The following is a 72,089-nucleotide window of genomic DNA, read 5'->3' as shown; positions in this document are numbered from 1 at the left end:
CAAGACGGGAGACAGGCAATGTTATAGTAACACTAGTGCACCATGTACTTGCCAAAATAGGAAGCAGAGCTGTGGCAGTTTTGCAAGAGTCAGGATGCAGCATGTAGGCTCTTCTCAGTTGTGTTTTTGAGAAAGTAGAATATTATTGAGGTTGCCATTATTCATGAGATTTGGAGAATTGTGACGTAAATGTTTGAGGTGCTGGATATCTCATTTGCCATGATTTGATCATTACACACTGAATGTATGTATCACATGTACCCTCCCAAATATTTACAGCCACGATTTATTAGTTTAAAAAAGAGAAATCTGGAGAATTGTGAATCTGCTTGCAACGTTTTCATTCAGACTTTCAATTCCAACTGTTATGCGAAGGAAGTAGTGAGTCATAGGAGGGGGGTAACATGGCTTGTTCCATGCTACGATTGCTGTGGCTGCTGTGTAGACAGCAGGAAAGGAAATAAAGGGTGAATTGAGATGAGCCAGTGAGGACACAGTGAGTAGAAGAGGTGAGTCAATATATTGACTTGGCCACAATGGGATATGAGATTAAGAGAAGTTGAGATTAGAGAAATAGTTTGCTGTAGATGTGGGGTTGAGGGAGAAAGATAAATGAAAGACTTCCTGGTCACGAGAATAGCTTTTTGCTGCTTTGGTTGACTTAAGTTTCATTTGTTAGTTTGCATTAAACTTTGCTGCGAATGACAGAGAATCCCAAACACTGGAGGTGTAAACAAGATAGTGTTATATTTCTGTGCCTTTTAGAAAGAGTCTGTAGATAGCCCAAGGCTGGCAGGGTACTCCATGGCAGTGGTCCCCTACATTTTTTGTACCAGGAGCTGATTTTGTGGAAGATAATTTTTCCATGGACCAGGTGGGGGGATGGTTTTGGGATGATTCAAGTGTATTATTTCTATTATTATTACATTATAATCAATAATGAAATAATTATACAACTCACCATAATGTAGAATTGGCGGGAGCCCTGAGCTTGTTTTCCTGCAACTAGACAGTCCCATCTGGGGGTGATGGGAGACAGTGACAGATCATCAGGTATTAGATTCTCATTAGCAACATGCAACCTAGATATTTCGCGTGCACATTTCACAATAAGGTTTGCGCTCCTGTGAGAATCGAATGCTGCCTCTGATCTGACAGGAGGCAGAGCTCAGACCATAGTGTAAGCAATGGGGGAGTGGCTGTAAATACAGAGGAAGCTTTGCTCTCTCGCTGCCAACTCACCTTCTGGTGTGCAGCCTGGTTCCTAACAGGCCACAGACAGGTATCCTACTCTATGAGATAGCCTCAATATCACGGTCTATGGTAGTATAAAAATATGGTCTGTGGTTTCCTCCAAAAAAAATGGAGCCTAATTATCCTCTCCTTGAATGTGAGCTGAACTTAGCAACTTGTTTCTAAAGAATAGAATGTGGTGGAAAGTGATGATGTATAACCAAGTTCTAAACAGACAAGGTGATTTCTTCCTTTGATCACGAACTCTGGGAAAAGCCAGTTGCCATATTGTGAGGGTGCTCAAGCAGCCCTATGAGGAGGCCCATGTGGCAGGGAACTAAAAAGTCTCTGCCAAAGCCAGGAGGAAACAGATCTCGTGTGTGAGTGAGCCATTGTGGAAGCAGATCCTCCAGCCTCAGGCAACCCTGAGGTTACTGCAGCCAGGGCTGATGTCTTCATGCACCGTGTGAGAGTTCCTGAGTCAGAACCATCCAGCTTAGCTTCTTCTGAATTCCTGACTCATGGAAATGGTAAGATGATGACTGTTCTCTCTCTCTCTCTCTTTTTTTTTTTTTTGAGACGGAGTCTCGCTCTGTCGCCCAGGCTGGAGTGCGGTGGCGCGATCTCCTTTCACTGCAAGCTCCGCCTCCCAGGTTCACACCATTCTCCTGCCTCAGCCTCCCGAGTAGCTGGGACTACAGGTGCGCACCACCACCACGTCCGGCTAGTTTTTTGTATTTTTAGTAAAGACAGGGTTTCACGGTGTTAGCCAGGATGGTCTCCATCTCCTGACCTCGTGATCCACCCGTCTCGGCCTCCCAAAGTGCTGGGATTACAGGCGTGAGCCACCGCGCCCGGCCGAATGTTCTTTCTTTTAAGCCATTCAGCTTTGAGGTGACTTGTTACATAGCAACAGATAATATGTGGTCCAAGACATTCCAGGATGCAGGATGGAGGGGGAGGAGGAAGGTGAGTTCCTAGAAGGTGAAACTTAACCCTTTTATTACCTTGCATCAATCAGGACTCAGTCACTTGGCTCTACAGCCAGCTGCTGGAGGCCAGGAATGTAGCCTCCAGTCTTAGCACCTTTGCCACCTTTAAGGTGGAAAGAATGGGAACCAGGGAGCAATGAGCAGGCTCCACCACAAGTTGGGAGGGTTTTTTGTTTTCCCTAACAAAGGGAGCCTTTGTTGATACAAATAAAGCATTTCCCATACCTACTTTATGGAGGCGTTGGTCCATTTTTACCCAGAGATTGAAATGGTCAAATGCAGGGATCTTGCCTTTATTCTAAGAGAAGAAATACCCGTTCCTTCCAGGAGATGGCAGTAGAGTAAGCGTTAAGTCAGCTCCCTGGCCTTGCCTTCGGGTTGCCGAGAATACAGCACTGGATGGGTTTCTATTCTTGCGGTCCCACTTCACACAGACCCAGGTTTGTGACAACTGTGCTTGGCACATCCATGATGGGCTCCACGGAGAGACAGAAGCCATAAGGGGCTTTGCCGTGATGCTAGGGAAAGTAGGGCAAGGAAGGCCCCTGCAGAAATAATGAGAACATTGCAGGTGGAGGAGCGCAGGGGTGGGATGAGCTGAGGAGGAGGAGAAACACCGGGAGGAGGTCGGAGGTGGAGGGATTGTCACAGGGGGGCTGTTCCCTCCTGGCGGGCTCTAAAGCAATCAGATTGATTTGGTCATCCCGGTCTGCACTTTCCACTGGGGTGAGCTTTGGAGAAAGGACTGCACGTGCTGGGAACAGTGCTCCTGTCCCACCCGCTTCAGGTCTGTCAGACCCAGTAGCAGGCCCGTCTTCACTCTTCATGTTTGTCTTCGTTATGGGCTAAGCACCGGGCAGGGCACTCTCTGGCAGTGGAGCTTTGCCGTAGCAGGGAGTAAGTTCAAGTCAGGGGGACCTCCCGGGACGCCTTTTGGCTGATGAACCAAACCATGCTTTCCAGCTTTCCTCTGTGAGGAAGCTAAAATCCTACTCTCTATCTGTCCCCTGTGTCTTTCTTCTCAATTAGTTTCTAACACATCGGGGAAAGATGGGATGAGGGTGGTGGTGATTTTAGGTCCCCAGCAACTTCTAACACCATCCCCAATTTTGTTTAGGGAAAAAGTCTTCTACTGGATAATACTGGGTAGAGAAAAGAGAGTCTTTATGGGAATATCACCTGCTTTAGGGATTTGGGACAGAGAAGTTATTTTGTGCCAGGTGCTGGTTAAACACCATATCTATGTCTATATCTCTGTCTCTATCTCTCTGAATAAGTATCTATCTATCTATCCATCTGTCTGTCTATCTATCTATCTATCTATGCATCTATCTATCTATGTATCTATTCTTATTTAATTGTCACAACTCTATGAAGCAGATACTACCATTATCCCATTATTCATAGAGATGAAGAAATAGATACAAAGAAAGGTTAGATAAATGGCACAAGGTTACAAAACTAGTAATCAGATTCTAGTCCAGAGTCCAGTTCACTTGACTCCAAAACCCACACACTAGATGACATGATCTTGTTGGATTCCAGGCAGGTAGGTTTAAAGTCAAATAGGTATTATGGGAAGGTAAACCAGCATGTTCAGTGCAGGATCTTAATGAGGAATAATTCTCTCTCTCTCTCTCTGTGTGTGTGTGTGTGTGTGTGTGTGTGTGTGTGTAATTGTGGTGTTAAGGGGTCAGGAGAGCAGGGAAAAGGAAAAGAAGAAAAAGCAGTTGGAGAACCAGCAAGATGTGCTGCAGCTGAGCTAGGATTTAAAGAGTTGTACTCAGCCTGGCTGGGGCAATATTTAATAGTATGCTAAGGAAGAGAGGATGAGCTTCTCTCCAGAGGGTTGGACTTGAGTGCTCATGGGACATCTATGGGAGTTGCACTGGAATCAGTTAGACACTTGATCTCCTAGTCCAGGTAAGAAGTCCTCACTTAACACTTAGGTTTGAGAATCATTTGCAGAGGTGGTGGCTGACATCATGGGAAAAAGTATGATTGAGCATGGAGCATGTGGAGGGATGAAGCAGGTGAGGATGCAGGAGGAGTCAGGGAACCACAATGAGATGTCTGACTAAGCCAAAGAGGTGTAATCGACACCAGCAGGGTGTGATGAACCTTACATGGAGGAGGGAGGGGCTGGTTGGCTCAGACACTCCAGAAAGGTCCAGTGTGTGACTGCATGTATCTCCAGCTTAGATCTTCCCTGGACTCTAGACTCACACATCCGGATGTACATTAGGCCTCTCAAACTTACTTGTCCAAAAGCAAACTGATCATCTTCTCCCAAGCCTGCTCCTCCTGTTGCCTTCAGCATCTCAGTAAATCCCTCCTCTCCCCGGCTTCTTCTTTTCCATATCTTGCATTCAGTCTATCTTCAAATATTGTGAACTCAGTGTTTATATATCCAGGTATACCCTGAGTCTGATCACTTTTTGCAACCCCCATGTCAACCAGACTGGCCCAAGCACATTTTCCAGGTTATTGCACCAACCTCTCAATTCATCTCCTGCTTCCATTCTTGCCATATTGCTGTACCACAACATGGCAGGCAGTTGGTGTATTAGTCCATTTTCATACTGCTCTGAAGAGATACCTGAGACTGGATAATTTATAAAGAAAAAGAGGTTTAATGGACTCAAAGTTCCACGTGGCTGGGGGAGGTCTCACAATCGTGGTGGAAGGCAAAGGAGGAGCAAAGACACATCTTGCATGGTGGCAGGGAAGATAGTGTGTGCAGGGGTAATGCCCTTTATCAGACCATGAGATCTCATGAGACTTATTCACTATCATGAGAACAGCATGGGGGAAACTGCTCTCATTATTCAGTTACCTCCCACCGGGATTATGGGAGCTACAATTCAAGATGAGATTTGGGTGGGGACCCAGCCAAACCATATCAAGTGGTTGCTGCAAAAATATAAGTCCAGACATGTGGTTCCTTTACCCAAAACCCTTGAGTGGTTGCCCATCTCATTCAGAGGAAACCCCTTAATAACAGAACTGTAAGGCAAGAGCCAGTGTCCCCAGTGTCACCCAACCACTGGGGACAGCCAAGGGTTAGAAGGTACTGTCTCTTTTAAGTAGAGACAGTCTGTTTACAGCCTGGCTGCTGAGGGATTTGTTTCAAATCCCAGTATTTGCTAGTCTCCTAACCTCTCATGTCTTTGCTAAAACCAATTTAACAATCCCAAGTACAGCTTACCCAAATAAAAGGAGATTCGTTACTTTCAAACAAGAAGATGCTTGTTTCAGCGGAAACTTGGTAGTATCAGGGGATGCCAGTTGCAGCTTGTGAGATCGTCTGAAAATAGTCAGGGTCTTCCTTGACATGTTGGCACACTCACTGGAGGCTGCCTGTCCTTCAGCCTCTGAGTGCTACCAGTAGTGCGCACTTCCTCAGAGGCTGGTGACCAAGGGAAGGCAACCCAAAGATCCGTAAGTTGGGCTACTTCAATAGCTTTTTTTTGTTTGGTCACTTTTGCAGAAGAGTAAGCTGTCACTCAAAAGGACAGTTGGTCAGTTATTCACTGGTGACTCTCTGTCTCTCTCTCTCCTTGACTGAGTCTCGTTCTGTTGCCCAGGCTGGAGTGCAGTGGCATGATTTCCACTCATTGCAAGCTCCACCTTCCGGGTTCACGCCATTCTCCTGCCTCAGCCTCCCGAGTAGCTGGGACTACAGGCGCCTGCCACTACGCCTGGCTACTTTTTTTGTATTTTTAAAGTAGAGACGGGATTTCACCATGTTAGCCAGGATGGTCTGGATCTCCTGACCTCGTGATCCGCCCGCCTTGGCCTCCCAAAGTGCTGGGATTACAGGTGTAAGCCATCGCACCTGGCTGTCATCTAGGGCACTTCTAACCAGACTTACAAAAATAACACAGCCCTAGTATGCAGAAAGTATCTGTGGAGTAGACTAATGCCCAGTAATTGTTTGTTGAATGGAGGCAGGGAAGTTTAAGCTGCTGCATGAGAAAATGAGAGGAATTAGATTTTGCTGTTGAAAAGCAGGAGTAGGGGAGAAGGGTGAGAGGGAGCAGAGAAGGGAGGAGGTGAAGACTAAGATACTGAAGGTGGGCTGGGGACCCTGAAGATATGGAAGTGTTGTTGGGTGACACTTTATGAAGGGAGGGCCCTAACATTGAACTTGAAGGTATTTTGTTACGTTGACATTAACCACTCTTCTGTCTCCTCTCTTGAAATATAGGGGAAAGCCTACTGTATGCATGAACACTTTGTGCTTTGTGCATGTGTGAGGTGTGTGTGTAAGCTGTGTGTATGAGGGAGTGTGAATGTAAGAGAATGTGTGTGTGTGAGAGAGTGTACATAAAGGTTGGGCGTGTGAGAGAGTATGAGTGTAGTATGTGTGTGTATTTGTGTATGAGTGTGTGAGTACATGTGTGTAGAGTGTGAGTGTGCATGAGCATGTGAGAGTGTACGAGTATGTGAGTGTGTGTATATATGAGTGTGCATGTATTTACGTGTGAGAACGTAAGTGTAAGTGCGAATGTGTAAGTGTGAGTGTATGTGTATACAAGTGTGTATGCAAATTAAGAAAGGGCTGAGCTTTGTGTTGGGTTTTAGCAGTGTGGAACAGTGATGGGAAACAGAAGTGTGAGGGGTTAGCCTCAGGGGTCTGGGGGTTGGTTTCCGCTGGGATTTGAATCGATCTCATTCAAGTCCATGGGTTAAGGAAGACTTAAGTAAGCTCCCAGTCACAGGGCTGACTTACTTACAGTAAGCCAACAAAAAGAGGTCAGGGCACCCATGGAGGAGTCAAAAGAGGACAAGGAATCAGTTTCTCTGCATCCCAGCCCTAATTCTATATGTGTCTGTTGAATCTTGGCCAAATATTTCTCCCTCTTTGGGCCTTAGTTCCTTCCTATGTAAAATCAAGACTTTGGACCATGTATGATCTTTAAGCCCTTTCAGCTTTAACACTCCTTTGGATAGAGTTTTAGAATTTATTTTTATCAATTTTTATGAGCCCTAGTTTCCTGGCAAATTGGGATAATAATCTGCCTAAGAGCTGTTATGAAGATCAATTGAAATCATATTTGGAAATGGACTTTGCAAACTGCAATGCATTCTAAAAATATTAGTTCTCATTATTGCTATGATAATGTCATGATCGGGTCAATGTATTATGAAAAAACTATGTTTGAAATCATTATGTGCAAATGGAAACGAATTGTGTTTGAGTCACACTGTCTGTTTTATAAAAGGTAAAGACAGGTGCACGGAGTATACTTGCAATGCTTTGGATGCTCACCCAATGAACGGAGATGTTATTTTTCTGGGGAGGGCGGAGGCAGGAGAGAGACTGGAAGTGTGTGGCTGACAGGCAATTAATAATTCCAATAGGCGCATGGTGTTATTCTGCAGGGCACCCTGCCTCTGGTAACCCATCAATAAAATATTGGGTTCAGTTGTTTGGAGCCCATAGCTAATCTGAGAGCAACATTCTCATTTGGAAATGCTGGTTGTCACAGGCACCAGAGTGTCAGAAAAGTCTATGGGTCTGGAATAAAAACGTCAGGGAAGGAAATGAATTTAAACACCTCTTCTCTTACTGCATCCAAAAGGGCAGGGTATGGCCTTGAAATCTGGGTCAGCAGTGGTTACTGTGGCCCTGGGAAAATTATCTCTCTACTTAAAGGGGAGCTCCAAACAGGGGTGTCTGTTGTGCAGGGCTCCTCTGAAAGATGTCCACTCCATTCTAGGAGTGGTCCAGACCTCTGACTCATGGTTTAATCAGCAAAGGTCAAGTGAAATCTTTTGCAGTTTTTAAAGTAAACCCATGTTTCACTTTTGCTTAACTGTCACTTTTTTCATTATTAAAATAACACATACTTATTAAAGAATATTTTGCAAATACAGACAAGTAAAAAACACAGAAAATGGCAGATGTTCACTATTTCAATAAAATCACTGTGTGCTTAATAACGGTAACAAGGCTGGGCACAGTGGCTCATACCTATAATCTCAGCACTTTGGGAGGCTGAGGCGGGCAAATTGCTTGAGCCCAGGAGTTTGAGACCAGCCTGAGCAACATGGCAAAACTCTGTCTTTACAAAAATACAAACATTAGCTGGGCATGGTGGCACGGGCCTATAGTCTCAGCTGCTCATGGGGCTGAGATGGGAGAATCACCTGAGCCTGGGAAGGGTGATGTTGCAGTGAGTGGCGATCTTGCTACTGCATTCCAGCCTGGGCCACAGAATGAGACCCTGTCTCAAAAGCAAAACAAAACACAACACCAGCCACAATAAGCAGTATTTGAGTGCAGCAGAAGGCCAAGCTAAAGTGCTTGAAATGTATCACTGTCTGTTATCTTTAGGGCAGCCTAATGAAGTGCTGTGGGCTGTCAATCTTGTATCCACAAGTTCAAAATTCAAAGAGCTCTGAAAGCTAAAGTTTGTTTTGTGACTAATTTGGGAGCAAAAAACAAGTCCTGTTAAGAAACGTCAGTTATGCTACTTGGTGTAAGTAGTTATTTATTTACAACATTATTAACAAGCTTAATTATTGTACACTGCCTCAGGCCCCTGGAGATGTTTCCTAGTACAGGGATATCTTGGAAATAATGTGGATTTGGTTCCAGATCAATATAATAAAGCATATATTACAATAAAGTGAATCATGCACATTTTTTGGTTTCCCAGTGCATGTAAAAGTTATGTTTGTACTAGACCATAGTCTATAAAGTTTGCAATAGCATTTTGTCTAAAAAAAAATGTACCTACCTTAATTAAACATACTTTATTGTGGCTGGGCACAGTAGCTCATGCCTGTAATCCCAGCACTTTGGAAAGTGGAGGCATGTGGATCACCTGAGGTCAGGAGTTTGAGACCAGCCTGGCCAACATGGCAAAACCCCATCTCTACTAAAAATACAGAAAAATTAGCTGGGCATGGTGACGCATGCCTGTAGTCCCAGCTACTCGGGAGGCTGAGGCAGGAGAATCGCTTGAACCTCGGAGGTGGAGGTTACAGTGAGCCAGGATTGTGCCTTTGCACTCCAACCTGGGTGACAGAGTGAGACTCCATCTCAAGGAAAAAATACTCAACTTTATTGCTCAAAAATTGCTAACAGTCACCTGAGCCTTCAGTGAGCCGTAATTGTTCTGCTGGTGGAGGGTCTTGCCTTGATGTTGACGGCTGCTGACTGATCAAGGTCGTGATTGCTGACAGTTGGGGTGGCTATGGCAGTTTCTTATTTATGCTAAACCCTTTGCTGTCATTTCAACAATCTTCACAGCATCTTCACCAGGAATATATTTCATTTCCAGAAACCACTTTCTTTAATCATCCGTAAGAAGCAGCTTCTCCTCTGTTGAAGTTTTATCCTGAGATTGCAGCAATTCAGTCACATCTTCAGGCTCCACTTCTAATTCTAGTTCTCTTGCTATTTTCATCATATCTGAAGTTCTGGCCTCCTCTGAAGTCTTGAATCCCTCAAAATCATCCATGAGATTTGGATTCAGCTTCTCCCAAACTCCTGTTAATATCAATATTTTGACCTTCTTTCATGAATCATGAATGTTCTTAATGGTTTCTAGAAGGGCGAATCATTTCCGGAACATTTTCAAGTTATTTTGCCCAGATTCCTTGGAGGAATCACTATCTATGGTGGCTACAGCCTCATGAAATATATTTATTAAATAATAATACTTGAAAGTGGAAATTACTCCCTGATCCATGAGTTGCAGAATGTATGTTGTGTAAGAAGGCACTAAAACAACATTAATCTCCTTGCACATCTTCTTCAGCATTCTTGGGTGACCAGGTGCCTTGTTCAATGAACAGAAATATTTTGAAAGGAATCTTGTTTTCTGAGCAATAGGTCTCAATAGTGGTCTTAAAATATTCAGTAAGTCATGCTGTAAACAGATGTGCTGTCGTCCAGGCTTTGTTATTCCATTTATAGAAGACAGGCAGAGTGATTTAGCATTAATTCTTAAGGGCCCTAGGATTTTCACAATGGTAAATAAGTACTGGCTTTAAATTCAAGTCACTAGTTGCATTAGTTACTAACAAGAGAATCAGATGGTCCCTTGAAGCTTTAAAGTCAGGCATTGACTTCTCTCTCACTATGAAAGTCCTAGTTGTTATCTACTTCCAAAATAAGGCTGCTTCTTCTACATTGAAAATCTGCTATTTAGTGTAGTCGCCTTCATCAGTGATTTTAGCTAGATTTTCTGGATGACTTGCTGCACTTCTGTATCAGGATTTGCTGCTTCACCTTCCTTTTTTCTGTTATGGAGATGGCTTCTTTCCTTAAACCTCAGGAACCAATTTCTGCTAGCTTCAAACTTTCTTCTGCAGCTTTCTCATCCCTCTCATCCCTCAGAAAATTACAGAGAGTTAGGGTCTTGCTCTGGATTAGGTTTTTGCTTAGAGAAATATTGTAGCTGGTTTGATATTCTATTTAGACCACTAAAGCTTTCTCTATATCAGCAATAGGGCTCTTTCACATATTTATTTTTTATCATTCCTCTGTTCACTGGAGCAGCACTTTTAACTTTCTTCAATAATGTTTTGTTTGCACTCATGACTTGGCTGTTTGGTGCAAGAGGGCTAGATTTCAGCCTGTCTTGGATTTAGATGTGTCATCCTCACTAAGCTTAATTATTTCTAGCTTTTGATTTAAAATGAGAGGTGTGAGGCTCTGTTATGGTTTGACTGTGTTTCCATCCAAATCTCATCTTGAATTGTAACTTCCATAATTCCCACGTGTTGTGGGAGGTGATTGAATCATGGGGGTGGATCTTTCCTGCGCTGTTCTCATGACAGTGAATGAGTCTCATGAGATCTGATGGTTTTAAAAACGGGAGGTTCCCTACACAAGCTCTCCATTGCCTGCCACCATCCATATAAGATATGATTCCATAAAACCTCTTGCTTTTGTAAATTGCCCTGTCTCAGGTATTTCTTTATTAGCAGCATGAAAATGGACTAATGCACTAAATAGTTACCAGTAGAGTGGGGTGCTGCTGAAAAGAGGCCCAAACCATGGAAGTGACTTTGGAACTGGGTAACAGACAGAAGTTGAAACAGTTTAGAGGGCTCAGAAGAAGACAGGAAATTCCTAGACACTTGTTGAAGTTCTAGACACTTGTTGGAGCTTCTTAGACGCTGGTTGAATGGCTTTGATGAAAATGCTGATAATTATATAAACAATAAGGTCCATGCTGAGGTGGTCTTAGATGGAGATGAAGAACTTGTTGGAAACTGGAGCAAAGGTGATTCTTGTTATGTTTTAGCAAAGATACTGGCAGCATTTTGTCCCTGTCCTAGAGATTTGTGGAACTTTGAACTTGAGAGAGCTGATTTAGGGTATTTGGTGGAAGAAATTTCTAAGCAGCAAAGCATTCAAGAGGTGATGTGGGTTCTGTTAAAGGCGTTCAACTTTATAAGGGAAGCAGAGCATACAGGTTCAGAAAATTTGCAGCCTGACATTGTGATAGAAAAAAAAGGCCCATTTTCTGAGGAGAAATTCAAGTCACTTGCAGAAATTTGCATAAGTAATGAGGATCCAAATATTAATCCACAAGACAATGGGGAAAATGTCTTCAGGGCATTGCAGAGGTCTTCACAGCAGCTCCCTCCATCACAGGCCTGGAGGCCTAGGAGGAAAAAATGGTTTTGTGGGCCAGGCTCATGGTTCCCATGCTGTGTACAGTCTAGGGACTTGGTGCCCTGCATCTCAACCACTCCAGCCATGACTAAATGGGGCCAAGATACAGCTCAGGCCATGGCTTCAGATGTGCAAGCCTCAAGCCTTGGTAGCTTCCTTGCGATGTTGAGTCTGTGGGTGAACAGAAGTCAAGAATTGAGGTTTGGGAAACTGCCTAAATTTCAGAGGATGTATGGAAATGCCTGGATGTCCAGGCAGAAATTTGCTGCAGGAGTGGGGCTTTCATGGAGAACCTCTGCTAGGGCAGTGCAGAAGGGAAATGTGGGGTTGGAGCCCCTACACAGAGTCCCTACTGGGGCACCACCTAGTGGAGCTGTGAGAAGAGGACCACCATCTTCCAGACACCAGAATAGTAGATCCACTGACAGTTTGCACTGTGTGCCTGGAAAAGCCACAGACACTCAACACCAGCCTTCTTATAGGAGGAAGGCTGTACCTTGCAGAGCCACAGGGGCAGAGTTGCCCAACACCATGGGAACCCACCTCTTGCATCAATGTGACCTGGACGCAAGACATGGAATCAAAGGAGATCATTTTGAAGCTTTAAAATTTGACTGCCCTGCTGGATTTTGGACTTGCATGGGGCCTGTAGCCTTTTTGTTTTGGCCAATTTCTCTAATTTGGAATGGCTGTATTTACCCAATGCCTATGCCCCTATTGCATCTAAGAACTAACTAACTTGCTTTCAATTTTACAGGCTCATAGGTGGAAGAGACTTGCCTTGTCTCAAATGAAACACTGGATGGTGGACTTTTGAGTAAATGCTGAAATCAGTTAAGACTTTGGGGGACTGTTGGGAAGGCATGATTAGTTTTGAAATGTGAGGACTTGAGATTTGGGAGGGGTTAGATGTGGAATGATATAGTTTGGGTGTGTCCTCACCCAAATATCATCTTGAATTGTAACTCCCACAATTCTCACATCATGGGAGGAACCCAGTGGGAGGTGATTGAATTATGGGAATGGGTCTTTCCTGTGCTGTTCTCCTTCATAGTGAATGAGTCTCATAAGATCTGATGGTTTTAAAAATGGGAGTTTCCCTGAATAAGCTCCCTCTTTGCCTGCTGCCATCCAGGTAAGATGTGACTTGCTCCTCCTTGCCTTCCACCACGATTGTGAGGCCTCCCTAGCCATGCAGAACTCTCAGTCCATGAAACCTCTTTATTTTGCATATTGCCCAGTCTTGGGTATGTCTTTATCAGCAGCATGAAAATGAATTAATACAGGTTCTTGAATTCTTAGAGGCCATTGTAGGGTTATTAATTGGGCTAATTTCAATATTGTTGTGTCTCAGGAAATAAGAAGACCCAAGAAGAGACAGCAAGATTGGGGAATGGCTGGTCAGTGGAGCAGCCAGAGGACACAGGACATTTATCAGTTAAATTTGCCATCTTATATGGGTGCAGTTTGTGGCACCCCAAAAGAATACATAATGACATTAAAGATCACTGGCCACAGATAACCATAACACACATAATAATAGTGAAAAAGTTTGAAATATGGCAAGGATCTCCAAAATGTGACACAGAGACACAAAGGAAGCACATGCATTGGAAAAATGACTGTGACAGACTTGCTTGAGGCAGGGTTGCCACAAATTTTCAATTTGTAAAAAAAAAAAGCAATATCTGTGAAATACATAAAGTGAAGTGAAATAAAATTATATATTCCTGTATATGGTATGTTTCCCATACTTTTCAAGTCTTAAAACTTTGGGATTCTAAATCACAACAGCTTCCTTTCTGATGTGCAGGTGGTAGGAAAAGAGTCTGGGGCACACAGAGGTCCTGCTGCATGCCCAGCATCAAACAGCTGGTAAGTGATAGATATAGGATTCAAACCAAGGCCTGTGCACCTCAAGAAACTGCCTCTGAATGGTTAGCCCAGTACTTCCTGACCTTTTTCATATCACAGGACAGAAAGAAAATAAAAATTGTTGTTTAACACATTGGGGTAAGAGGATGAAGCTGTTTGGGATCAGGACAAGTGGCCCCAGGCTGTCTGAATGGCTGTCATTCCAGAGTTTTGCACAGCTCACCCATTCACACAATCTGTAGCATGCAAGCAGGGAGTCTGCTCAGACAGCCAACTTTCATTTAATGAACATTATTCACCCCCTTAGAAGGTTCAACAGTGGTGTTTAAGGACAAGACTCTTGAGCTAGACCACCTGGTTTTGAATACCTATTTTCCAGTTGTTAGACCTTGGGTGAGTTGCTCAAGCTCTTTGTGCCTCAGTTTCCTCATTTGTAAAATGGAGATGACAACATAGTTGTAACTTCCAGTGGAAAGCAGCTACACTCCCATGGTTCCTAAAGAAGAAAGGAAGTGGTGAAACGTGTGGGGGCATTTCCGAGCTCAAGGTGACCCACATGGCTTTATGTGATGGCAGATTGGGAGGCAGCAGCTCCTCAAACCCAGTCCTTGAATGAAAGCTGCAGATACCCTTGCCCATTCTCTAGGCAAGGCTATGCTTGTCTCATGGGAGACTGCTTTTCCTACACAGACTGATGAATGGTGGAGGACCCACCTGAATCAGCTCCCAGAAGAGTAAGTCAAGAATACAGAGCTGTTGAGAAAGCCTCAACTAAACCTTATTGAATTTCTCCTTGTATTTCAGAATTTTGGGAACCATTCCCTTGGCATGTGTTTATCCTTGACGTTTCTAAAATCAAACCCCACATCTCACAGGCATAGTTCAGAGAAGGAAAAGGTAACATTGATATCCCTGTCTAAAATACTATGCCAGGTTTCCCAGAAATCACTTGACATTTCAGGTTCTTTTACTAAATGAGCTGAATGGACCAAAAAAGTAGGTAAACAGAAACATACCTCTAATTCAGGAAGACCGTGTGTCTTCATGGCCCCCTCTAGACTCATGCAAGGCCCAAGAAGAGGCTTGTTATGGTTCTGTCTCTTGTCCTTTTACCTTAGTATGGAAAGACTACATCTGCTGGTGCCAATGAATGTGGTGATCTAGAGGGAAGGGACTCAATGTTTTAGTGCTGGATGAATTGGAGTAGAGGCCAGATGCCCACTTGATGGGCTCCTTGGCAATCTGATGGGAATTCTCAGCATCATCATGTCCCCTTGCTCCTCTCTTTCCTGGAGTCCTGAATGAAGTCACACCTCCCAGACCCAGGATGGAGTGTCCACCTCCTCCCTATGTTGTATCTTGAGGTTTGACATCATTGAGTCAGGAACAGGTTCTGGGTGAAGCCTTACAGTGGTAACCCCACTGTCACCCCCAAATTGGTGGCATCCACATGCCTGAGGGTTCTTACCTTAGTTTCTGCCTAGTTATCTTGCCGAGGACCAAATTCTTCTAGTCCAGGGACTTTGTCCTGAGTCCTAGCTCAGGGTTTAGAAACGAAGCCTTTCCCTACTAGCCTCTCTTCTTGGGGGTGGATCCAGCTCACCGTGGCTTCTCCGCTTATTGGAGTCTCTGCTGATACTGGCTGTGGCTTTGAGATGGGCCTTATGCTCTAGGGTAGACCAAAGCTTGATGATCCACATCAAGTTTTCTGTTTTTTAGATACTGTGCCTTCACAGCCTAACTACCTTTTGGAGACCAGCCTTTTTGCTAGCTTTGTTTGCCAAGCCTCAACCTACCTGAGCTCAGCTCCCCACCTGCATCTGGTGGTTCCAAGTCTCAGCAGGCATAAAGCTTTACTTTGTTTAAATGTACTCAGTCTGTTGGAATGAACAACCCATGAGGCTTTCCTGACCTGGGATCCTCTGAGTCTATGAAGGTTGTAACAGCCTCTGGCATTGGTAGAGGGCTTTACAGTATGCTGAGGCTTTTTGCAGGTCATCTTCACATTCCATTGGGGCCTTGCATGAATTTGGAGGTGGGATACTTCTTTGATGTGTATATAGTTTCCTAGACCAAACAGCATCCCAAATGTGGTTCAAAGTTCAAGGTTTAGCTGAACCTCAATTCCCTCTCTGCTTTGTGCCTCAAGAGAAGACAGCTTTACTTCTAACATTAGGGTCCCACTTGAGATACCTCAGGTAGGTGTTTTTTTGAGGGTATATCTCCTGTGGATTTGTTACCTGGGGCTAAGTTTCTTTTAAATGGGATGGTGTTCAGAGTCAAGTGTTTAGAGAATGACTGGGATTTTGTAATTTTCATTCAATTACTTAAACCTTGTACCTCAAATATAGTGCTTATCAGAATAGCTTAGTGCTTATAAACATGGACTCTGGGCTCAGAAAGACTCAGGTACCTGTGGCATAGACAATTCCATTTCACTTTTCCTTTTGGTAATGGAACACAGAAATAATCCATTCCCTAACTTCCCCTGCAGTGAAGTGGGACAGAAAGATGATGTATGCCTGGTAGCTAAGACCTTTTAAGTAATTCTCGTTTCTTTCCCTTTTTTCTCCTCTGTTGGCTGGATAGAGAGGACCAAGAAGAGAACTCCAATGCAGAAGGAGGTTAGGCCCCCCAAAAACTGCATGGGAGACCCCTTGACACATATCCAATAGAACATGAGCAAGAAATACATCTTTTATTGTGTTTTAGCCACTAAGATTGGGAGTTATTTGTTATGGCAGTTGGCCTTTATTGAATAATACAGTTATGAGGCTAGTTCTACAACTAACTACATGACCTTGGCCAAATCCTTGAATTTTGCTGGGCCTTCTCATCTGTATGAAATTTTCCTGGCAGTCTTGTGGTCATAAGCACGTAGGTGTCTTCCAGGAAACAGTGTGCTTGCCCACAGTAACTCACTTACCCATTGCCTTTCTCATTGTTCCTCCAATGTGCTGGACTTGATCTGGGCTTTTGTACTTGCTGTTACTTTTTCTTACGAAACTTTTCTCTCAGGTCTTATGGATCACCTCTTTCTCATTATTTAGGGCCAATCTTTGACATCACATCTTCAAAAAAGCCTTCCCTGGTGACTCAGTTAAATCAGCATCCCTGTCCTCCCATTCTTTATCCCAAGTGGCCAACTTAATTTTCTTTGTTGCCTCTACTTCTATCTGAAAGCAGATTATTTATGTATTGGTTAATAAGAATATTATATATTATTCCCCAACCAGAATGTTAGCTCTATAAGGGAAACACTTTTGCTAGGATTTCCCTGGAGCATAGGACAGTCATAGGAACATTGTAGGTGCTCAGCAAATACTGATGAATGTACAGGTCAAATGCTGTTAGGATTACAGGAGGTCATTATGTAAAAAATTTGGCACTTGACCTGGTACATGGCAAGTGCTCAAAAATAGCAGATGGTGGTGAGTATCTGATTGTATGGAATTTCTGTTCACTTCACATGTCCCTATTTTCCACCTAGTTGTAAGTCTCTCAAACTCTCAAAGTCAGAAACTAGATCTCATTTATCTCTGCTTCCCAGTGAACCTTGTACACAAGAGGTGACCAATAAATATTTGTGAAGGGAACATTTGAAGAGAACCTCAAATTGTGTCCTTGATCTGGTACATTCAAAGACCAACGAAACCATCCTTGTTCTAAAAAAAAGTAAACCTTTTTATTAGTATATTTATTTTATATATAAAAGAAATACAAAAAAAAGAAACACAAAGAAAATGCTTTTATGGCAAATCAGGTTTGTCGGTGCCTTCAGCTTGGGCTCCAGGCTCCGTCCCGCTGGGTGACAACAAAGTCCGCCAGTTATAATGACCCTTGATGATTCCCGTGTTGTTGTTCTCATTGAGTAGTTGCTTCTGCCTTTGCCTATTGAGGGACTGGCCAAGTCCCAGGACAATCGCAGCCAGGGAGTACTGCCCAGGCAGTCTTCTCGGGGGCAAGATGAATGGGTTGGGTTGGACTCTTCCCAGGAGAAAGTACGTTTTGATTTTTCCTTCCTGTTCACTGATGCCCTTCACATAGATCTCCCTTCGGTAATCAAAGGCAAAGCCCTGGTCCTTCAGGATGAGATAGGTCTCCTCTGGGACTTGGATCCGGCCACTAACCCCCGTGCTGTCCATTCGGCTTGCCAGGTTCACAGTTTTGCCCCAAATGTCATACTGTGGTTTCTTAGCGCCAATAACGCCAGCTACCACTGAGCCATGGCTGATGCCTAGGGGGTGAACCAAAGGAGCAAGAAGTCAGAGGCAGAAGAGGTACACTGGGGGTGTCAGAGGGAGAAGAGGGACACTGGGGTGTCTGGACCCCTCCCTGGGATAGTGATCACTATGTGGTCTCTGTGGATGAACGGGAGGGTCCAGATCCTGCCCCCAGTCACTTATTAGATTACCTATTTGGACCTCACTTTTCTCATCAATAGACTGGAAATAATTAAAGGAAGATTTAGTGAGATCATATAAATAAAACCACTGTGGCATAGTGCCTGGCAACCAGTGAGTGTTCAATTGAATATAATTATTATTTTCATATGAACACTGACTTGTCTCAGTCCATGGGATGATCAGAGCATGGACCAGAAGTCAGGACCCTGGAATCTCCTGCTTCTACTGACACAGTGCTCTGAGAGCCTGGACAGACCTTTTTCCTCTCTGTTTTAGCTTAGGTCCTCAGTATCATTCCCCTGGTCCATGGCGATGGCTTTCTAACTGTCCTCCCTGTCTCCTCCCTTGTCCCCTTGAGCTCATCCTCCATACTGCTGCAGGAGCGAGAGGGCTCTTTCTGATCAAGTTGCACATCTGATCAAGTTATGACCCACTTAAATATCTTCCAGGGCTCCTTTCACTTACAGGATAAAGCCAATGATCCTTAGAATCACAATCAAGAACCACTCTCATATGGCTTTTGCCTGATTTTCCAGCCTCATTTGTCCCACTCTCTTCCTTGCTGCTGCATTATAGCCACACTGAACTGCTGGAGTTTTCCTAACCTTCCAGCCAGTTACTTACCTTTGTGCCTTTGTCCTGACTTTCTCCCTGCTTGGGCTATTACTTCTCCACACTTCCACAGTTTATCTGGTAAATACTTTTAAAGACAGTTTCAGTGCCTCCTTTGCTAGGAAACACAGAATTCTAGAAATGGTAGCATTTCACCAAACATGTTAGTGGGCATGTGTGTCTCTAATAGACACAATTATTTCATTCTACAAACATTGACTAGGCACTTGCTATGAGCCAGGTACAGTTCTAGGCATTGGGGATATTGGTGGGAAAAGAAAGAAATACAGCCCTGGTCCCCATGGAATTTACCTTCTACTGGGGAGAGATAGAAAATAATTTTACAAATGTAATATAATATTAATGAGTGATTAGGACTACAAAGAAAAATCAATGAGGGTAAAAGAATGGAGAAAGATGGAAGAGAGTATATTTTGGAGTAAGGGGGTTAGCAAAGACCTTGTTGAGCAGAAATTTGAAGAAAGTGGTGGGAATAGCCATGCAGGTATCTGGGTAAGATTATTCCAAGCCAAGGCAAAAGCAAGACACACATACACACTGATATAATTGACTGGAAATTTGAAAATCTCACTCTATAGAGTACATGGGAATCACAATGATAGTTAGCTCTTTAAAATTTGCAGAGAACTTTGACAGGCAATATCCCATTTGATTCTCATATTATTATTGTGAGGTAGGGAGGCAGAGGAGGTAATAATTTAACACCCAGCTTACATAGGAGGAAACAGAGACACAGAAGATTTAAATGATTCACCCAAAGTCATACAGCTGGTTACAGCAGACCCAAAACACAAATTGAGATGCTTAATTCAGTTGGGAAGTTAATTTTCCAACATCTGAGATCAGTGAAACTATACTAGGAGTATAATATGTCATGACAAGGGTTGACCCTGATTTGGCAACATCTTCAGAATTTACTTAGAATATCTCTGCTCATCATTATGGTTCCCTTTTTATTCCTGGTTTAATTGTGTAGTCAACAATTTCAGAAATGACATTGATAAGATTGATGGAAGCTGTGGGAACAAGCCTTGAACATCCCATCCATAGATCAAAAACATAAAATATAAGCCCTTAAATGCAAAGAAAAAGACATATGGCATTCCTTAGATCTGACAAGTCAGGTATTGGTATTTCTTGACCTCTTTTTCTTGAAAGCTGCTAAGGTAGAAGCAGATAAAGTAAAATGGCATATCAGCCAGAAGATGTCTACAATGTGAGGACTGTAGCAAAAGTTATTTTAAACTGCACTCTGGCAGCCAAAATGTCATTGCCTCAGAGTTAGGAAATGCTGGAGCTGCTGCTGGTGTGACTGTTTGGCTGTGTGATCTTAGGCTAGTTACTCCCTTTTTCTACGCCCATGTTTACTCATCTACAAAATGAGAATGTGGACTAGATGGGGGTTTTCAGACTGCATTTTAGGAGATCATTGAGGCTCAGTAGAGATGTGGAAGGAATGGCAAATTATAAAGGATTATTATTAATTGCAGTGATTTTTGTTTTATTGTTGCTTTGCACAATGGTGTCTTTAAGCCCAAAGAAAGGGTGAGCTTTGTAGCTGAGTAAAGCCTGTCCCTGGAAATATATTATCTGCCATCCCCAGGAGTAGAATCGTACTTTTGTCTGAAGGAATTATCCTGAAGACCCTGAGAGCAATACAATGACCACGAGCATTGAGCTACCCGGGAGTCAGAATTAAATGACTGATTAGTCAGCTACATCTCTATGCACGACCTTGCATGGGCGGGCAAGTTGGAAGAGAGTTTCACAATAGTCTAGCATTTGCCAAAGGCTGGCTGCTTTGTATTTCTGCACACAAGCCAGTATCCTACTCTTGTTTCCAGCATCTCGACTGAGAGGAAACTAAGAAAAGATCTGAGCTGACCCTGTCTCTATCCTTGGCAGGGTCATGCTAGGTCTATTGCATTCTGCAGGAAAAAGCTTCCCTGGATTGGTGCCCAAGGCAGGGGAGGGTCTGTCGGAGCAAGGTCAGCTGGCTCTATCAGGCCCCACCTGCAGCTGCTACTCACCAATCCGGAGTTCAAAATTGTTGAATGAATGCTTGTTGATCTCCTGTATGCTTTCTGTCAGGGCGAGTGAGAAGTCAGCCAGAGCACACAAATGTTCCCACTTGTCTTCACATTGCTGAAGCAAACACGAGGAGAAGAATTCATTTAATGTGGAATGTGGGGAACATTAACATTTCTGCAGCAGGGGCTTTACATACCAATCCAACCCTACCTGCACATCCCTTAAAGGAAATAATCATGTGGGTGAGCCCCTCTACCCTCAAGTCACTGGTATCTCAGAACATGGGAAGACATGATATTTGCTTGCAAGAGTGTAGTATATGTGGGTCATTGTGTTCCTTTGTCCACATCTACACCTGTCTGTTCAGGTTGATGTAGCATCAATTCCTGAGTGTATGCTCACTGGCGTGTGTGTGAATGGGTGTGAGTGTATGTGTGTATGTGCGTGTGTGTTGGGGGTGTGTGGGTATGTGTGTGTGTGTGTATATGCTCCCATGTATGTGTAGCTTTTCCAATCTAAGAACTATTTCCTTTGAATTGCTCACAGTGTGTGTTTAAGGGATACATTTGCTTACAAAACTCCTAAGGGAAGTGCTGCATAAGGCTCTGGGCCTCTCTGAACCTCAGTTTCCAAATCTATAAAATGGGGATAAGCATACTTGCCCTTCCTACTTCGTAGGTATTGAATGACATTTTTTATATGAGAGAACTTTGTGCCCCTATAGAACAGAGGTTAGCAAATAGTTTCAATAAAGGCCAGATAGCCAATATTTTAAGCTTTGTGAACCATATGGTCTTTGTTGTGACCCTCAACATTGCCATTTTAGCTTGAAAGGAGCAATAGGCAAAATATAAATGAATGGGCATGACTGTGTTCCAATGAAGTTTTATTTATAAAAACAGAGGGTGGGCCAGATTTGACCTGTGGGCTGTAGTTTTCTGATCCATGCTGCACACATACCAAATAATAACCAGCCTGAGTTTCATCCCAGATAGTCACTCTTGAAGTATTTTATTGTTTTTAGTTGGAAAAAAGCATAGGAAGGATTGGAAGAAATTGATGAGAATTCCATTTCCCCAAGTATCTGGACTCATATTCATTTAACACTAACTGAGGACTTTACTAGATGCAAGGCTTTGCTTGGGGAGCATGACATTATCTGAGATAATTCATACATTAACCCTGGAAGGTAGACAGTGTTGCTATTTAACACCAGTGCTTGGAATACAGTCAACACTCCAAAAAGCAGCAGCTATTATTATTATTATTATGTAAGACTTTTGAAAGACAAAATAAAAATAAGAAAAAAGAGGCAAGTATTAGGGGTTTAGTAAGATCCACAATGAAATCACAATAGGTTATTTCTTGGCTCTTGATTTTGTTTAAAGGAACAATGAGGTTCAGAACAAAGCCTAGAAGTTTCTCAAAAAAGCAGCATGGCTTCATCTGGTAGACTCTACTTACCTTGGGGGCAAATCCACATCACATAACTATTACAATCCAGTCCATTAGATTTTCTCCCTATCTTTCCCCAAGGATCTTGGTGACAGAGGCTTCACCACCATCGGTGACATGACAACAGCAAGACCCCTGCATTGCGTTGTGGCTGAGTCCAAAGAGTCTTTTACCTGTTTTTCAGGTGACAGGCCTGACACGGCCATGTAGGTGCTGCCAATGGTCTTAATCTTTTCAATGTCTTGAAATCGGTCTTCACCAAGCAACTGAAAGAGAGCCAGGCAATGGTGTTAGCCTTGGTGTTTATTCTTCCAGCAGCCTGGGCCTCCTGAAAACAGACCCCTGGCTCACAATGAGCTACCTCTGATGGTTCAGCATCCTCAAGTTATCTGCTTTTCTCTCTGAGAATCATGCTTTCAGCCAGTCACATATATTTGATGAGCACTTGCTAAGGGTCAGGAGTGGAGATGGGTGTAGCCTGGTACTCTTTAAGAGGTAGGTCTGCCCCTTCACATGTAAGTCAGATCCTGTCTCTGCTCTGTGCAAAACCCTGCTATGGCTTCCTGTTTTACTCAAGGTCAAAGCCAGTCTTCACTGTGACTTGCAAGACTTGCCAAGACCTGTCCCCTCGCTTTTTGTCTCCCTCTCTCACTCTGCTCCAGCTGCACTGATCTCCTTCACCCCTTGCCACACTGACCTGAGAAGAAGCCAAGCTTGCTTCAGCCTCAGGACTTCTGCACCTGTTGTTCCCTTGCTGGGCTACTCTTCCCTCTGACAACTGCATGGCCTACTCCCTCACCTCCTACAGGTCTTTCTTCAAATCCCATCTTTGCAGTGCAGTCTTCTTGACCACCATATTTAAAATTGAACACAGCATCCCATCCCCACATACATATTCTTTCTTCCTTCCCCACAGACATATTCTTATCTTCCTTCCCTGTTTTACCTTCTTTCCTTAGCACTTATCCCTGATATGGCTTATTTATTGTCTTCTTCCTCATGGGAATGTAATATTCCTGGAGCACATATTTTCCCCTGTTGTGTTTACTACTCAGCACCTGGTCAGAATGTAGAGATGAATGAATGAGTGAATGATTAAAGGAAAGAGTGGGTACAATCCTGGGACATTTCCTCTAACTTTACCTGTGGTTTGGGTTTCAATACTAAGAGAGGGAAACCTTGGTGTCTTATTAGCAACGGTGGTAGGCAGAATAATGCTTCCTGAACCTAGATCCCAAAGATGCCCATGTCTTAATTCCTGGAACCTGTGCATATGGCACTTTACACGGCAAAAGGGACTTTGCAGGTGTGATAAGGCAAAGGATCTTGAGGTGCGGAGGTTTCCTGGATTATCTGGATGGGCTCGATCTAATCACAAGGTCATTATAAGTGAAAGAGGGAGGCAGGACAATCAGAGAAGGAGTTGTTATGGTGGAAGAAGAAGTCTGAGTGACTTGATTGCTTGCTTTGCAGATGGAGGGAGAAGGCAATGAATCAACGAATGCAGGTAGTCTCTAGAAGCAAGAAAAGGCAAAGAAACAGATTCTCCCCTAGAGCTTCTGGAAGGAGCACAGCCCTGTAAAATTCATTTTGGATTTCTGACCTCCAAACAGTAAGATTATAGATTTCTGTTGTTTCAAGCCACTAAATTTGTAGTCATTTGTTATAGCAGCAGTAGGAAACTAATACAGTAACTGTTCATTGAGTTCTTATATGTTGGATAAACAAGATACATGAGCTCTACCAACCCAAGTAGGGAGGTCAGATGTTAAAAATAAATACACAAAACATGCCCTAGTTCAATTTTAATAGAGTTTATGTTGGAAACATATAGGGTAGATGGATGAGGAGATCAGGCCATTTTGATCTAATCTGGAGGATCTTGGAAGGAATCCCTCAGCAAGTGATTTCCAGCTTCAGTTCTAAAGGGTGAGGAGGGGTTTTTCTAGCAGTGAGTGAATGAATTTGTGTGTGTTGGGGAAGCTGGGGTCATGGGAAGGGGAACATCCAGAAATAGGGGTCAGCATAGATGAGGTCTGGAGGTTGGGAAGAATGCACAGGAGGTCCAAAGAGTGAAGAAGAGGCCAGTTTGGCCATGGTGTGGTAAGCCAGGCTTTAAGTTGAAGGAAAGGAAATTCCTTTGAATTTCCCCAAAGTAATCTCTTGATGATGTAGTTTCCAGATCTATAGTACTCAGTTTACAAGGTCATGCCCTTTCCCAAATTCTTGGGAACGGCACGGGCCAACGACTAGAACACGGTTCTGTGTGGTTCAGCACAGCTGGGTTGGGACTCCTCTGCTTTTACACTACATAGTTTTTGGCTTCAAAGTCAAAACTAAACAGGAATAAATGTTGTTCTCATGAAGCTTATACTCTATTGTGGGTGAAGAACAATCAAAAAGAAATTTCATAGCAGGCTGTATGCCGATGGGAAAGATCTAGCAGAGAAGGTGATGGATGGAGTCAGGGAGAAAGGGAGAATGCCTAGGTGACAAGGGATGGGACCTATGCATGCCTGTGGGGCTCCGCTCTCGCCAGGAGCCCTGACAGTTCCTCCCCATTCCTGGAGAGAAGGCACATGTGTGCACACAGGGGCAGGTGCAGGTAAGAGGAGCGGGCTGGAGAAGTCCCTGGAGAAGACAGGAAAAGTGTGCTGACCTCTGGTTTAGAGATTGCTTTTGACATACTGATTTAAAGGCAGGAACTAGCTCTAGCCTTCCTCTTACATGTTGTCTGCCCAGGGGCTATGGCATAGGTATTTCTCAGTTTCAAGGAGACAGTACCTGAGACTTGGTGATGGAGCTGGCTCACCTCCAAGGCTGCACAGGGCACAGTTTTAACCTCACGTCTGGAGTGAGCCTTTGGCAGGAGATTATAGTGCACACCTGCTTCTCCAGGCACTTCTACAGCTCACTCCACTTACCTGCACCTGTGTGCACACATGTGCCTCTCTCCAGGTGTGAGGAGAAACTCTCAGTGCTCCTGCTGAGGGCCGAGCCCCACAGGTATTCACAGGCTCCATCCCTTGTAGGCATGTGGCTCCAGCATTCTCCTTTGTCCCTGACTCCATCCATCTCACCCTCTCTGCTAGATCTTCCCATCGGCATACAGCCTGCTATGAAATTTCTTATCCTACAGAAGTCTTTCTTGACATCACTTTCCTTTCTACTTATCTCCTGTACAACTTCTGAAAAGAGTTGTCTAGACGGATTGCTTCCAATTTCCTCCTCCTCATTTTTTCCTAAGCCCAGTCCTGTCATGCCACTGAAACTGCTCCTGTCCAGGTCCCGGAGGCCCTCCATGTCCCATGCTGCTTGCTGTCTTCAGCCTCACTTCTCTTGGGCTACCAGCAGCACTGGAGTGCAGTGATGCGATCTTGGCTCACTGCAACCTCCACTTTCTGGGTTCAAGTGGTTCTCCTGCCTCAGCCTCCTGAGTAGCTGGGATCACAGGTGCCCACCACCACACCTGGCTCATTTTTTGTATTTTTAGTAGAGATCGGGTTTCACTATGTTGACTGGGCTGGTCTCGAACTCCTGACCTCGTGATGCGCCCACCTCAGCCTCCCAAAGTGCTGGGATTACAGGTGTGAGCCACAGTGGCCGGCCTCCGTTGTTTTAAGACACCAAATGTGTGGTACTTTGTTACAGCCACACTAGAAAAAATACACATAATAATAAAATGAACATTTAATGATCATAATTATATGCCAAGTGTATTAGTCTGCTCAAGCAGCCATAATCAAAGCAACTTAAACAACAGAAACTCATTTCTCACAGCACATGAATTTTGGGGAGGAGATGCTATTCAGTCCATCGCATCAAATACAGTCGTAAGTGCTTTTTAGTCTTTGCATTTAACTTACAACGACCCTACTGTATCTCATTTTGTAGACGGGAAAACTGAGGTACATAGAGGGATTAAATAACTTGTTTAAGGACACAGATTGAGAAAATGGCTAAATTACATACATTTAAAGCCCTTGCAGGTAACCATTAGATTAAAAATTCCAGGCTAGGGATGGTAGCTCACACCTGGAATCACAGCACTTTGGGAGGCTGAGGCAGGCAGATCACCTGAGGTCAAGAGTTCGAGACCAACCTGGCCTATGTGGTGAAACCCCCATCTGTACTAAAAATAAAAACTCCACAGTAGCTCATATTTTAAAAAATATTCAAAGCATAAATTAAACATTTTAAACAGATTAAAAAGTAGACTGGAAGAGGGGATGTCCACATATGCTATGGCACAGAACTAGGGGCTCTGCCTCCAGTGATGATCTGTTTCTCTGAGTGGCACTTTGAGCTTAATACTCTCAGATTCATTTTGCAGATGAATCAGCAGAGGCTCCATGTGGTAAAATAATGTGGCCCAAGGTCCCAGGGTGAGAGAGGGAAAACAGGACCACACATAATTTTCAGGGCTCAGTGCAAAATGAAAATGTGGAACACCTTTTTCAAACATTAAGATGTCCATGAGAGCAACAGCAGAACATTAAAACAAATGTGGGTCCCTTTTGTGACTGCACAGGCTGCAGGCTTGCGAAGCCGGCCCTGAGTGGGAGAGCTAGGATCAAACTTAAACCTCACTGATTCCCAAGTCTAAACTTTGTCTTCTTATTCCCACTCTTAGAAGACATTTAGATGCAATTTCTGATTCTCTAGCCTTTGCCTCCATTTAAGATTGTAATATCCTCAGGGTCTCATGTCATCCTGGGGTGGACAGACAGGCAGACGGAGCAGAATTCTCTACAGACTCTCTTGTTTCAGGCATCGTCTTAAAATTAATCAGGGGCGCTCACGCCTGTAATCCCAGCACTTTGGGAGGCCGAGGCGGGCAGATCACGAGGTCAGGAGATCGAGACCATCGTGGCTAACACGGTGAAACCCCGTCTCTACTAAAAATGCAAAAAATTAGCCGGGCGTGGTGGCGGGCGCCTGTAGTCCCAGCTACTTGGGAGACTGAGGCAGGAGAATGGCGGGAACCCGGGAGGTGGAGCTTGCAGTAAGCCGAGATCGTGCCACTGCACTCCAGCCTGGGTGACTGAGCAAGACTCTGTCTCAAAAAAAAAAAAAAAAAAAAAAAAAAAAAAAATTAATCAGGGGCTAAGAAACTTGGAAAATTCCTCCTTGAGAGAAACTCTTCTGGGAACATGGAGAACACAGGAAGATGCTTTGCTTTGGGGGGCGGGGGGGTGGGGGTGGGGGGTTGTGTGTAGCCTGATTTACAGCAGGGGCAGCCTTTGTTTATTATTTTTGTTTCTTGAACTAAAGTGAAGACCCTCTTCTGCTCTCACAGAGATTCTGCCAGTTGTGCCCAGGGTATACAGGTCTTCAGCCTTGGATCATGACTGATCTTTGCTTTCAGACACTAACCAAACATATTTGGTGTTTTGGCAGCCCTTCAGCTGCTAATGTTTCAGCTTTAAAATCCTGGAACATCTTCAATTGCTCACCTCCCTCCCTCTGCCTCCCTGTAACTACTTTCCCCCAGCTTTCTGCTGGCAGTGGACTGATCTGACATGGTCCTGTGGAGAGCAGGCACTTTTCCTTCTCTTCAGAACCACTTGGCCAAGAGCTAGCTTCAGGCTCTGGTAAGCCTCCCCCTCAGAAGATAATTTGGAGGCAGAAAGGAACTTCATTATCTCATTTAATATCCACACAACAGATTCATTTACTCTATAGCTAAAAGTGTCTGCAGGCATAGCGTGGTCCCTGATCAGCCCATTTGTTCACTAGAGCAAATGGAGAAGTTAGATGTGAGAGGGCTCTTAAGCCCTTTGTTGAGGTAGGGGCGGTGGGGTGAGGAGCCCTTGAGTTGGGTTATTGCAAACACAGTCTTGGAGAGTGTGATCTGTGAAAAGTTCAGATTTTCTCTGAACCAGGAGAGAATTTTGCATGATCTCAGATTCCTGTGGTAATTACATCAGCGAGAAGAGAAGCATCAGTATTAAAGTGAACAGCAGGCGTCTGGCTGGAACTCAGTCAGGCAGAATCTAGAGGTCCTCTCTTGACATAAAAAAAAAAGGGGGGGGTGCCTGCCTGAGTGACCCAAGCACCCACACAGGCAAAGCTGAGAGTGTTTGGGCTGGCAGTTCAGGCTGCGTTTTTATTTTTCCTGTTGACTATATTCTCCCCTACCTTCCCCCCGCCCTACCCTTTCTCTTCCACCTCCTCCCCTTTCCTCCTCTTTTCATCTTTCTCTTCATCGCTGCCTCTCTTCTCTCTCCTGTCTCCCCTCCTTCCCATCTACTCCTCCTCCTCCTCCTCTTATTCATACTTTTCCTCCTGGTCTAACGCCCATGTTCTAAAGAACCCAGCCTCCTAGACTAATCCCCTTTTCTCCAACTTCCCTCTGCAAACACCAATTTCAACCACTAGGGGCACTGCCCTTCTTCCTCTGCTTTCCAAGTCTAGAGTGTCTACAATTTGGTTCACCGAGATGCAAACGTAATTCAAACGTACTTTATTCGTTACAAGTTTAAAATATGAGAAGGAGCACTTTTGGAAGATGAGTTACTATAAAGCAAGCTTGTCCAACCTGAGGCCCACTGGCCGCCTGTGGCCCAGGGCAGCTTTGAATGTGGCCCAACACAAATTTGTAAACTGTCTTAAAACATTATGAGATTTTTTTGCGGCAAATTTTAAAAAACCCATCAGCTATCCTTAGTGTTAGTGTATTTTATATGTAGCCCAAGACAATTCTTCTTTCAGTGTGGCCCAAGGAAGCCACAACACTGGACACCCCTGCTGTAAAGTTTAAAATACAACAAAGCCTGACGTCTTAACCTTTAGTCAGATATTTTTAATAGGGTAATTTAAAAAAATTGGAAGTATGTTTTGAATTGTGTTAACCTATCTTCACCTTACTATCTGCCAGCTTGTTTCTGTCCTCCCATTAATGAATTAATTCCTTTAGCAAGTACTTAGCAAGTATCTGCCATGTTCATCTCTTATGTGCTAGACACAGAGTTGGGCCCTGGAGACATAACAAGATACAAGAATATGGTTTCTATCTTAGTGAGCCTATGGCCTAGCATAGAGGATAGGAGGCAAAGGTGCTACTGTCACAAAATTGCTTTCCCCTCCTCACCTTGCAAGGCCCTCTGTACTAGTACACTTACCAGTGACTTCTTTTTTTTTTTTTTTTTTTTTTTGAGGCGGAGTCTCGCTCTGTCGCCCGGACTGGAGTGCAGTGGCCAGATCTCAGCTCACTGCAAGCTCCGCCTCCCGGGTTTACGCCATTCTCCTGCCTCAGCCTCCCGAGTAGCTGGGACTACAGGCACCCGCCACCTCGCCCGGCTAGTTTTTGTATTTTTAGTAGAGACGGGGTTTTGCCGTATTAGCCAGGATGGTCTCGATCTCCTGACCTCGTGATCCGCCCGTCTCGGCCTCCCAAACTGCTGGGATTACAGGCTTGAGCCACCGCGCCCGGCCCAGTGATTCTTGTGTTAGGGCAGCACATACTCATCCTGCCTCCCACTGGATGGTGAAGCCTTGGGAGGCAAGAAGCGATCATGTCTTATCCATCTTGACCCCCCACAACCATCCCAGGGCAACTACGATAACCGTATTTGGGGTTATGACTTCAAAATCATTACCATGAAATGCCACGTAAGTGAGAAACAGTGCAACACAAATGATTACAAATCAAAGCAGTATGGGAGACTGGCATTCAAATCTTGGCTTTGCCACTTAGTGGTATGTGACCCTGGTCATTTTTGGTGTTTCTAAGTCTCAGCTTTGCTTATTTTTAAAATGAAGGCTAATAATTCCTAGCCTAAGGGTTTGTGTGAGAGGTAAATAACTATCAAATGATATATATTGAAAATGCTTTGAATTTCTGGCAACACTTGTAAAAACCTATAGAGATTAGTAACATGGGCTTCTACCCTAGAACTAAGTGGCTAGTGGATGGTAAACAAGGTGGTACTGAAGGGTTTCAGCCTCTATGATAGGAAGTTTCTCAGAGTATAAGTTTTTCACTAAAAAAGGAGTGACAACATTTACCTGGATAGAGGCCTTCAAAAGTAGAAGTAATGTTTGAATTTACTGTTAAATGAATGTTAACTTTTCAGCTGGTCATGGAGTCAAGGGAGAGAGAATGGGGTAAGGGCGAGGATGGCATGGCCTCCATGCAGAAAGCACAGTGTGTGAGAGCCAGGTGGGCTTTTTGGCTTGTAAGTAGTCAGGTGGTGCTGGCCAGGTGGCATACAGTGAGAGGTAAGGCTGGAGAGGAGGCAGGGGCAGTAAGTGCAAGGCCCCCAGTGACCTGCTAGAGTTGATGAAGGGGAGCCACAGAAGGGTTTAGGCTTCAAAGGGATGTGACAAAATACTCCTGCCTTTGGTGGTTGCTAATGGTGAGATGCAGGCAGGGAGAGCAGATAGGAGTTGACTGCCGTTGTCTAGGAGAGAAATGATATGGCCTGAAGCAAGATAAAAGCAGCATTGATGGTGAGAAAAAGGCAGGTGTGAGAGCTATTAAGAAAGTTGATGAGATGTCTGCACACCCATGTTCATCTCAGCATGTTCACAACAGGCAAACTATGGAATCAGCCTAAATGTCCATTGAGAAATGAATGGATACACACACACACACCACACACATACACATGTACATACACACAGTGGAATACTATTCAGCCACAAAAAGAATGAAGACCTATCATTTGCAACAACATGGATGGGCCTGGAGGATACGATGCTAAATGAAATACGCCAGGTACAGAAAAACAAATACATATGATATCACTTATATGTGGAATCTAGAAAAAACGTCAAACTCAGAAGCAAAGAGTGGAATGGTGGTTATCAGAACCTGGGGGGTGGGGTGGGAACAGGGAGATATTAGTTAAAGGGTATAAAGTTTTAGTTAGACAAGAGGAATATGTTCTGGAGATCTATTGCGTAACATAGTGACTATAGTTAATAATAATGTATTGCATACTTGAAAATTGCCAAGAGAGTAGATCTTAAATATTTTTGTCACAAAAAAGTGGTCAGAAGTGAGGATATGTTAATTAGCTTAATTTAATCATTCCACGATGTACACATATGTCAAAACATCACATTTTGCACCATAAATATCTACAATGGAAAGAAAGACTTCACTGGACTCAGTAGCTGGATCGAATGTAGGGATGGAGGGAGAGGATGCTATTTAGAGTGATACAGTAGTTACTCTTGTTTCCCACCCCAAGCCCTTTGTGGGGCCATCCTCCAAAATGTCATGAGTGCTGGCTACTTACAATGCATTGCCATACCTTGTTTTGGATAATTTGCCGGGCCTCATGAGAACTCCCTTGCTAGAAATGCCTGGGAGGCTAGGTACCTCTACCAGGGCAGCCCATGACCAACAATGACTGACCAATATGGGTATGCAAAAGCCTGGCCCCCTGCCTCAGTGTGAGACAGTGGTACCATTTGTGTCCCTGAGTTCCCTCTGGGGTTAGGCAGGGATTTGGCTTCTTCCATAGCGTTTTCTCAATGAATCACTTGCTTCCCATCTCAGGCTTAAGTAACTGGATGGACACTGGTGTCCTTCAAGATGGAGAATGGGGGAGGAGAAGGCCCACTTGTGTCAAGTTTATGACTGGAACTGAAGTACAGCATGAGTATTTCCCCTCACAGAATGTGTTCACTAGACTAATGGAGCCTGGAGGAAGAAACTGCTATCTGTAGTATGTTTATACTTGCAATTAGTTCTCTGACCAACTGCAAATGGACAGTTTTATCTCTGACACTTTGAGAAGATGGAGCAATGCCTGAGTCAGCGTCCAGCCTCTGTGGTGTCAGTGCCTGAGTAGTATTGACCTCATACAGGCTTCTAGTCAAGTCCTGCCTTTTGCCATCTGCCAGCTGTGCGACACTGGGTTACGTTACTTAGCCTCCCTGAGCCTTATGTTCCTGATCCCCCAAATAGAGAAACAATAGCATTTAACTCAGGTGATAATTGTGATAATTAAATCAGACAAAGCATGTTTGTGTTATAATGCAGGCTGGAACTCCATAAGTGCAAAAAAAATAAGTAATTCCTACAATGAATAACACAATGCTTTGACAATGATGCCCGTTTGTGATTGTAAATGTCCCAGGCTTAGATTTACCTCATCAAAGTCAGCAATGATCTCATTCAGCAAGCGCAGGCATTCCACTCCCTGGTTATTCATTTCAGTCTGAGAGTAAAAGTCCACAAATCCTGGGATGGAGGCAAACATCACCCCAACAGCATCATAGGATTGAGAATACAGCTCCTGGACAGAGACACACAGAGGGCACCAGAATTGGTCATCAGAGGTTGGTTCTGCAATGATGCTTCCTGTGCACACATGTGTGTACACAGGGGCACAGGCACCCACCCACAGAGAGAGAGAAAATGAGGCTTGGATATTGTTATGTCAACACTGTGTGTTTTAGTCCACATGGGCTGCTATAACAAAATACCTCAGACTGAGTGGCTTATAAACAACAGAAATTTATTTCTCACTGTTCTGGAGGCTGAGAAGTCCAAGATCAAGGTACTGGCAGATTTGATGTCTGGTGAGGACTCACTTTCTGGTTCAGAGATGGTGATTTCTCACTGTGTCCTCAAGTGGTGGAAGAAGCAAGGCAAGTCTTCGGGGCCTTTTAAAATAAGGGCACTAATCCCATCCGTGAGGGTTTTCACCTTCATGATCTAATCACCTCCCAAAGTTCCCACCTCCTAATACCATCACCTTGTGAGTTAGGGTTTCACCATATGGATTCTGGAGGATCATGAATATTCAGTCCATTGCACCACAACCACAGCATCATCACCATATAGAAAGTGATGACTGAAAATTCATGGTCTCCAGCCTCAGCTGGGCCCTGAGTTCTGACTGCAAGGTTATTCATTCTTGGTCAGCTTCCTTTTCTTTTCTCCTCAATGGCTAGTCCAAACCCTCAGATCTCCGCTTAACCCTCTACTCTGTTTCTCTTAGTGGATGATCTTACCTTTCTACTTCATTGAGAACATGGTGGTGGCTCTTGGTGGTGACTTACCTCTGTTCCAATCCTCATAGACTTGTCTGTTACCCATTTTCTTCTCTTTCACTTCAACTCCAGGTGATGATGTGTCTGTCTTTCCTTCTCTTGCTGAAGGTCAATACTTCTACCTGATCATTTTATAACTTCTTCAGCAACTTACTTTTTCAGTGATCCTTTTCTTTCTCATTTTTTTCTCCTGGCCTCCTCTCCCTGCTCCTCCTCATCCTCTAAGAGTCTCTTCTAAGAAAAAGAACAAAGTGGCCTGGATCCTGCAGACACTTGTGGCTGTCAACCAGTTTCTCTCCTCCTTGTTTCCAAACTTCTCAAACTAGTTACCTTCACTGCCTATTCCCATGCTCTTAATGCAGCTGGAATGAAATGAACTAAGAACAGTCTAGCCTGCCAGTCAAAGTGGAAAAACCAATGCACACATGTAACTTTACATCCTACTGGATACTTGCAGATTGGTGTTTTTGTTGATCACCCCAAGATCTTGATTCTCTTGACTTTTTATACTTTAGTGATGTCCTTTGCTTTTCTCATGCCTGGCCCCTCTGAGAATGCCCCCCCACCTTTTTTTGCTTCTCTTCCACCTTACATGTTGGTGATTGCTATGGTTCTGTCCTTGGCCAACTGAATTGTTCAATTTTACAGACTTGCCTGGTCCATCTGTTTCAGTCCCAGCCTTTTCAATACCCATGTGCTGACAGTTTCTAAATTCCTGTGTCAAGGTCAGTTATCCTCCTTGGGCTTCAAGCTTCCATGTCTCATCCTTGGTTGCCCTCACCCTCCTTCAGTCACAAATTCCATAAACCTAGTGCATCTTCTCTCCAACTAAGCCTGTCTGCTGCATTGCTCTCTAATTCACTTGGTGGCACCAGCATTGCCAAATCATCAAAATGAGACACGTTTAGAATCATCCTGACTCCTTCCCCATTGTATCCATCTTCAATAAATCACCAAGTTCTGCTGGGTTTGATTTTGTCTTCTAAACATGTTTTCTCCTACCACTGTGTGTTTTTAAAAATCAGGCTCTTCCCATTTTCCTTCTTGATCACTAAAATGAGAGCCTCCTACTGGGTTTCCTGACTCCAGTCTTGTTCCATTCAAAGGCATCCTTCACACAGCAGCCAGAGTGATCCATTAAAGATACACTATTGACCATGCCTCTCCCTATCTTAAATCCCTCCAATGCCTCACTATTGCCCCCAGGATAAAGCTCACACACTGAAGCATGACATATATGCATGCCCCTGCCTCCACCTATCACTTCAGCTTTATTGTCTGCAACTCCGCAGTGGGATATGTGCTCCAGAACACGGAAGCATTTGTACTTCTGTGTGCATGTGGTGTGTGATGCTGTAGGTGCTGTCTGCATCCTCTTCCCCAGGGTTCAAATGTCAGCCCTTGTGTTTCTTCGCCACTAGATGGTGTTTTTCTCTGGCCACTAGAGGGCACTCTGCCCATGTGAAACGCAGACTTGGGCGGTGCCAGGAAATTAACACCCCAGGGAAGCAGCACTTGACCAATGCCAATGGGAACTGCTAGAGAGTCCCGGCTCCCTCGCCCCTTGGGCCTGATAATTTTGAGGCATGCTCTCACACCATTTCCCTGAATTTCCCAGTGGGATTAAGCTCCAGTCGCGCTGCATCATTTATCGGTTGCCTTCCTTCTCATTTTCCAATCTGCTTATGTTTACTGGGACCACCGCTGAATAAATTACTTGCATTCAAATCCTTATCTCAAGGTTTGCTTCTGGAAGAACCCAAACAAAGACACAAACCCTGTTCATTTCACACTCAAATGCTTTTATTCCTGCCGTCTGTCCCTGGGTGAGAAATGTTCTTCCTTCCCTGCAGTTAGCTTCCTTTACCAGGTTAGCTCTTGTTTTCTGCCTCCACTAACCATTTAGAGACTACAACTTCCATAAGTCACAGAGGGGATTTAGAGGCTGCGCTTGCTGCTTTGCAGTGACCTCAACAATTCTACAGTATAACCCTTGCCACCTGCATTACTGTCTTAACATCCATTTCTTCCTTTAAGTGTGGATTCCATGAGGGGAAAAGCCACATGCCATTCATCTTCTTGCACTCCGATTATGTATCATGTGATTTGTAGTTTTTAGATGCCTACAATATAATGCACACCCTAGACAGTCTGGTCCAAGGTAAATACTCAAAACTGTTGGTTGATTAATGACTTCCTGACCTTCGTAGGAAACATGAAACCTTACAAATTGCTTTCATATGAATTCAACGATTTAATCCTTGCAATAATTCTATGAAGTCATACGATAATTATTCCCACTTTACAGATACAGGAAATGAGACAGAGAGGAGTTAGGTCATTGTTTTGGATCACACAGCTGGTAGTGGAAGAGAGGATCAGAGGACTGCCAAGGCCTTTCCCTGCTCTACACATGTGAGTGTGCCTCCTCCACATGGCATGCCCTAGGTCAGAGGAAGATGGTGTCACTGATTCATCATCAATTGTTCTTGAACTTTAAGTGTGGATTAATCGAAACTAATACCTTCTTTAGTCCTTATCCAAAAGAGCAACAGGCAGCTGATGTGCTAGGTAGGGCTGGGTGGGTGGAAGGAGTACAGATAGCAGTCAAGGAGCAGAGCAAAGGTAAATGGCTTTCAAAGGTGATTTCTGTTTACCTTGGCTTTGAACAATGTGGTGATGCCATGAAGAAACCTGACTCTGCAGTAGGAGTCAGAGATCCTGTTTAAGTAAATGTGCATCCTCCTAATGACTGTGGTTTGGTGGGAAAGTCTCTGTTTATTACCTATAGTATTCGTTTGTTAGGGCTGTTGTAATAAAGGATCACAGACTCAGTGGCTTAAACAACAGATGTTAGTTTCCTCACAATTGCAGAGGCTGGAAGTCTAAGTTCAAGGTGTTGGCAGGTTGGTGTTGTCAGAGGGCTTTTCCCACGGTTGTAGACACTGTCTTCCCTGTGTCTTCACATGGTCTTCCCTTAGGTTCTAGTCTCTTCTTTCTATTAGGGCACCAGTCATATTGGGTTAGGTCCCCCAAGGACCTCAGTTTAACTTAATTACCTCTTTAAAGATGCTGTCTCTAAATACAGTTACATTTTGAGATCCTTGGGATTAGGACTTCAACATAGAAATTTTGGGGAGATATAATTCAGCCCATTACGCCTATATTTTTATTTTCTGCTTAAAAATAGAGAAAAAAGAGAAGATCCTACCCTCTAAAATTCATTGCGTAATTATGCAGTCCAGATCCCCTCCCACTTTGGTTTATGCTCTGTGATGTAAATGCCTCCGTGGTATAAAATGACTGGCAGCCAGGGGTGTCTTAGCAATTGTTTGTCTCCCTGAATATTCGAATGAATGCCAACTCCTCTCACACTCTTTTGTTTTTGTTTTTTGAGACAGAGTCTCACTCTATTGCCCAGGCTGGAGTGCAGCGGCGGGATCTTGGCTCACTGCAACCTCTGTCTCCTGGGTTCAAGTGATTCTCATGTCTCAGCTCCCTGAGTAGCTGGGGTTACAGGCACCTGCCACCATACCTGGCTGATTTTTGTATTTTTAGTAGAGATGGGGTTTCAGCACCTTGGCCAGGCTGATCTTGAACTCCTGGCCTCAAGCGATCTACCCACCTAGGCCTCCCAAAGTGCTGGGATTATAGGCATGAGCCACTGCGCCCAGCCTCAAGCCCTTTTCCTTTGTTTTATTTCTCAGTCTTTCCATCATTTGAAATATTCTGATGGCTTAAATAATAAAATTGTGATAATAATATTAGCTACTTTCTTGAGCACTTACTTTGTGCCAAGCACAATGCAAAAGATTGCACATACATCATCTCATTTAATGTTCACCACATCTGCATGAGACAGATACAAGTAAGACCCTTATTTCACCTATGGGGAAACTGAAGGATACAGAGATTAAATACTTTACCCAAGCCCCATAGTTGTTATGACGTACAGCTGGAATTTGTACCTAGACGTCTGACAACAGCCCATGCTACTGCTAATAATAACTATAATTATAGCAACAACAACAGCAATAATAATAATAATGACAAGCAGAAATAAGTGTCATGGGAATTAGAAACTGGTTTAGGTTTGTCTGTCTGACTGGATGGTCGTTTCACCGTGGAGGGGTAAGAAAGAGCTTGAACAAATATGACCTGAGTTCAGATCTTGATTCTTTGGTATCCTACTGGAGGTTGGAGAAGTGGGAATAGGGTGGACTGGGACTCACCCCTCCTTTCCATAAGATGCTAACTGATGGAGAGAGTGGCTACAGGGGCCTGACAGTCAGCTGAAGACCAACCCCCTCAACACAGGCTCTGAGGTAAGGATGGATTGATCAATGTGTCTTGGATCTGAGGCACAAATGGGAAACTTCAGCTCCTTCCCGTGAGACAGAGTGAGACTGAGTACATTTATCTACTCAGTGGCTGGCAGGGAGCCTGGAGAATGGTGGGTCTTTACCTTCTTGGGGGGCAGAAAGGGAAACCTGTGTTACGTGGCTTGCCATATGTGAGGAGAAGGTGGGTTCACCTTGGGCACAAAAAAGTCCAAGAGGAGACAAGACAGACTGAGGTCTGTGGGTCTTTAGCACCCGGGTCCCGTGATTGTCTCGAGGTCCGGTGACCCTGGGTTTCCCCAGTCTGATGGATTAAAGCACCATAAGAGAGGGAGAGACTCCCTCCCTGGCATTTCCCCACAGGGTGGACGGTGTTACAGGGACTTCCTCCTCGGCTGGTGAAGGCAGGAACGTGGGAAGAGAGGAGCGCTTGACCCCCACAGCTGTGGGCACATGACTTTGGGCAAGTGAGGTGACTCTTCTGGCAACCGTTCCCTCAGCCGTCAATGACAGTGCCAGCTCTTGCTCTGCTTTTGCCTCTGATGGCGCTGAGATGCTGCACTCCAGTTGTCTGCCTGCTCCTCTGCACCACGCCTGGCAGTGGCTGCTCACACTGGTTCTAGTAACTGCTTTTTCTCCTAGTCCCTTTCAGTCTGGGAGTCACCACAGCTTTCCACAATTGCTGAGCACGGTGGAATTTTCATCTCCTCCTTATTCCTGTTGCTTCAATTAGAGACCCAGCAGAAAAGAAGGGGCACATTCAGATCAAGATGATTTGGGAAGGGTTGACTGATAAAGGGCTTAATTAGAAAGACGAGGGCAGGAAGTAGGGAAACCCTAAGAAATCTCCCAGAAACCCAAGGCTAGTGGCAGGAAAGTAGTCATCCCTCTAGGCTTTAAAGGGATGAGAAGAGCCCAAAAGGAGCGAGTTGGTTTGACACTGGAGGTGTAGCACAGCAGTGGCCTTGGGAGGAGATATTAATTTCTGTGAAGTGACATAGCCAGCCTCAGGCAATCATATGGGAATAAATATCTTGACCTCACATTCCTCGCTTCCCCTCGTCTCTTACCTAGTGCCAGCCATGGATGACCCCTCACCTTGGTGCCTGAGGGCCAAGCAGGTCACAGATGTAACTAATGTAGATTAGCCTTCTCATCTGTGCCTGTCCAGGAAGCGCAGGGAGAAGAGGTGGAGGGATTTTGAAGGGTACATGGAGGAGCTCTGGCCAACCTACAAACACCTTCTGAGACAGTCCCTTCACTCAACTCACTCCAGTCCACCGCCTTGAGTGTGCCATCTGTTTCTTGCTACTTTGGGCTTCAAGAAGATAAAAACACTTTGAAAACTGGGGAGGGATTGATGAATATAGAAAAGCTATTATTGGTTTATTGTTATCTTCCTCTGGTTGGTTGAAGGTATAGATTTGGACTTAGTAGATGATTTTGAGCATGTGTGTGCACTCTGTCGCACAACCACATATGTCAGTAGGAAGACTGATGTCCTGTCTGCCTGGGGAACTATATTCTGGTCCTTCACCTGCTCAGGCAACTCCAAGTCCTTGTTGCTTATACCAAGTTAAGCCACCTCTCAGCATGGAAGAAACTATGTCTGAGACTTGCAAACCTTATTAGTATCCTTTCATGTCATTCAGGTCTCTGATCAAATGTCACCTCCTTAGAGAGAACTTCCATGACCCCTGCTCTTTTCTGAATGTGTCCCCCAAATTCATATGTTGAAACTTCACTGCCAGTGGGTTAGTATTAAGAGGTGAGGCCTTTAGGAGGTGACTAAGTGATGAGGGTGGAGCTCTCATGAATAGCATTAAGGCCCTTGTTAAAGGGCATGAGGGAGTGGATCCCTTCTTTCCCACTCTTCCACCATGTGGGGACACAGCGTTTAAAGTGCCATCGTGGAAGCAGATAAAAGGACCCACACCAGACATGAAACCTGTTGGCACCTTGATCTTGGACTTTCCATGCTCCAGACCTGGGAGGAAATACGTTTCTGTTCTTTAAAAATTGCCCGGTATCAAGTATTTGGTTATAACAGCACAAACAAACTAAGATACCAGTGTAAATACCCTTTCAACACTCTATTCCATCATTCAGCTATTTCTATCCTCATCAAATTAATCACTCTCTGACACTATGTTATATATTCATTTACTTGCTTCACTGTCTGTCTTCCCACAAAAATACATGTTTCACAGCAGCAAGGCCTTTGTTATTTTGTTCACTGTTTTAACCCTGGTGTTTAGAACAGCACCTGGCACATGGTTGGCCATCAATAAATACTTGAGGAAGGAATGGGTGAATGAAGGGATAGGGGGTGGGGCTGTGACTGGGAAGGAGTAGAAAAAATAGCAATGACTTACATATATCAAAAACAATAGCCAACCACCAGTGTGCATTTAAAATATGTCAAGCACCATGTAAGTGCTTTAGGCATGATAACACATGTAAATGTTGTAATGAGTCAGATGAAGTTGCAGAGTATGGTTATGATCCCTTTGTAGCACAAAAGGGGCGCAAGGTAAACAAGGTCCAGAAAGGTTTATTATCATTTGTCCTTGGTCATAAAGGTAGTGAAAGGAGGAACCACAACTAAACTCCCAGCACTGGGGTTTTGAATCCACCCACGCATGGCCTTTCTATACTGAAGCTGCCTTGCACTGGGCTGCATTGGGGACTTAATGTGTTATCCGATTTAGCTCTGACCCCAATTCAGCAAGGTCAGTATTTCCTCTATTAATCAGATGAGGAAATGGACTCCAAAGAGTTGGGTAACCTGGCATAGGTCACACAGTTAATTAGTGACAGAGATGGGGTTTATGCTGTGTGGAATCTCCAGCACCTGGGACAGCTGCCCTTGCTAGTGTCTTTTCAACAACTCCTCATAAAGCCATGATGAGCCAGTGGGTTTCCCGGGACTCAGAGCTAGCCTGCTTGACATTGATGAGATACCCAGGCCTGGACCTCCAGCTGGTTTTATTTGCAAGAATGTTCCTGACCAGGGGAAGTGAGTGCTACTCTAAGCCAAAAGCCCAGCAGAATAGCAGAAGCTGCCAGAATGTTTGTGTGGGTAACACCGCCTTGGACAGGAGGCTTCTGGGTGTGAGACCCTGTCCACTGCCTGTGTTTGGATGGTTTGAGTCATCCTTTGTCACAGTTCCCCTTCTCTGCATGCACTTACAGTGAGGTGGAGGGGAAAGCACTGGCTTGGTGTTACACATACCTGGGTTTGGATTTGAGCTCACTACTCGCTAGCTTTGTGACCATGAGTAAATTTATTTCCTTCCTGAGCTTCAGTTTCTTCATCTAGAAAATGGGGATGATAGTTCCTACCTCCTATTACACACTGAATCAGATCCAAGCTACTTCAATGCTCTTCAAGGCTTGTCTCTTTGTACTTAGGATACCTCTGCTCTGGCCTGTTCTTAAAATATTTGGGTGCTTGTAGTCCCCCTAGTCCTTCTCAGCAAATATCCTAGAGTGTCTCGTCTTTATGCCTTTGGCCATTTGGGCCTGTCTGCCTGGAATTCTTTCCCTCCACCTCCTTGACTGATTAACGTCTGGGTCCTAGGAGGGTAAGAATTAGAATCTTACTACAGCTGAAGAAACTGAGGCTCAGAGAACTTAACTAACTTTCTCCAAATCACATGCTAGTAAATGGAAGAGCTGGGATTTGAATACGTGTCCTTCTGGCTTAACAGCTTGGGATTTTCCCACTAGGTCACATGGCCTTCCTTGGAACACCTCAAAAGGGGTTAGAATCCAAGGAGGGAGAGAAAAGAGAGTCTGAGCTTGCGGCAGTGATGCCAATGAAGGCTCTCAGCATAGCCCTGGCTGCTGTGGCCAGGGACATACACACAAGTTACACCTAAGAAGTCATCTGGCTTTGCCAGCTGGAGGCTGTACCTTCAGTTCATTTTTGATTGTGGTCTGTGGAATCATTTTCTAAAGTGTGAGGCCCACATTGATGCAAACAAGTCAGTTGGAGGCTTTGTGCATCAAGCAACTCTTCTAGGTCAGCTGAAGGTCAGCCATGAAGGCATCGCCACCCCAGGGATAGACTTGGGAGATACACTGGCATAGCAGGAAAAGGTGGTGCTTTGGGTGCTATCGTGACCCCATGAAACTCACAGATGTCCCCCATCAGATGTTCAGAAATTTGTATCACAGTTCAGGTTTGTAGCAAGAGGAGAAGCTAAAAATGCCTTTGCCTCTTATGGCAACAGAGCATGAAATTGGGAGTTCTTGCCAGCCACTACAGTGCTGCCCCTTCCCTGTCACCCTTTTACATGTAGTATGACTCTGTCCTTCTCTCTTTTTCTACACACACACACACACACCTCTTGCCATACTCCAGAGTTGGTATGGGTAGCGGCATTGTAAGGGAGAAAGGGGCATGGAAGAAATAAATCTGAGGGAATGGATTCCCCTTGCAGCTTTCCATAAAGAAAGTGAGGCATTCCCTTCACCTCTCAGGACCTCAGTTAACTCATCAATAATATGAGGCTGATGGAACTCTTAAGGTTGTAAATAGAGTGAAAGATAATTTTCATCAATTGCCTATTTCAGTATCTGGCATGGAATAGGAGTTCAGTAAATGATATTTTATCCTAACGTGAAAATTCTCTAAGGCAATGTAACCATGATTGGTGTTTAATCCTAGTCCAGTGTGAACTGTTTAAATATTTATAAAATCTCAAATAATCCTGACAAGATATCTTATACATGCGATGAATGCTGAAGCAGTCCTTTATTTTGCTCAGCAGGGGTTTGGCCTGAATGACAGCTGATTACTTGAGTCTCAGCATGCATCTCTGGTTGGTTTCCTTCCTTTCAGGAGAAAACCAGTATGTCCTTGCTCTTCTCCACTGGTCTGATGTGCCTCACTGTTTCACTGTCTCAATTAAAAAGCTGTTTTTTTCTCATTTCTATTTGGATTTTACATGTGGGGTTTTATCCTCTCCATCTGGTGGTCATGGTTGATACGCACTGATATTCTCTCTGCTTTCATGGCTTCATCAAGAAGCTCTTGCAACAAAGACACCGACTTTAGGGAGCCTTGAGGAAACCAGGCCTGAGCCCAACTCCAGGAAACTCCATCCATTGAGGAAGGTGGAGTCTTCACACCCAAGAGACTCTCAAAGACCTGAGTACATCAAGATCTGATTATTCCAGTGGCTGATTACTCATTCCCTTGGCTTTTGTTCCACTGGGTTTTCTTCAGTGGCTTGGATGAAAAATGGACCTCATCATTCTCTCCCAGCTCTGCCCACTATGGTCCTAAGGCAAGGATCACAAACCTCAATGCTTTTAGGGGCCCTACAGGTAACATAAATGGCAGGGTACAGGCAGGTAAACTGAAGAGCCCATTTTATGCATAAAGGCATCACATTCATAAATTAAATAAGTAAACCAACCAACTAACCACTGTCCAAGCCAACTGGCTCATTGGTCAGATTTGTTTCAGGGTCTTAGAGTTTGTAATTTTTGTCCTAAGGGTTTTTCATTTCCTGTTTAGCTCAGTCTGAAAATCCAGTCCTGGAAGAGCTGTATTATCCCTGCCTCTCAGACAACCCATACTGCCTTTGTAGAATCCTCAGCAAGGGGTTAAGTTTCCTAAGTTGAATGCCTCAGCAAGGGAGCCCACTACTCCAGTTCATCCACAGGCATTTCATGAGCAGGGGCCACAGCCAGGCACAGTGGTGATCAAGGGTGATGTGGTCCCTGCCTTGTGGATCTCACTGTGTTAGGAGGATGAGATGGCCTGATGGCTCTGTCCTTGTAAGGCTCCTCCTAACACGAAACCCAAAGGTGTCCCCTGTGGGCTGGTCCATGGTTCTAAACCTTCCCTTGGGAGTCTCACAGAGTAAGGACAAGCTCATTCACATGATAATGCCACTTAGAGCTTTCAAAGACACCTTCGGTTCCCTCTTGAGTTACTTTCCCTTGAAGGTTGGTGGGGGAACCAAATCATTTGATTTTGTCATTTCTCATCTCCCGCATCTGCTCCATTATCAAGAACTATTGATTCTATATCCTAGAGGTGTCTGTAATTCATCTCCTTCTCTCCATCTCCACTGCCACCATCCTAGGTCTCATTGCCAGGGTCTTGCCTGGGCTCTTTCAGGGTCTCCTGCCTGGCTTTTTGTCTCATGATCCTCCTACCCACTCTCTATCAGCAGCCAATTGACTAGATTACACTTAAAACTTCCAGAGGCTCCCATTCTGTGTGGAAGTAACCATTGCCCATGGAGCTTGACCATTAGGCTCTGCCTAGGGTTTCCCTTCACAGCACTCACCATATGACCCTTCCTCCTTCTAGTGGTCTGAATAGTTCCTAGTGCCTCCTGCCACCAACACTCATGCTCCCCCCAACAGTCATGTCAACATGGTACTCTTTGGAAATAGGGTCTTTGCAGGTGTAATTAAGATGAGGTCATACTGAATTAGGGTGAACCCTAAATCTGTGACTGGTGTTCTTAAAAGGAGAGTATACTTGTCCTTTTAAGAAGGGCTGTGTGAAGACGGAGAGAGAAATTAGAGCCAAGTGGCCACAACCAAGCAACTCCTGGGCCTAACAGAAGCTGAAAAAGGCAAGGAGGGATTCTCCCCCATACCCTCTGGAGAGCACCTTGATTTCAGACTTCTAGACTGCCTTCATAATGTAGTAAGAAAAAACAGTTTTAAGTAAAAAGAGTATTTCTGAGCATTTGCTACATGCTAGGCAATGGGCTAAGAAGATATATACACACATATGTATGTATATGTGCATATATGTATACAGATATATATAAATATACACATATATATCACACATATATGCATACACACGTACATATACATACATATATTTTATTATTATTTTTAATTGTGGTAAAATGCATATAACATACAGTTTACCATCTTGACCTTTTTTTTTTTTTTTTTTTTGAGATGGAGTCTCACTCTGTCACCCAGGCTGGAGTGCAGTGGCATGATCTCGACTCATTGCAACCTCTGCCCCCCAGGTTCAAGCGATTCTCCTGCCTCAGCCTCCCAAGTAGCTGGGATTACAGGTACCTGCCCTGACGCTCAGCTAATTTTTGTATTTTTTAGTAGAGACAGAGTTTCTCCATCTTGGCCAGACTGATCTTCAACTCCTGATCTTGTGGTCCACTCGCCTCAGCCTCTCAAAGTGCTGGGATTATAGGTGTGAGCCACTGCACCCGGCCATCTTGACCATTTTTAAGTGTACAGTTTAGTGGCATTAAGTATCGTCACATTGTTGTGCAACCGTCTGTCTCTGGAACTCTTGTGATCTTGCAAAACTGAAATTCTGCACCCATGAAACAATAACTCCCATTCTTCCCTCCCTCCAGCCCTTGGCAACCACCATTCTCTTTTTCATCTCTATGAATTTGACCACTCTAGGTACCTTATGTAAGTGGTATAATATAGTACTTATTTTTTGTGACTGGCCCACTTTACTTAGCACAATGTATTCAAAATTCATCTATTGCTGTAGCATGCATCAGAATTCCCTTCTCTTTAAAGCCTGAATAATATTCCACTTTATGTATGTATCACATTTTGTTTATCTATTTGTCCGTCAATGGACCCTTGGGGCTGCTTCAACTTTTTGGCTATTGTAAATAATGCTTCTAGATATACAAGTATCACTTTGAGACCCTTCTTTCAATTATTTTGGGTATATACCCAGAAGTGAAGTTGTGTATATATACATACATACATACACCTACACACACATAGATATATATACACACATACACACACACACATACATGCATATGCACATAAAACTTTAAAATTCCAATTTAGTCTTTCAATGGAGACCTTATTATATCCATCTTGTAGATGAGGTGCCTGAGGTTGGGAGGCAATGTGTAAATTTCATAGTGCTAGGCAGTTTCTCCATTCTCATGCACTTACATGATGACAGTGAAATTCTCCCAGAGCTTGGGATCAATGTGAACAACTGCACATCACCCACCACCACCCTTTCTCACTGGCTAGACCAGCCCCTGGCTCACCTCATTGTCTCGGTCCTTCTCTAGGAAATGGCGGGCCACGTGGCTGGGTAAGATATTCCGGAGCATGTTCTCATTGTGTTCCCTCAGCTCCTTCATTTCATTGATCTCTTCTTTGGCCTGCACTCGCCAAAGGAAATCCAGGCGGGCTGTGTACTCCAGCTGCAGTACATGTGAGAGAAAGAGAAGAACCAGGTAAACTTCTGAGGTGTAGGCTTCAGGTACACACAACTGGGAGGCAGGAAGGCCTTCTCCGGAACTCTTCACAAATGAAACAGAGCCTGATCTGAATATTTTGGGAGGCATCTTGTTGGAAACCAAGTGATCAGAGAATGATTAGGTTTCACAGGGATGTGTGCCTGCCTTTCACAGCATTATTGCCCCTGTGATTTCATACTTCTTTGTGTGATTACCTGATAATGTTGGCGTCCTCTACTAGACTGTTGGTGTTGTTTGGTGTATTAGTCCATTCTTGTGCTGCTAATAAAAACATACCTGAGACTGAGTAATTTATAAAGGAAAGAAGTTTAATGGACTTACAGTTCCACATGGCTGAGGAGGCCTCACAATCATGGTGGAAGATGAAGGAAGGGCAAAGGAACCTCTTACATGGCAGGAGGCAAGAGAGAACTTGTGCAGGGGAACTCCCATTTATAAAACCATCAGATCTCACGAAACATATTCACTACCAGGAGAACAGTATGGGGGAAAATGCCCCAGTGGTTCCATTATCTCCACCTGGCCCCATCCTTGACATGTGGGGATTATTACAATTCAGGGTGAGATTTGGGTTGGAACACAGCCAAATCATATCATATGGTCAGAGGTGCTTCTATCTGTTCGACTTTACATCCTTACTGTTACAGACTGAATGTCTGTGTCCCTCTCAAATTCATATATTGGAGCCCTAACCCCCAATGTGATGGCATTTAGAGATGAAACCTTTGGGATGTAATTAGGGTTGATTAGGTCATGATGGTGTGTCCATCAGGATGAGATTACTGCCCTTATAGGAAGAGACATGCGAATACTCGCTCTTTCTCTATCCACATGCACACACTAAGAAAAGGCCAGGTGGGGATACAGCAAGCAGGTAGCCAGCCATCTGCAAGCCAGAAAAGAGCCCTCATCAGAAAACAAACCTTTCCAGACCTTGACCTTGGACTTCTCAGCCTCCAGAACCATAAGATAAATTTCTGTTGTTTAATACGCTCAGTCTATGGTATATTGTTATGTACAACAGCTGGAGATACGAATACACTTACCATGTTGTAACATCTCTGGCACAGGGCAGGCACTTAATATTTGTTGACCCAATAAATAAATCATAATAAAGCTAGCTAACACATACACGGTGCTTATCATATTGAACTTGATTCAAAAATCAGAATATAGAATCTGAGTTGTTAACCACTAGGTAATATAGAATAAATGAATGAACACATAAGTGAAAGGATTACACATTTAGTTACTAGACAGATATAACTTAGAGTTCTAGTTCCACAGTTACACACTTTAACCCTGGACTAGTTACTTCATCTCAGTTTCCTCCTCTCTGAAATTGATGTGAACATCAGTGACCATGCAGGGGTGGAATAGGCATTATAGGAAGTTATAGATAAACACATGGCACCTAGTAGGCACTCAATACACATTGGTTCCCTCTTGTCCTAGCCTCCCCTCTCATAAGAAGGTGCACAGTGTCCTTTCCAAAGGATCTCACAGCCCATTTTTACTGCAGTTCTGGGTATGTCATTATCTCAGTCTTTAACTGTTGACGTGAACAGCATGCTGCCCTGGCACACACATGGTTAGCTGCCCCGAATGCAAGGGCTTCGACAGTTCAGATAGCTTATTTTCTTTTTCAAAAATGTTAAAGTCTCAGTGGATGGCAAACGTCTGAAAGACCATATGCCCAAGGTTATCCATTCAGCAGAATTTTTAATAACAAAGGCTGAAAACAAACCAAATGTTCGTTTTGTTGGCTGAATAAACTTTAGGACAGAAATATCATTGAACATGATGCAGCTATTAAAAAGAAATGAAGTCTATCCCTCCATACTTTGAGGAACTGGTGCAGGAGAAAAGTGTATATAGTATGCCACCATTTATCTAAGGAAGATTGATCTTTCTATCCACATACATGCACACACACATATTTCTTAATTAATTTATTAAAATATTAAAATAGAAACCATTTTACATTTTATAAAATGGTTTATATTTTAATCTATGAAATGACAAAGGAAGGAAATGGTGTGGGAAAATAGGGATAGAATTTAAACTTCTTTATGTCTCGTTTTAAGTAAATAACTATAGAATCATTCCAATATTTTACTTAATTATCAAACTAAATCTATTCTCCAAAAACTCTGTAAAAACAACCAACCAAGCAGACAAACAAATGAGCCTACACAGAGAGGAACTATATCAGATGTCGTTTTTCACAATAATTTGATGACATGCTCCCAGAGGGAAATACCCTGAGGATAAAAAGAGCTCAACACGAATGTCAAAACTGTTTACAATAACCATATTATAGGTGGTAACAATTGTATTATTACACTTAGACTATTATAGTGAATCACAAGGTAAAGTAAATGAGTAACTGTGTAAGTGTCATTAAAACTAGAATTTTGGGGAAGAGAAAAGGGAGCTGCAGATATAAGATTGATGAAGTTAAGTCAAAAGCTTGTGGTCCCCATTATGACATCGAAGTATCACACTGTGAACTCACGATGTATAGATTTTCTAGCTCTGCCCACTGAAATCAAGTTCTAGAAACAACGAAACTTAGTAGCAATAACTCCCAGTGTCCAGATTATGGTTTCTAAACATCAGTTCCTACAAAAAAATTCCCATTCTTTTCAGAGGTGCCCAAATTTTAGGTACCTTTAATTATGTCTTGCTTTAAGTAAATGACTTTATTGGAAGATTTTTTAATATGAGAAACCAGGATTCTATCAGAGACTACCAGGATTATGTCAAAATGATGCAAAAGCCAACTTGAATGAGCTCCCACTAGTCAAAGATGTGACACATTTAGCTTAATAAGACTAATAATTGCAGTGACTCAAAACACAGAGAATATGGTAAAATGCATAGATTCAAAATTATGCTTAAAAACCAGAACCTCATTGGTCACCTCTGAATGATGCTAGGGAAAAAACTTATGGGGAAACTTGTAGAAAACAAACTTGTAGGGAAAAATTTCAGCATTTATCTTTGCTTTATGAATTGTACTTCCAGGTAACAAATAGTGAGGAGATGGTTCTCTTTAATAATGTATGCCAGCTAATAAATTATGGAGGACTGATAGGATTAGCATATCACTGTATAAAATAAGTGAATATAGGCGATTAGCATAAGCAGCTGCTAACATCACAAAAAGATAAGGATACATTATGTACCCCCTAATTGTAGTCTATAAAACTAACCAATTAAATATTTTGCAGAAATCATTGAACCTGAATCCCACCAAGCTTCTCGACATAAATACAGTACGAACAAAACAAAACAAAACAGGACAGGGGAGTCTCTTAAATGCCTTAGAGAATGCAATCAATAAACTGTAAGAAAGAAATGACAGCTCTGGAAGGTTGAGTCTCTCAAGGTCACCCATTCTTGAAGTGGAATTGCTAAGACTCAAGCAAGAATATTTGGTTCCAAGGCTTGAGTCTTTCCTTCTGAGCCCCACAATCTCCGGTGCCTGCCTTTATCATACCCAGAAGTTACTAGAGATAGGACCTCATTAATCTCTTTCTCCTTGTGGAGGCATGGCTTCCTCTGCTAAAAACGAAGATGCCCAGGCAAAGCTCAAACCTCCAGGGCTGCCAGTGATTTAGGCACCTGGTGGGAGGCACCCGATTGTTTGCTCTCTCTGTTCAATGTAGAGAATGTTCACTTGCCTCAGAGGAGGACGTGTTTGGCATATCATTTCCACATATGTGCAAGATGAAAATTTCCAATTATTCAGTTACATAGCCACCTCCGTTCCTCTGGAGATGTTTAATTACACATGCCTCCACCAGACGCTTCTGCGTACCAGGCATCAATGGGCATTATTCAGCCCCTATTAAAAATAGAGGGCCCCTGAGTCACAAGGAGAAACCGGTGGAAGCAGGGAGCAAGCCCAGGAGTGGGTAGGCTTGATCAGAGATTAACAGGACCCCAAATGATACTACAGATAGAGACACTTGAAGTGAGACAACCCTGCAGAAAGCCGCCCCTATCACAAGGAGGCAGTAGCACGTGGAGGAAACAGAATGGAACTAGGAGTTTGAGCATTTGGATTCCTGTTCCAGTCTGGCGTTTTTTACAGGCTTTGTGATCTCAGGGGACTTCAATCTCTGCTCCTGTCTTAGGACCAGATGGCTAACAATACCTGCCTTGTTTGTGTCATCGGCTTATTTTTAAAGTAAAATATTAATAGATATCAATTTTGAAAATTTATTATATGTGGGAGCCACTGGAATAAGTATATTACAATTATATTCTCTTATAACACCCTAACAACCTGATGAAGTAGAACTTGTTATTATCATACCCATTTTACAGGTGAGGAAACTGAAAATCAGAAAGTTAAGTAAATTGTTGAAAGTCACAGAGCTACTAAGTGGCAGAGTTGGGGTCTGAATATTATCTGCCCAATTCCAAACCCTGTACTTCTAACTGCTATAGTTATGAGATGTGATTATATAATTTCATAAACCCTTTGAAAGTTAAAAATAAAAGGGAAAAATATCAGATGTCACTTAAACCCAGTCACTCAGACTGTCACTAAATACTTACATACTCGTACTTTACCTATAATGTTAATACAATTAGGTTATCTGCTTTTCCAGGCTAAATGGAGCATAGGATAAATCAAATCTGAATGTTATTAGGGTAGCATTTGAGGAAGGCACTGACGGGGCACAAAGTAATTCCCTAAGGTGACAGAAGAGACAGAACCAGTCTTCTTTTTATGGAATGATGACCCTCACCCAGAACTTGTTCTCTCAGCTATTTCCGGGGATTTCTCACTTGTCTATTTAAAACCTGTGTGATTGAATGAGCATATGTTTGTCTGTAGGATGATGGCCTTGTCTGAATCTGTCCTCATAGTTCTCAAATGGATTGTCATTTGTATTTCAGACTAAGGCATTCTCCCCTAGAAATGAAAGCTGTCAGGTAGCAGAAGACAAGAACCCCAGACCTCATAGATGGCTGGAAAGACCTAAACTAGCCTTTGACACTTGGCCTAGTGTTTCATCATAAATTCAGGCAAAATGGAAAAACAAGTCAAAGCATATTGCAGGATGCAGTGCCCTGGGTCACTGTGTTCGTATGCACACAGCGTTTTTGTTCTGCTCTGATCAGCCCAGTGAAGTAGAAAGGGTAGGCTTTGAAGACAGATCAGGATTTGGATTCTAGTCTTCCTACTTACTAGCTGAATAGCCTTACTTTCATCATCCATAAAATAGGAGTAATAATAACTTCCATTCCAGCTCGTTGATAGGATTAAATGAGAATAGAGAGGAAGTGCTAGGCACATTATAGGAGCTCAATAAATATTAATTATTTATTCATTTCCTTCACTTGCCAAGTTTTAATATTATCTATTTTTTCTTGCCTATACTGTACAATCCCCAGTATTACAAATAACTTTAAATACGTATCTCTGTGTTCTTGGGGTTTTGGGCTGTTTCATTCTTGTTTTCTCAGGGTTCGTTACCTGTTTCCATGGTGATTTCCCAGCAATGTGTTTCTATTTCTGCCCTGGCTGACAGTCTCCTTGCTGTGCTTTCCTTCTTTTCTGGTTATGGTTTTTGAAGTACACACAGACCACGGAAAGGTGGACCAAGATCCAGACAAGAGTGGTGAGGGAGGCAGGGCCTGATTTCTACCAGGTGGTGAAAATCTCCCCAGGTGATGAACATTCGTGGGTTGAAGTCTACCTGAAGAAGTTCTACTGGCCTTTGAGAGTCCTGCCTAGATGCTCCCATGAAGAATCATTTTCTTTCTCGAAGTCCCTAGCCAAGTCTGTTTCACACACAACATGTTTGCATTATTTGGGGTCAGCTCTACTCCAGGAGACTGGACTGGAGCTGGGGTTTTGTACAGTTCTGCCCACAGTGCCCACTTCCGATTCTGGTAAAGAGTAAGGGCTCATGGAAGGTGGAACCCATATGGCAAGCATTTTATATAATTAGGACAGATCTGTAATGAAGTCTTTTCTAGAAGCAATGCAAGTTAGTGCACAAAATTCTACACACAATAATCTCAAATGCTTCCTGAAGACAACCCTATTTAGGTATTACTAATTTATTTTAGAGTTGAGGAAACTGAGGCTCATGGAGATAAGTAACTTGCCCAAGATCACACACTGCTGAGAGTAAGAACTGTGATTAGAATCCAGGCTCAGCTGAACCTAAATGTTTACCTAATATAGTACACAACTTTTGTAGTAATAATTTCATCCAGGCAACAGAATTGGGAGAGATCCCAGTTTGTCTTAGGCAGAAATGGAAAGCTCTTTCACTACAATGATTTTTTGAAAGAGACATATCCAGAGGTCATCAAAACCACATTGTTTGCCAGATCTTCTCCAGCTTTGTTTTTCATTAGGTGGTCTTTATTAGGAATTGATTCATTAAGAATCACAACTTGCCACAGGCAGCTAAAAGTTATTTGCTGCAAAGAGCAGCAGAGACCAGTTTTATGGCAACAAGAAATGTCCGGTAACAGAGCAGTCAGAGCAAAATGTTAGATTACCTGCTGTCCATGGTAGAACACAGCCAGGAGGAACATGGCCATCAGCAGCAGCGACGCCTCCTTGGTCCCCAGGAAATCTCTGTTGGAAGAAAAAAAGGCACTGATAACCATGGGGGGACTTCAAGGAGACCCATGAGAAAACTGAGGTTCAGAAATGAGTGGTAAAAAAAGAAAAACACACATCTTTTCAGCACCTATTATGTGATAGTGGCTGCTCTAAGGATTTGCACATTGGCTAATTCAGAAACCAGCTGATCCCCAAGGGTATGAGGTGACCCAGAACACATATGGTGAAAGACATTCTAGAGTCTAGCGTCTAGATGGTACACTCACATTAATAATAATGTCTTCTATGCACAAAACACATTTTATAGATTTTAAATAGCCTTTATACTTTCCTATCACAAAATCCATGTGAAGACAAGCAACTTTCCTCGCCACGTTTTTAAACATTCTGTTTAACAGACCAGGGTGTAATGCTTGCTCTGTGGCAATCTCAATCCTGAGTGCTTTCATGCTTAAATCCTTATATTAATTCTATGAATTGAGCACTATTTTAATTCCCATATCAGTTTTCTTAATCCTTATATCAGTTCTATAAGTTGGGGACTATTGTTACCCCCTTTTAATTATTATATCTTTTGATAAAGCCTTTGTTTCTTTTGTGCCCTCTCTTCCTTGAGTAAACCCCAAGTCTCAATGTGCAGTTTTTGTGGGGGCACAGGTTGGAGTGCTTCTGTCCTGGGCTCTCCCGGGCTCTCTAGGAGACCACACGGAAAGGCAGCTGATGATGGTCAGTGGTAAGGGTATACTTAAACACTGACGTGACTTTCAGACTTCAAGTGAATTCAGAAGGTAGCCAGAGAAGCAGCTGTTTGATTCAGAATGCTTTCTTTAATTTTGGTTCAGTGTGAGGCCTTCCTTAGGACAAGCTGGAGGCCAGGAGGCAAAGGGTTAGTGGAAGCAACATTGGAATTGGAAATAAACTGTCCCTTTGATGGCTTTGATTGCTAATGAAGAAAACCTCAAATGAAAATGCCCAAGTACAACCATCTCCATGGATGTCGGGACTTGCCCTACATCACCTGGTGTCCTATTTCCCCCAGGTTTTTCCATCTCAGGTAATGCACCTTCATCTATTCACCGAGGTTCTTGAGCCAAAAGCTAAAACAAAACTAGGATTCAGTCCTCATCACCTCAGCCCCATCTAACCCGTAGTTAAATCCTGCACCCTCTACCACTAAAATACATCCCCAGCCCATCTGCTTCTTCCCATGTCCCCCTCCACCACCTGAACATGGCCACTATGATCTCCAACAGCCTCCCAACATCACTGTCTACAGTTTATTTTGTACATGGTTGCCAGAATACTTTTTACTACTAAAACCAGATCATGCTACTCCCTTATTTAATCTCTTCCCAACCACAAGCACAGATGTACTTGGAACTCACTCAGAAGTAACTCTGGTGTAGCTTAAGGAAACAATGGGACCATCACAGATGAGACGCAGTGTCTAGAGGGAGAAGTAGAGTACGCAGCAAGGTGTTATACCAGGGCAATCTCAAGTTTTCCCTTTTCTGTTCTTGCTGGAGACCAGCAGAAACAGCCCAGGGCTCAGGGAAATGGGGGCTTAGCACCAGCTACCAACACCAGTTTTTCATCTAGCTTTATGCTGAAAAACCTTCCCAGCTTATACTGGGCCAGGCACAGTTCAACTCATCAGGATTGGACAGGGACTTAGGTGTGAAAATGTACATTCTTAGGGAGGTATTATGCATATGAGGGTTAAGAGAACCAAATAACTCTGTGGGCTGGGACAAGAGTCAAATCTGTGAATACCTTGGAGAAAAGATGTTAACAATAGATGATACTAATTATTATGCTTCTATAACCCCAGAGAAGCACACAATTATTGAGCATCTACTGTGTGCTAGGCATAATATTCTGGGATGTAGAGATGAAGAAGGCACATTGTCTCTGTCCTCGAAATATTAAGAGAAATAATCAAATACACAGATAATTTTATAATATGATACACTCCATGGAAAGGGTACATCCTTGTTGCAACAGGAATACATGGGAAAAAAAGCAATGCAGGCTGGGTGTTCAGGGAAGGCTGAAGAGCTGAATCCTAAAAGACAAGACTTCACAAGGAAAAGGTAGGATGGATTCTCTAGGTACAGGACATCTATCTTGCTTAGCTTGCTGGTTTATAGGTCTCTAGTATGGGGATAAAAAATAAATGTCATATATCATGTTTGAAGCCACATGTAGACTCAGGAAGAGAGAGTGCTAACAGAGCTGTCCACTGTGAGTGCTAAAGTGAAGAGGGCTGGACTGTGAGCCACACATTGTCACCCTGCATTTTAGGGCTGAGGAATCATCCATCTATTCATGAATCCATCCATCCATCCATCCATCCATCCATCCATCCATCCATCCATCCTTTGTTCCATCCTTCCAGCCATCCACAGTCACCATCAAGCTTATTTTGAGGACATAGACACAATCCAGTACCATCGTTTTTATGCTTTCATGTCACTTAATTCTCTAGCCTCTGAAGTTTGTGGACTCCTGAAAAAAGAGGGAAGACATGAGGTTTGGACTCATGAAGATCCAGGTTCCAATATCAGCTTTTCTATTGACCAGTTGTTTGACCTTGGAAAAGTCATTTGACATCTCTGAGCCTCAGTTGAATGTATCTAACAGCGTTCACCTCTATAATTGTGAGGGTTAAATGAGTTAATCATGGTAACGTGCTTGGCACAGTGTCTGGCCCACATTTCTCCCCTTGCCACCCTGTGAAGCACCTGGCACATCATCTTGCTCACAGTGGTGGAGCTTTAAAAAGTCACTCGCTTACATTTCTTAGTTTGAATGAGCACGTCCTACGTTCAGCTCCTCCTGTGACTTCTTCCCAAACCCCTGCTCTGCCTGGCACTTTGGATATCCTTCGCTTTGCCATACAGAAGACGTTTTTTAAGCCCAGAAATTTATCATTTGAAACACATTTTCAAGAGAAAACATAAATACCTCTTGAATTATTTTGAAAGCAGTGATTGAACAAAAATGGAAAGATGACTAAACTCAGAAGAAAAAGTAAAAGAAAATTATGAACAATCTTTGAGTCATTCACTGAATTTCAGATGGTGAAAAAATAGCCTGAGCAGAGACTGCAGAATATGATAGTAAGTCAGTCAGGCTGAGGAGCATCCCAAAAGAACTGTGGTTTGAAATTAGAAAGTTTTTTTTTTTTTTGTAGTTTCAATGATTCCTTAAAGAACTTCCAAAGAGAGCCAAATGACTGAAATCTGTACTGTATTGTAATGCTTTCCTTGATATTGGTTGTCAGGGACTTAAAACCAAGAACATGTTGAACTAATTTATTTGTATTAATAAAATCACCGAGTTAATACTACCATCTCTTTATGCTAATAGAAAGGAACATTCTTAAGTGAAAACCCATGTAGCATAATGTAATTTTCAGGGCTATAACAGTCTTTAGAGATCATCTTATCTGATATATCACAAAAATTAATATTTGAGTGTTATGCATTACATAAATATTTATGCTAATTATAGTGAGTTTGGAAACTAACAAAAGTGCACATATAACAAAATAAAAATTGCCCTTAAGCCTACCACCCAGAGAAGACAATGGTTAACATTTTGGAGTTAACTAAATGTCATTTCCTTTTACCCCATACAAAAAAGTATGTTTACAAATTTAGGATTGCATAGCTCTCATACTGTTTTGTAAGCTACTTCAGACTTAGTAAAAATTATGAAAATGATTTCAAGTAATTAAGTACCTTACACTGTGCACTTAGCAGATTTATTCTATTCCATATTATGTGCACCACACATAATGTAATATGTCTTGAATCCTTTTATTTTACAGGTAGAGACAGGCCCACGGAGGAGTAGTCATTTTCCCAAGGTCACACAGCTCATTTGTGTCGGAGCCAGGATGAAAACTCATATCTTAGGCACCAAATTCAGCATGTTCATTATAGCACATTTGACCCCAAATTTTTAGTTTATTATTAGTTCCCAATGCTTCTATGACACTCATAATAAACCATTCAGCTTGAATTTATCTTTTATTCTGTTGTCATAATAATGACTGTACTCGTTAAGTGCTAATTTTATGCCATACTCCAATACCTACTTTACATATTCTGCCTACTAAGATAGTATTATCCCCATTCTAGAAAAATCCAAGACTGAGATGTTAAATAATTTAACTTAACTAGCTAGTGAACAGTGAAGACTAGCTATCAATACAGATCTCAGTGATATTTTTCAGTAGCTACAATGCCCTCCTCTATGTACCTACTTATAATTGCTTGCCCGTAAGGTCCTAAAGGATAAAAATAATGCCTTACTCATCTATAAACCTGCAGGCCTAGTAAAAGCCCTGAATGTAATGTGTATTGAATGGATACACGGATGCATTCACGAAGGTCATGTGATGTTGGACAAATGCTATTTGGCTTTGACCCTACACGTGGATTATTTCCTGGTTGTTCATTCCTCCTGTCGACCCTGCTCTTTCATGTGGACTAATGCAATAGCTAGAACTGGTTCAATAATTGTGGACTCACTGTAAAATGAAAATGCAGGGGTTTCTTGAAATTTTTTTAGAGAATTTCAAGATGGTGAAAGCAGGGCATTGAACAAAGCCAGGCCCTTCTGAGTACACAGCCCTATGTGAATACACAGGCCACATGTGCATGAAGCTGGCCATTGCAGTTGCCTCCCAAATAGTCTTTCTGCATCCATTCTTGTCCCCATCTAGTCCTTTAGTTGTAGCAGGCAGTATTCTTTTGAACAACCCCAACTTCTCATTGTTTAAAATCCTTTTGTGCATCCCAAAACCTTCTTGATTCTTTTAAATTTCATTTTCAATTGACACGTAATAATTGTACATATTTATAGGGCACAGAGTGATATTTCAATACATGTGTACTCTGTGTAATGATCAAAGCATGTTAATTAGCATATTCACTACCTAAAATATTTATCATTTCTTTGTGAACATTCAGAATCCTCTCTTCTAGCTATTTAAAAATATACAGTAAATTATTGTCAATTATAGTCACCCTGCAGTGCTATAGGACACTGAACATATTCCTCTTATCTAGTTGAATTTTGTATCTATTAACCAACCTCTCTCTGTAGGAATGACTGATGTGTTATACAACACACTGCAGGTGTCTGTTTTCATGATTGGGTAGCAAGTCCTGCATCACTTATCTTAATTATACTTTTGTGGCACTGAATTTGAAAATGTAGCATTTGCCTTGAAAGGCTGAAGATGATGGATGGGAAGTGTGTCCAAGTTCAAGTGTACTGTGCCTTATGATTTGTATTCATATTTTGTATTGTGTAACTGAGACTGATGAGGTGCACTTGGCCCAAGTTAAGTAGTTTCCATCATAAACCTGGAAAAGTTCCTGTTTTAAGGCTGAGCCTAGAGAATATCAGTTCTGCTTCTAAAAACTCTGATGTGTCTTTATGCAGACATTGTTTTCTGCAACAGTATGGTCACTGATGAGGCACTTGAGGATGGAAATCTTGAATCGTCTTTGAAGAATGTGGCTGACCTCTTCACTGTGTCCTGCCCATACTGACCTAATTTTTACTTTTTAATTGAGCAGACCTTGAATGATTTACTCTGGTGTGGTCTATGCCTGGTCTTTCTGTCTCTCTGCCTCATTATTGATTCGTCAGCATAGTGGCCACACAGGCGGTCATCCTGTGACACTAAAGAGACTCAGCTGCATGGACTGAAGTTATCCTGGAGGACTACTTCCCCAGGATCTTTCAGCCACAGTACTGGGCATGGCAACAAAGTTGGAGACCTCCTAGGTTTATTTTCACTTTTCTAAATATTCTTGTATAAACGTGACAGTAGGACTGGAAATGGTTCAGTGAAAAGTACATTGAACATGGTTGGCATAAAGAACTGCATTCCAGAGCTGGCTTTGTCATATACTAGTAGTTCATAGTTCCCTATCATTAAAAGAATACTGAATCTTCCTACTTTTGAAAAGAGGAAGATGGCACTCACATCAAAAGATTATCAAGATGTTTAAATGAGATTATAAGTTAGAAAGAGACGTGAACTATTAAGCATTGTATACACATGAGAGAAAATTGATATATGGCTACTATCATCAGTCTTTACAATTCTGGTTATTTATGAGGACTGTGTGGACCAATGAACCTTTCCAATGTAATGAACAAATGGGAATCAAACGGAAACAATTTAGGTCAGAAAAAATCTTTTCCCCACCACATGGCTTCTAGATTCTGCCAGTGCCAATTTTCTTTAATTCCCTCCAAATGCTTTTAGATAAGTGTTTTTCCTATGTATTATCCATTTTAACTCATTCTCATTTGTGAGAGCCTCATCTGGTAGTATATTTTATGTCTGAAATGCCTTCAACATCTAACATTATTGGTACAATCTTGCAAGGACTATTTTGGTAACCATGGCTTATCTGCAACCTGGAGACCTCTGAGAAGCCCCTACACATGCTGTTTAGCCCCCCGATGCCAGAGAGTGGAAAGAGCAGTGTTATGAATGAAGTTGTGGGTGTGTGGGGTGGGATGGGGTGGGAGGCAGCTAGATACCAAAACAAAAGGCAGAGGTGGTATTTGTTGCTTTTGTAAGCACCTTCTTTGTAACAACAGGTGCATAGTAGATCTTAAGACATATTGTTGAATTAAAATATACGTTCTTGATGTTTTGCTGGAAGCAGAGGAGTAGTATGAATACTGTCGATATAGGAGTTAAGAAATTTTTTAGGTAGATAGTGAGGGTATGGAAGTCTTCATTAAGGTTTTACTTTTAATGAAAAGCATCCCCAAATTATTTTCCTTTCTAACAAGGGCAGACTGTAAAATCCAGCTGCAGACACAGATGCTGGCAAATTGTGCCAACCATGTTCAAGATGGTGGCACCATCTTCTCTTCTCTTTGTCATCCACATGTACAGTAAGGAGCAGACAAGATGGTGCTGGTCAACTGGAAAGCCATTTGCATAATACGATTAGGTTGGGGTGGCCAGCTTTCCCCATGCTCTATGTAAACATCATACCTGATCGAACTAATCTGTGAGCCTGTGTAAATCAGACACCACCTCCTCAAACCTAGCTATAAAATCTGGCACATCTGCTGCTGGTCAGTCTTTCCTCTCAGAAGTCCCCTCTCTCACTAAAGAGAGAGCTAGTTTCCTTTCTCTTCCTTTCTCTTTCTTTTGCCTATTAAACCTCCACTCCTAAACCCCTTGTGTGTGTCTGTGTCCTAAACAGACACACACAAGGGGTTTAGGAGTGGAGGTTTAATTGCAAGACAACAAACCCAGGTATCTACCCCAGACTATGTAGCTGCTTCATACTGGGGACTTCACCTGGGATACCAAGGTACAACATTCATTTAAACGGTGAGTAGAGGAGTGGACTCCAACTCTGTCCCTTCATTTCAGAGCTCTTGGCCTCCATTTTAGAACTAAATCAAATCAAATCAATAACAGGCATCTGTCAGCCAGTTAAAAATACGGTTAGTGTTGCTGCCGTTCTTAAAGACTCAGATATGGTGCTTACTGGGGAGAACATGGAGAATCCCCCAGCACCCACAGATTGCTGGGCATGTTGGCCACGTTTGAACCAACCTCCTTTCATGGAGGACTTAGCCATCATGTGGGGCTGGAAGAGGTTCTGGAGCAACTGAGGATTTCTGACTGGGGCTAACCCCTGGGGTTATCCAAAGACGTCTGAACTGACTGCAGCCTCCAACTGCCTGATAGGGTGTTGGCAACAGGATCTCCAACTTTCCTATTGTAATTTCCTCCTTTCCTGTCTGAGACAGCCATGTCTCATATCCTCTCTGTGTATGCAGTGTGGGGAAAATTTTACAGTTCAGGGAAGTAATCTTGTTTGGCAAAATTAGGTAATGTCATAGTAACCGGGCATATAGCTCAAGGGAAGGCGTACTTGTGATTTTTGAGGGACAGAGGGTCCCTCCCCACCCACAGTGAGTATCTCTCTCTGTCCTTGGTCTGGAGGTTACATGGCAGTTCCAGGTCTCTCTCTGCCCTTGGCTGGAGACCACATGGCATTTCCAGGTCTCTCTCTGCCCTTGGTCTGGAAAGCGTGTGGCACTTCAAGGTTAACAGCGCCATCTAGTGGAAGAGGATCTTGTCCATGAGGCAGATTGTGGGTCTTCTTCTGAAACACCCTAGCTTCCCAATTCTCCCTTTTCGTGCCCCCTACTGAAAACCACGCTTTATGCTGCTTTGGTGAATGGGAAAATTCTGCCTTCAACAATTAGGAGTAAAATATCTTCTGAAACCAAATTTTAGTCTTGATACTGTCCCATCAGCAGATAAATGGCCATTTGGTCCCTACATTCTTTTAAAGCACCTATTATGCCTCCAATTAGAATGGTATTTACTTAGTAAGGGGGTTTTAAGTTTGGAAGTTAACCAGAACCATTCTTGAAGGGTGAACACTTTAGCACAGGTGATAATGGCAGGATTCAGAGCTCAAACCAGCACACTTCCTCTATAAAGGGGGGAAGTACAATAGTTGCCCAGATGCGAATGTCACATAGTCTCTCCTGAGATCCATTTTGTTTTGGCGGGGGGAACCAGGCAGGTCACACAAGTCTAGGAAGTCAAAGGGAAATCACAGGCAGAGGACTAGAGTTGCATGGGTGAGCATGACAAATCCCAATCACCTAGTTCCTCTGGTTCCATGGCTGAGGTCATGCCTGCAACCACAGGTGGCACATTCAACAAGGTGCCTGGACACAGGAGCCACGGAGGGAGAACAGCAGGGAGGATACCCCCACTGTCTTCCCTTCCACCCTGGGTCATACCAAAAGGAAGGAGCCTAAAGGGACATCTTTTTCTCACCTCTCTTTCAAAATAGGTAACAGGCAATCTTCAGCTTGCACCCCTCTGGAGTGCATTCTAAAGCATAAGAACTCGTTTTACCCTGAGACTTTGAAGAAAAAGTGGCTCATTTTCTTTTGCACAAGGGCATGGCCTTTTTACAAGACCTTTGCATTCATTGCAAAATCAACTCAGCCCTTTTAGTAGTCACATCAGGCAGACCCAAGAGGAATGATTCCCCAAAACTAGAAAAGCAATTTCTGGGGGAACTATATGAGGCAGCTATTGGTTGTCCCAGTCCTTACAGTCCACTGTATCTGGGGCCACCTCCAACCATGCCACCAGCTCTTCCACCTCCACCATCTCCAAAATTTCCCACTCCCCAACCTTCGCTCTTATCCCTACAGGAAACGCCCAATGGAGGCGATGCCACTAGGGTTCAAGTTCCCTTATCATTGAAGTCTCCCTTAGCAAATAAAGGGAGACTTAGGCCAATTTCCTGATGACCCTGATACGTATATAGAAGCCTCCCAAAACTTTGATGTTTCACCTCTCATGGAGGGATGTTATGCTGCACTTAAGCCAAACCCTAATGGCAGCTGAAAAACAGGCAACTCTGCAGGCAGCACAGAATTTCAGAGATATGCAGTATGTCTCCTATGGTAGGCCAAAAGGACAAAGAGAAATTAGCAAATCCAAAGAAACACCTTTCAAGATGTTTCCCCTGAAACATCATTCCCAACAGGAACAGAAGCAGTACCTCTTGACACCCCTTTTTGGAACCCCCAGGTTTAATATGGTGTTTTTCCTTCCTTCATGGTTTAAAAGCTCCTATTTCTTCTTTTATAATATTCCTCCAAACTAAGAAAAGTTAATATCCCCAAACTTTAAAATGCTTTGCTTAGAGTTGAGCTAGGGGGAAGGGCGTCCAGGAGCCTGACATGCCAGCAAAAGGGTAAAAGTTTTTTTTGTTTTAAACCAGTCAAGCTTTTGGCTTCTCTCTCCCTGTGAAAGCTGGTAAAGAGGATAATAATAATCATTGTTTATATTCTCCATAAAGTTTTAACTAATGAGAAAGGCATTTGTGATGCTGATCTCAAGCTGTAGCCAAACTGGTGTGCTTTGTGTATCTTTATGGTTCTGTCAAAAGAAAGGGTACCTTAGGTTAGGATGCAGACCCCGGACCCCGTAAGCCTGCTGTTCAATCCAGCCCAACAGAATGATCAGTAACAAACTTGGCTACAGGCTGTCATCTTGTTTCATGTCCTTGGGAACATGACCTGTAATCAAATGGCAATACTTTGTTTTAGTCTCTGCCATTTTACAATGGTGGCTGTCTTTCTGTACTAAGTCAGCTACTGGGTGGGGGCCACAAACTCAGATAAGCCAGTTTATTGATCTGGGTGGGCATGCTGATCCATCAAGGGCAGGGTTTACAAAATATCTTAAGCACTTATCTTGAGAGCAGTTTAGAGAGGGTCAAAATCTTGCGGCCTCTAGCTGTGTGACTCCTAAGCCATGGTTTCTAATCTTGTGGCTAGTTTCTTGGTCTGGTTCCCAGGCAAGAGGGAAGTATATTTTAGGAGGAGGCTGATATCATCTTTGTTTTGGACTGTGAACCGTAAACCAGGCTTCTCCCAAAGTTGGTTTGGCCTACCCCAGGGAGGGGCAGGGACAGCTTGGGGGCTGGAAACAAAATGGAGTTGTTTGGGTTAGATTTCTTTCACTGTCTCAGTCACAATTTTTCAATAACATTTGTAAAGCTGCTTATCATCCCTTTAAAAATACCTCATACACTTGAGGTTAAGTCATAACCTAATTAAGGCTTGTTGGTTTCACCTGGGAGGTTACTTTTTGCAAACTTTAAAAGCTGAAAATGTGAACTGCTTGGTGTAGCTAAAGTCAAGTAACAAGGGATTTAAAAATATTTTCTTAAAGAGCACTCAGACTAATTAAAAGTGGATATCCAAGTGACAGGTATATTTAAAAGGCCTTGATGTTTTTCTCTTCTTCGATCTTGTTTTCCTGGAAGAAATTTTTTTTTTCTTTTCAGTTGACTGGATTATTTTTCTTCATTTTTTTGTCTTGTGACTTTTAATGCACATAAGAGAAACCCTAAGATAACTTCTAGTAGCCTGGGACTCCTTGGGAAAAACAGAGAGGTGCCATAGACCTTGTTTTGGGGAAAAAAACCCTCTGTTTTCCTCATGAAACGTCAGGAATTAAAAGCAGATAGTTCCCTCTCAAAATCAAAAGCTCTGTTCTGTTTTGCATTGTATTATCTGACAGTTTTGAGTTTTAGGGGTATCAAATTACTTCATATTATGAGAGAGCTTTGGTGTGTAATAACTAGGTAGGAAATATATTTTAAGGGATGACTAATAGTAGTTATGGAGGAATACTTAATCCTTTGTACATTTGAATCAGAGAAGCATGCTCTTTGTCACCTGAAAGATGTGGATACATTCCCACTCTCCTCTGAGAGATGCGACTCCAAAGGGGGATGGGCTGATTACAAAGTAAGCCAATTGTCTTTGGGGTGCCTTGCAATGAAATGCATGGTAGAAGCACTGCACTGTCCTCTCCCACAGAATCTCCCTCCTTTTGGGGATGCAAGATCCAGTACAAAATGGCACCCTTAATTTTGGGGATCTGTCTGTCTTCAGCTGTGCCTGCATAGTATGCCCTAGAAAAGGATGCTTTTGTGACCCTGTTCCTCCAAAGGCTCCACCCTGAATCCAGTAATCAAATTAAGAAACTGGCAAATGAAAAATCTTATGAGTGCTGAATCTTCTGTCTGTGTCACTATATATGTGTTGTGTGTAATGTCTATAAAAATAGCTCTAATTGACTGGCTTAAAGAAAAATAAGTTCTTAACTATTTTTTAGTTAAAGTTATTATAAACTACGGAGATAACTAAACTTCTTTGTCAGTCATGTTTTTAACTGTAACTACCCTGAAAATTTTGTCATTCACAGACAATTGTTGTCTTGCTTTGTTCCTTCTCAAAAGGTGGTTTATAATCAAGCTATATGACTTTAACAGGTATTCACAAATGCAGGTTTTTAATAGTTTTGAATGTTGTAACATTGGAATGGAGAAAAAACCATATGGGGCTCATGAAGAACTGAAATGTCCACGAATGTCAAGCATAACAAGAGTTAACTAAATGGACTGCACTCAGAATGCTAAAAGAATCTTTTTGACTTTTGCTTGGAATATTGCTGACCCTTATTTTGTTTTTCAGAGTCAAGGGAACTTATTCTGAACTATTTATGGCCTTTCATAATTGTGTAAGTTATACTCCTGTGAACAAAATTTGGAGCATGTTTCTTTTTCTCTGTCTGGTTCCTCTAGAATTTGGAAAATATCTGTGAGTACTCTTAACTTACGGCAATATAGTTATTTGCGTAAGGTCAATAAGAATCCATTTTCTTCCTTTGCAACAGGACATAATTGGAAAAACTGGTTATTTTATCAAGGTTTTGACTGGAGTGGTATGCTTCCCTTTAAGAATTCAATCTCGACTTGCAGAGATGATAGAAGTCCCATGGGGAGAACTGGCCCCATACCTTGTCTACACATGCCCCATACAGGGTTCCTAACCTGTGGTCAGTAAATAATGTCACCTTCTAACAGGTCCAGGAGCTCCAAGTTTATCTTGGGATCTTAAGAGAAAAGAATCACCCAACTCACAGGTATTTGAAGATCCAAACCTGTGACTGGGCTTGGCTTTAAAAGGTCTTATCTGAGATTCCTTGTGGAACAGAGTTCCATCAAAGCCAGTCCAAAAGGACTATACAGAAATAATTATTCTTCCTGCACTTAATACAAATAATCAGGCCAAGAATAAGATTAAAGTTCATTCATAATTTGTTTTTACCAAAAATGAGGACTGGAGAGAGAAATTATGCTCCAAAGCTTATCAAACATTTGTCACTAAATCTTAGTCTCATTTATTGTTTTTAAGCTTTTTGCCTACATTTCAGACTGACCCCGCTCATTCCTATGAATCAAGTGGTGGTCTCCTGATCTTGGAAGAAATAAAAAAAGGATGGGTAATGTAAAAATCTAAATCAATATGCTAGTTCTGGGCAATTATACTGTAAATTCTGCCAGGTAGTGAAAGTGGGTGGGGTGCCCATAACTCAGAGGTTTCTTTTTTTGGAAAAATAAAACCAAGGAACTTCATAGACCCCCAAAAGGACATTCTATATCTTGGAACGTAAAATTTTAGATGGAAATAATCTACTACATCACACTTGTGGGAATTGCTATACTAAATCTATTTGCAGTGAGACTATATACTGTAGCAACTTCTAACTGGAATATCAGAGATTTTCCATTGCTGTAGTACTTTGCTTAATTATTATCCTTATAGCAGGGATAATAGTTACCAACAGAAAGGAAACATGAAAATTTTACTATCACTGAGTCTGCTAGACCTTCTTGTTGGGTTTGGTAATATGTCACACCCTGGCTATGCAAAGAAGGTTATAAAGGAAATAGATTTTATGTAAGAAAGGATCTTGTATGATAAATGCTTGTTCTAAAGACAATAGTTGGTTGTTTAAAAGAAGGATGTTTAGGATAAGTCAGAGGGTTTAAACATGTCATAGATGGTTCGTGGAAGTCATTAAAGGGTTATAAGGAAGGTAATACTTGTGCTAAAAAGAATAGTTTGTTGTTTAAAAAATACTTGTTTAGGACAAGTTGGAAAGTTTAAGTGTGTCTTAGATGGCCTGTGGTAGTCATGAAAGGATTAATAATTGCAGGAAAGATTTAGCCAAGGTTAACACTAAAGTGACTCTAGCCACCCAAATCCAATGCCACTTATCCTAAAAGGAATGTTACTTCTATATTAACATTTCAGCAACATCTGGTGGAGGTAAACCAGTGTTACAACCCATTGGAATGGCTGGCAGTAATCAAACTCCAAATGGTGCTGCAGACAGAACCATGCATGAATGTGCCTTTCTTTCAAGGACCCTTAGATTGACCCCAGCAGGAGTCCTAGCTGCTGTTCTTCACCCAACGCCCTTTTCAGCAGGAAGTAGCCAGAAAGCGTTGTCGTCCAACACCCCTAACAGCAGTTAGGGTTACCAATCCAGAGGGAGGAATGATACAGGAGTTAAGAAGAAATTACTTAGGCAGATAGTGAGGGTATGGAAGTCCTCAGTAAGGTTTTCCTTTTAATGAAAAGCAGCCCCAAATTATTTTCCTTTCTAACAAAGGAAAGCCTGTAAAATCAAGCTGCAGACATAGGTACTGACATTGTGCCAATCATGTTCAAGATGGTGGCTCCATCTTCCCTTCTCTTTGTCAGCCATGTGTACAGTAAGGAGCAGACAAGATGGCACCAGTCAACTGGCAAGCCCATTTTCATAATAAGGTTAGGGTAGAGGGGTCAGCTTTCCCCACATAATATGACATCATACCTGATTGAATCAATCTGTGAACCCTGTATAAATCAGACACTATCTCCTCAAACCTGACTATAAAATCTGATGCATCTGCCCCGACCAGTCTTTCCTCTTTCCTCTCAGTAGAGAGAGAGCTGTTTTCCTTTCTCTTCCTTTGGCCTATTAAATCTCCACTCCTAAACTCCTCATGTGTGTCCATATCCTAAATTTTCCTGGCATGAGGTGATGAACTTTGGGTATCTACTCTAGACAATGTGGCCACTTCACTGTCATTGTCTCTTCCAAACTTTAGACTAAAAGGAGGGTGGGTTTGTGAGGGAGACTCCCTCCCAGCACATCACCTACAAGGTGCTGCTAGAACCAGCAAAACTGATGCTCTTATTAAGTCTATTTTATTGCCTCCTTGAATTAAAAACATGCCCACTGATGAGTAGAAACAGGTGCCAGAACTCGATTCTAACCTGAATTACGATGCATTAATGCATTCCAATATTTTGCCTATGTTTTAAGAAGTCAACAAGGCATAGGTAGTGTGGAAATAGTATCTTCTGATGATCAGTTGGAATACATACCTAATGAAGACTATGAGAAGACAAAAACACTAAATGCTTTGGAGCAAGCCAGAAGGCTTGGGCAAATAGAAAAAAAAAACACTTTAAATGTGAAATATGACACAAATCCAAAAGAAATTGTGCTTATAGGTTGAGGAGCACATATTATAAGGACGATAATGAGAAAAAATTCTAAGGATTGTGAATGATAGTTGGCTTACTGTGAATCAATGATGTAATATGATTCCAAATGAGTTAATGCTTCTTTCAGTCACTCAATCATTTAATATTTCATTCTACAAATATTTAATTGGACACCTTGCCAGATAACCCTAAGTGCTTACTATATGAACATGAGTAATGGTCCTTGTCTTCAAAATTTCCTATTTTAATGGAAGAGAAAGACATGAAAATTAATTACTTCAACACAGTGAGGTAAATGCAGTAATAAAAACTTATATATATGGATTAGAAAATGAGGAATGGCCAAAGACGGTTTTGCCAAAGAGAGTGTAAGTTTGAATACAGATCTGTTATTTACTGGCCATGTGAACCTGGGTAATTGCTAACTTCTCTTAGCCTTTGTTCTTCAAAATGTTACTCTGAAGATTAAATAAAGCACATAAAATGCTTTATACACGTGTAAATTAGACATTAGTATCTAAAGTTTATAAAGAACTCATATTCTGGCTATTGCGAACAATGCTTCAATGAACATGAGAGAGCAATCTGAAACTATTCTTCAGTGGATAAATGGATAATGAAAATGTGGTATATGAACACAATGGAATACTATTTAGCATTAAAACAGAAGGAAACCCTGCCACTTGCTACCACATGGATGAAACTGGATGACATTATGTTAATGAAATAAGCCAGGCTAGAATCTGGGTCTGGGACTTCCCAGCCTCCAGAACTGTGAGAAATAAAGATCTAATATTTATATTAGTCTGTAGTATTTTGGTTATTGGCTGCCTGAGCTGACTAATACAGACAGATGATGTATATTTCACTTTACCTATGAGCAAATTGAGCACGGGGTCACTACTGGTAGGCCTTGGATTGTTGACAAAATTGCATGTTATCACTTATATGTGGAGTCTAAGAAGTTTGAACTCATAGAAGCAGATAGAAAAATTATGGTTACCAGAGACTTGAGGGGGGTGTGTGTGACATGAAATTGAGGAGATTTTAGTCAAAGGATACAAAATTTTATATAGGAGAAATAAATTCAAGAGATCTGTTGTAAAACATGGCAACTATAGTTAATAGCAATGTATTGTATACTTGAAAATTGCTAAGAGAGTAGATCTTCTGTGCTGTCACTATACACGTAAAAAGCATGTGAAGTAATGCGTATGTTAATTAGCTTGATGTAGCCATTCTACCACATATGCATAGATCAAAAAAATCATGTTTATACCATAAATGTATACAATTATTTGTTAATTAAAAACAAAAATAACTCTTACAAATTCAACAAGAAAATGATGAATAACCCAATAGAAAACTGAGTAAAGGATATGAGCTGGCAATTCACATAAAATAAAACCCAAATAGCCAATAAACAAACAAAAGATGCACAAGCTTATGCATAATGAGAGAAGCACAAATGTAAACAGTACAATAAAATGCACACTCAACCTAACAAGTATTTTAAAAATCTAACAGTATAAGTGGGAATGAGAGCAACAGGACCACTGCTTATAAGAGGAAAATCATGTCAGTCACATTGAAAAGCAATTTGGCAACATTTTAAAAAGTGGAAAATACAGATACCCTACAATCCAACAAGCCTGCTTTTATATCTACACCCCAGAAGATATGATCAAAGATGGTAATTAAAGCATTTTTTATAATAGGGAAACCTGGTAACAACCTAAATGTCTCTATTAAGAGATCAAAGGATAAACATATTTTGATATGTTTGTATTATTTCATATGTACAGACAACAACTAAAATGAAGTCCGTATACATCAACCTAGATGGATCTAGAAAGATAATATTACATCACAACAAAATAAATATTATAAATAATTTATAGATACAGCCCTAGCTATATGTATATATATGTGTGTGTATATGTGTGTGTGTATACATGTGTGTATATATATTATATATATAACATGGATGGGAAGGATATAAAGTATATCAGAAGTTGGATTTGAGGAGACAGAGGAGAATAATAGTAGAGAAAGGAATTTCAACATCTGAAACACATTATCCTTTTAAAAATGCATAAGAAAATATGACTAATTGTTAGCATTGTTTACTTCCAGGGGTTGGTTCATGGGCATTCATATTATTAGTTCTGGGCATATTTTCTTAGCCTTCTTGGATTATCTTGACCTTACTCTTTTCCTTTGACTGTTGGCCACTTATTCTGGCCTCAGCTAGTCCTGTGTGCTTCTAATACCAGAGACCAATCAGCCTGGACTGGCTCCTTCCATCACTTCTTGTGTGGGGTCTGTTTACCCCAGTGGCTGTGAAAGGGGCCAGGTGATGTCACCAGAAGGTGCATGCAAAAAGGGAACTCTTGCCAATGGGAGAGAGAGGGAAGGAGCCAGCAGACATATTTTTCTGCCATCCTCTGTCCTGAGACACTTTTTCCCACCTTAGAGCCTGCCCAGAGATATTTCAAATGGCTCTGCGAGTGGATTTTCTGAGACACCAGCTGAATCTCTTCACAGCACATGTTGCCAGCAAAATGTAGTGGTAACTTGCATTTGCCTCTCATCCTTTTCTTCCTCACTTCTCTTTTCCCTCACTTTCACTGTCTTGGGGTTTCATTAGCCTTGCCTTGGGCTGTTTTTCTCTAAGGAGTCTGGGTAAGATATTTTTTTTTGGACTTTTCTATATTTCAACGGTAATACATTTGTCCCTCAGCATCAGCCCTGTGGATACCAAAATCCATGCATGCTGAAGTCCCTTATGTAAAATGGTATAATATTTGCATATAACCTTTACATATCCTCCCCATGCTTTAAATCATCCTTAGATTACTTATAAAACCTAACACAATGTAAATGCTATGTAAATAGGTGTTATACTGTACTGTTTTTGTTTGTAATTTTTTTAAAAAAATATTTTCAATTTGAAGTTACTTGAATCCACAATGCTGTGGATATGCAGGATCAACTGTACTATCCTGAGAGAGCATGAGGGCTTAATACACAGTGGCTACTATTATTAAGATTGCTACAGCCTAATTATAAATAGATCCTACAAGTGTTGGAGCCACTAAATTTGAAGAAATTACAAATTATCAGACTTGGAGGAAACCTGAGCTACTATTTCGTCCAAACTTTGATTAATTAATCTGTAATTCACATAAATGATACCACTGAAAAGTCAGGATTTTTGCTTGGACTTGTAAACTACAGAATGCCTGATTCGAGGTGTAAGTCAATATCCAATCAGGCCGTAAGTTTAATAATGTGGCGGGCATCATTTTCCCAACGATTCCACTTCCCGCAGAAAGTTGAGCACACTTTGGACTCACAATGGGGGGGCACTTACTCTCCACTGTGGTTGAAGTTATCATAACGCAGAAAGAGGCCTGCGTAGATGGTCTCAGTGAGCAGGGCATAGATGGCGATCATGATCAGCAGCACTGCCAGCTTCAGGACGGAGTTTAGACGGAGGAAAACTGCACAGGTCACCATGGCCAACACCCCCGTGAAGACAAAGTACTGGAAACAGAGAACGCAGGTGGTCAGATTCAATGGGGGCAGCAGTTCCCTCTCCTAGCCATGGACGCTGGTAGGTCTTACACACATTTGCAGAGAGTTTCCATTTGGAGATCTCAAGGCCTGCTGTAATTCAACAGGTCCCAAATCAAACTCTTCATTTGCCTACTACCAAGCCCTACTTTATGGCATCACTATTCACAGCATTTGCCAAGCCAATAACTTTGGTTTCATCTTCGTTGCCTTCTTCTTCCCCACACAGGCCATCCTACATTGGTAGATTCTACTTTTTTTTTTTTTTTTTTTGAGATGGGGCCTCATTCTGCCGCCCACGCTGGAGTGCAGTGGTGTGATCTCGGCTCACTGCAACCTCCTCCTCCCAGGTTCAAGCAATTCTCCTACCTCAGCTTCCCCAGTAGCTGGGATTACAGGCACGTGCCACCACACCTGGCTAATTTTTCTATTTTTAGTAGAGACGGGGTTTCACCATGTTGGCCAGGCTAGTCTTGAACTCCTGACCTCAGATGATCCACCCACCTCGACCTCCCAAAGTGCTGAGTTTACAGGCATTAGCCACCGTGCCCGGCTGATTCTTCTTTCAGACCTCCCCTTCAGCCAGCCTTCTTCCACACTGTTTCTGTCTTAGTTCTCACCAACAGCTCTAGAATAGTTTTCTGGCAGCTTTGCCTGCAGTTAGCCCCAGTCCCCACCCCACACCTATATCGTTCTCTACCCAGTATTTCTAAAGCACAGATCTGATTGTGCCACATCTTAACTTGAAGTTATTTCATAGCTCTCCACAATCTCAAATTATATTCTCCTTTCTCAATAGCAAAGCTCACAAGGCCATGATATATCAGATTTCCTTTCACCCTCTAAACCCTTCTCCCACATCCCAGGGCCCTGTTACTCGACTCTCATCTATATATGCCTAGGGCTTATTCCTCTGGCAAATGTCAGCTTAGGTGTTCTTTCCTCTGAGAAGCCTTCCTCAATATCTCCAGGTACTTTTGGATCTTGCTTCATTTCTCCACAGCACCCTGCATAGACCAGTATAATACCTATCACCCTGTATTAGAAGTAACTTCTCAAATTGCAAATT

General features: G+C 42.6%; 1 protein-coding gene across 1 annotated transcript; it reads right to left on the bottom strand.

Moving 5' to 3' along the window:
• Window positions 1-17,492: 17,492 nt before the first annotated feature.
• Window positions 17,493-70,990, bottom strand: LOC117087254 (adenylate cyclase type 8-like; the record flags this gene model as incomplete). Its single annotated transcript, XM_033217238.1, has 7 exons — window positions 17,493-17,980; window positions 20,813-20,927; window positions 22,442-22,534; window positions 32,375-32,521; window positions 45,664-45,822; window positions 52,417-52,495; window positions 70,818-70,990. Coding segments are annotated over 7 exons (1,254 nt in total), but the record flags the coding sequence as incomplete, so codon positions are not given.
• Between the last annotated feature and the right edge of the window lie 1,099 nt (window positions 70,991-72,089).

Source organism: Trachypithecus francoisi, unplaced genomic scaffold (assembly GCF_009764315.1).
Source record: "Trachypithecus francoisi isolate TF-2019V2 unplaced genomic scaffold, Tfra_2.0 Contig00634, whole genome shotgun sequence".
In the NCBI taxonomy this organism is placed as follows: Eukaryota; Metazoa; Chordata; class Mammalia; order Primates; family Cercopithecidae; genus Trachypithecus; species Trachypithecus francoisi.
This window is presented reverse-complemented; position numbering and strand designations above follow the sequence as displayed.